Raw genomic sequence first — 72089 nt, 5'->3', positions numbered from 1 at the left:
TATCTTGTCGCCAGATCGAATTTAGAAAACTTCATTAGGGCTAGAGGAAGACAGCCCAATGTACCGGTGAGAGATGTGTTGGCTCGGTTAGACCTTGATTACATGTCCCAAATCTATATTTTCCTTAAAGCTATCGATGTTCGTGTGTGATTATCCTTATATCCTTTGCGTGCAATTGGTCCCCTTGCTACAAACAGTAGAATAAGTTGAAATGTAAATACACAATAGATTATACGAATAGATTTAAGAATTGAGTGTGTGAGATTATTATTATTGTAACAATTTCCTTATATCCCATCCTTTTCCTGAACAAATATGTCACCCTTCTAAACTCGAGTAGACCGCGAGTAATCGGTTTTCTACCTTACTTACCTTAGATTTAGAAAATGTTTATGTATAGTAATTAAAATATAATTAAGAATTCGGCTCCTTTAAGCTTATGTAACTGAGCCTGTAAAAATAAACGAATTTAATAAAAAAAAAAATCATCATACAAAAATATCTTGAGATGAATCTTCTGAGGACAACAGCTCATTGCCGTCTTCAACACCTTTCAGACGAAACGAAAGCGATGAAGCTGAATAAAACGTTGATGTTATGAGTTGATACCAATCCAAAAACAGCATATTACAGATGATGAATTCAATTTTAATAACAATTTTGACATGTTAGTAATCACACTTCATGTTGAATCACGTGTGAATGTTGTTTATATGGTATTGTGTTATAACTTATCTAATGTTAATGAGATTTTTTTTCTCAAATATCCGATATCCGGCCGGATAGTGAGTCACTATCCGATATCCGGCCGGATAGACCGGATACCGGATAGATACCGCCTATTCGTTTCATCTCTAGTAAAAAATCTTCAGCTTTCAAGAAAAAAATATAGCGCCCTCCAGTTCAAAGCCATGAAAACGATAAAAAACGACTACAACCAACAATTACGAAAATAAAATCATTTTTATTTCAAGTTCAATATTTTTTTATGAAAATTATTATTGGCTTCAATTAGATATATGGCTTCAATTAGATATATCGATCATCTAAATCGGTTCAGTAGTCCAAAAGTTATGAATTTTTGAAAAGAGTAATTTTTGGAAAAAAGTGAAAAAAATGATTTTTAGGACCACCCTAAAATGGAAATGGGCACCCGAATAAAAAAAAAAATACGGGTCTAATGTTTTGCAATAAAGAACAAAATTATCAATATTGAAGAAAATTCGAGGACCACTATATCGGTTTGGCATGGAATGGCTGTTCCCATTTTCGTGCTGATTTCGAAAATCAAACACATTTGTCAAAATTTGTATCTTCCCAACCGTTTGATCGAATTTCAAACTTTTAACACCAAAATGAAAGGCATTTGAATAAACTAAAAACAAGGAAACTGTGTTCGAAATATCCACTTGTAGACACAAATTTCGAATTTTTTGTTTATGGTTTTGAGGTGTCGAGACCAAAGACTTGCTTTTTATATGATTGAAGGATGAAATTCTCATATCAAATAAAATTAAAAAATCAGCTATATGTTCCTGTTACTGATATATTTTCTAATTACGAAGGCAATTTTTTTATCTATGAACGTGAATTGATGTGAACTTACTCTATAATCCATGTTCTTGCAGTTTACGACAAATCTTCTTGGAAACACTTTTGGCACTTTGCTTTACTTTATTTATTATAACTGCCATGCCAGTGGATATATTTCAAATATTTACACATATATCCAACGTAGATGTGTATGTGACATTCACGAAAAGCGTGAGTTGATTTCACAATTTATGACAATATTAGGTTATTTTTCTCAAAATATGATTCGTTTTTAATAGAAGAATTAACGTTTTTAACTAAATAGAAGAATTAACGCTATGACTATGTAAAATCTTTTCTTCTGTTTTGGTCTATTGGTCCTTTGGCAATTCACGATATATTGATGAATATGGACGCCATGACATACATGAGGAATTCGAGAACTTCCAGACTTTTATATTACATTGAATTGCGAGGAAGAACGTAATAGACCACAATGGATTCAATTTCCAATATGTTAAATTAAAAAAAAATGTTTCCGTTAAAATTCACATGAAAACTAAATAGTCAAAGATATCCCCTTATCTTATAGACATTGAAAGCATCTTCGCATGACGGTACACGATACACATTTTTTTATGTTAACTCCCATCAGAGTGTGAACGCATCAGTTATAGAAAACATTTATTGAGTGGTGAGAGAGTCACAATACTGGAACGTTCATGTCGTCTACTCACTGGTTATCACTACACCTGCAGATAAATGTAGTCTTCCTAGTACCGTTGAAAATTCGATATGCATTCACATTTTCAGTTTAGGTAGAAATTTCAAAATTGGCCTTTTTCAAGGCAAGAGGCAAACTTCTATAATTCCTCTCTCTCTCTCTCTCTCTCTCTCTATCTCTGTCTGTCTCTCTCTCTCTTATTCTCTTATTCTCTTTCTTTCTTTCTTTCTCTTCAATTTCCAGTTTGTGTTAAAGCTGAGAGTTTATTTGGAATTCGCTCCGGTTTTGTCTTTGAGAATGACCAGTCTTTTTTGAAAAAAAAACATCGTTCTATTTATTAAGTCCAATGCACTCTTTAAATTAAATACGTGGAGAGAGATAGTTAGTTTTCATCCTATTGTTCAAATTTCCGAGCTTCTTGCGATCTGATTTGATATTGCTTTCTTGTTTTTTGTTGTTGTTTTATGTTTTGAGTTTTTTGCTTTTTTCTCACGCTTTCTATGGATACGGATGCTGTAGAGCATGTTCCGACTCGTTTTTCATTGTTTTGTACGAATTGTGGTCGAAAATGTTGCCCTACTGTGACAAACTAGTTCCGGAATATGTTATTGTTATTGAGCATTTCCAAATATCATTCTTTTTCCTCCTTCTTTGAAGTGCAAAATCTTTAAGTCAGAATTGAGGCTTCCAGGTAGGAGGATATGATTTATTCATAGAAAGCAAAAGCTAACAATAATTGAGAAATTTAAAAAGAAATGTTTGAATTGAAACTAGTTCCGGAATATATTATTGTTATTGAGCATTTCCATATACCATTCTTTTTCCTCCATATTTGAAGTGCTAAAACTTGAAGTCAGAATTGAGGCTTCCAGAAAGGAGGATATGATTTATTCATAGAAAGCAAAAGCTAATAATAATTGAAAAATTTAAAATGAAAAAGTCTGGCACTTACGCATAATAAAAATCGCGGGTAGCGCAATAAAAGTCAAAAAATGAAATGTAAACGTGAAAAAATGTATTTCGGCATGAAAACTATGTGTTATCAATACAGAAATGATTAAATTATTCATCTGTAAGGTCTTGCATACCAGTGATCGGATGATATGAAAACCATGATCAAAACAAAAGAGCAAGAGTCTACTACTCACTGAGATATCTCTGAAAGCTCTATTAAATTACTATTGAACTAGCTTCAGCGGATAGTCCTTCTGAACGGTATCATGTGGAAGATTCCTCCAATCGTCTTGCTGTCAAAGAAAAAGTTGTGAATAAATTCAGAATTTGAAAAAAAAAATTGGAGAAATGGAATGTTGGTGGAGAAATGCAAATAATTTATCAAAAGGGCGTATGTTCGTAATGTATTTTTTTTTCAACCCTAAATTAGGAATATCTCAAAAGTTGATCATTTGAAGATGTTTTTTATTTGGAGCTTTATGATTTGGAATGACCACTAGAACCATATTACATTACTGTTTGCAAAAATTTTATATTTGAAAAATAAACAAAAGTTGACCTTGGACCTTAAAATAAAATATTACAGAATTGGCTCGGACGATCAGATATAGCAGACCGACGAAAACAGTTCATGCGGGACGCATCGTTCACATCCATTTTGCAATTTATATGTGCTTGCACATTAGGAACTCCTAAAAAAACAATTTAGTTGCAATTTCCTTGTGGAACTTAAATATATTGAAGGTGACCGTGAACATATAAATAAGCTATCAATACTGTCTTGGTGACATTACGCAGTTTCGATAACAGCGTCGGAACCTGGTTCTTATTTATATATCCGGTTGAGGATGGACCGAACGGTTGTGAATTTGAACCACCACTACCTCTGATTGAATCTGGCATTAAAAATTCAGTCAGGTCTATTTTATTCTGCATACATAGCGATAGTGTCCGCTCCATTGATCCGCTTCGAACGCCCAATTAATCTCGAAATTTGCGCGGAAACCAACTTTTTGCTTCGTTATAATAGCTCGCTTTCGAAGAGAGTATGATCCCCATCAAAAGGGCATACAGTGCGAGAAATCGATGAAACCGAATCTAATAATAAATTTCCTCACGCCCTATTTCGTTTTGGGGCACACTGTAGCTGCCAGCGGTGTGGTATAACCTTTTTTTGCCTTTTCTACCTAGCGATATCCTCGCTTGTGGCTGCGGCGGCGGTACCTGTGCGGTGTGCATTGGCCCCGGCTGTTGCTGTTGTTACTCACTTGGACGGGATACCGATTTAACCCTGCTAATTGACATGAATAGATCAGCGGTAGACCGAATGGCATATTGAGCCAATGGTCGGTGTCTGTCTATCAACGTCAAAGCATAGTGCGCTCGTTCTTTCAATGGCATATGGCTCTCCCAGGTGAGCCGGAATCAAAGGAGAACCGAACTCGCTTAGTCTAAATCTAGAATCGCCTAGGAATTTCTCGAGGGTTAATATTTTTGCTGCACATGTCCACTGAGAGTTTAATTGGCAGAGCACCGCACCATATCTCATCTCAAATTCGATTACTCCGTCCGTGTAATAAGTGAGGGTAAAGAAAATGTGGGAAAAGTTTTTGCGGCTCACTCAGAAAGGAGGGAGCTTTTATTCATTATCTCTGTTGCCACCAACTCCCTTAACTTTGAATGAATACCAAATTGCCGGAGAATCTATCCGGATTCTCTGAATATACTGGAGAAGGGTTATCTTTACTTCCACTGTGGCTCCGCTCTCGAGCCACAGCAACTCGTTCATTCATCAAAAGCCAAGTTTTTTTTTTGTATCCGTACCTATGGTCCACTCATGCACACATATACACGTTGTAAAATCTGAATAATTTACCTTTCCCCCATATTTTCGTTTGCTCTTTTCCAGGGTAAGTTGCACGGAACATAACGGGCCAAACCAATGCTGCAGCTTTTATTATCATCATCGCCATCATCGTCACGAAGGAGAAGCGCAAAGGAAGGTAGGGATAGGTTCAGTGTGCCATTTTGGAATTGTGCACACACCTAGTGCTGGACTGTGTACGCGTACCTTCCAACGTAAACGCGGACAGATAGCCGGCATTTTTCGTCCGCGACCATCACTGGTGTCCGTGTTTACGGATGTGGAAACGGTGCAAGGAACATAAAGCACAAGGTACTCGGGAGCAGTAAAACAATCAAACGACTGGCGATCGAGAATAACAACGGCGAGAGAAAATTGTGTTACGACCTGCTGCCGCTACCAAACGTTCGCACCCGGTCCCGGTCGGAACTGCGAATGAGTGATTTTATTTGAGGTTTCTTTCGGTGGATGGTTCTTTGGTTCGTTTTTTGGGACAATTTGATACGAGACATTCCTTTCCGTACAGCACGTACAATGTCGGACAAAACATTAAGACCAATGTTTAAGCAAAAAAAGAAAGTGACAAAAATTTGAGAAAAAAATAAACCAATCCAGCGCTTGAATCCATCAATAATAATTTATTTGCATTGTTGCAATTTATAACATCTCTAGTTAGAACAATAGCCATGCATTAAAAAATGCGTTTTAAACATACACCCAGGTTTTTTTTTGCCGCAGGGGTTACGTAACTCGTAAAAAACCACGCAAAAAACCACATTATTTCGAAAATCTGCGTAAAAATAACCGCGTTAATTGGAAAATCCGCTTAAAAAACCGCGTTAATTGGAAATCCGTAAGAAAACCTCGTAAAAAAACCACGTAAAAAACCTGGATGTACTTGACAACTAAAATGATGCGACAAAAATTAAGACCGGTTTTGAAATTCATGGTGAAAAAAATAAAAAACAAAATCATACCTTGAAAAGCTTCTAGGGTTAGTATTTGGTCGTGTAACCTTTGTTACGTATTACTTCACGCACCGGTTCGGTATGGATGCCATCAGCAACTGGCACGTGGTGACCGGGATGGCGTACCAACAAGCTTGGATCCTATCCCTCACTTGTTGCTTCTTCTTAGACTTCTCCATGTACATATAGGTTCTCTAGAGGGTTCAGATCCGGGGCATCTCCCACTCGGCGTGTGGCAGCATAACATCCCTTAGGATTTGGGCGTAGAGGTACTGATCCATGCTCTTATCCACCCAGTACAGGGGCCAACCCCGTACCAGGAGAAGCACTCTCACGCCATAATGTTCCCTCCTTCATGCTTGAATGTCTCCGCAGTATAATGTTGCATGTAAGCGCAGCCTATTGGGCGATGGACTCAAGTTTATCCGTCCGAGCCGATGACGTTTACCTTCGTCTTATCCGACCAAGTATATTTCGCCACTGCTTTTCCTTCTTCGGACCGATCCAATCGAAGTGGTCTTCTAAAACCTTACATACTTCTTGTTTACATGATAAATACTTACCAGGATCCGAGAAACGATAAATTCTTCAAAAATCGGTCGAAACAACCGAAACGAGGAACTTGTTCTAAATTTTGTCGCGTCATTTTAGTTGTTAAGTATGCTCAAAAGGCATTTTTAATGAATGATTATTATTTTAACTACAGATGTTATAAATTTCTTCGAACAATGAAAATAAATAATTATAAATGGATTGTGGCACTGGATTGGATTATGGATTGTCATTTTCTTTTTTTCCTTGAGCATTGGTATTAATGTTTTATCTGACATTGTACATCATTTTTAAAAAGTTCCTCTAGGACCTTTTAACGCAGAGGTATTGTTATTTTAATGAAAAATTTTCCCTTCGTCTTCGAGGATTAACTGTTCAATAAATAATGATCGTATCGCAAATCGAAAGGCAGTTCCCATCTCCATGCGTTTATTCTATGAATAAGAATAATTATTTGTAATGAAAAAAAAATAGGCAATTACTTTTCGGGCAACCCAATATTAATAAAAAATCGCGTGGATAATGAGAAAAACGGTAATGCGATACGGTGTATCATTTTGTAATATATATTTGGTCTGTTCTGTTGAAGAGATTTTCAGGTAGCCCATAAATGTCTCAAATATGAGAAAAGATAGATCATTCTACATGGATTCAAAAGCATATGTGACATCGTGAAAAACATTATTTTTATACTATAATTTATACGATTGAATTATAATAACATGGAATAAAAATTGCTTACTATGGCGTCATATTTTAGAAGTTGTACAATTTGAAAACTTGCCTTTTGGTTCGTCACAACTTCTTCCCACATTTTGTCAATTTATCGATTGGGATTATGAGTCAAGCCATTGTTGGTTTTTGGCACAATTTTTTTTGGTATTCAATTTTTTGTTTGCTGAAACTAAGTAAAATCAAACAATTGCACTTCATCGTGTATTCCTTTTCACGAAAAGAGTTTCAGGGGTATCTTGGATCGGTTTTAGTGGCTCCATGGAAGATCCGGAAGAATTTTTAATTTGTTTTTTTAAAAACTTTTTAACAATTGAGAAAATTCAAGTATTATCTAACCGGAAGTCCCACGTTCAGTTTGGTCTATTGGCACGAGCAGTCTGAGCTACCAAAAACGAGCAAGTAACGTAGTGGCGAAGCACAATTCCCCGAGCAGTAGTAAAAAAGATGTTCTTTGTGATGTTACCGTCTTTCATTTATATTCGCCAGAAGGGATAATCCCAAGATTCCCACGATCCCTGATCTAAGCCACGTGGACCATTGAGGGTGGGCTTTCAACAGCCTCTTTTCATTTGACTAGCTCGAGCTTGATAATCGGAAACTCAAAGCTGGCTCTTTGGGGGGCCCAAATCAAGGATTCATTCCACGAATAAATAGTTCACATAGATAAATTCGTTTTTTGACTTACATGTGGGGTGTGATAGTTTGATCTAGTCGTCTCGGATTGGTTGAGCAATATGAAACGCCAGAACTTTAGCAACTTTAGCATGCATCGGAGGAGGCAATCTTATGGTATGAATCGGATAAAAATTCAATAACCGATATTTCGACTAGAATGAATTCAAATAACTACATGGATCTGCTGGGCAGGGATGACAAGTTTATTTTTCAGCAATATAACGTCGTTATTCATGTAAGCCAGAAGATTCTGGCATGGTTTCTCGAGAGAAACATTCAGATTATGAAGTGCTCGTATTCCGGACCTGAATCCTGTTGAAAATATTTGAGGGACCCTGGCGAGACACGTCTACAGTGATGGCCGGCAATTTGGAACACTTCGTGAGCTGCAAACATATGTAAGAAACTAGAGAAACAAAATTCCATAAACAATATTGGATGACCTGGTTGACTTAATACCGAATCAAATTTTTGAAACTATTCTGGTAAATGGTAAACCTACCAAATATTAAATTTCACAATTTTTCTTATTTGAATTGTCACACTCGGTACAACGATACCAAAACACGAAGTGTGCTTATAAGAATTTCTACCCAAAAATATGTATCTTATTTAACACTTTGATCGCCCCGTCACCCAAAGATGGCGGCTGCTACAAAATGGTTTTTTCAATTCATCTATATGGGTATCGAATGAAAAGGGTATGACTAGTAGAACATACTTATTTGTGAAAATACAAATCCAAAATGACGATATATGATTTTATTTCAAAACCCCATCAATATGGATATCAAATGAAAAGTCCTGACTAGTGACATTAGATCATGAAAAATTCAAGTTCAAAATGGTCAATTACTTTTATTTATACAACTCCCGTATAGAGCGATTCCACCCCAAATCAGTCGGCTGCTTAACCGACCCTCTACGATTTTTTTGAAACTTGGTATAAATTATGGAAACTACCTAACATTACACTTTTCATTATTATATGACCAATTTAAATTACGACTGATTTTTTAAAGGGCGTAGTTAAAATGATTGATCTTTCTTTCAATAAATTGTAACTTAAAAACTAGATGTCTAATTAAAATATGATGTTTGACAAAGTTATTGGAAAATCAATAAACCGTTACATTTTAAATGTACTGTTAGAAAATTATTCTCTAAAATTAAACTTAATATTAAAATCGCTGAATCTTTATGTCGTCTATAGTAAGTTCTTCTAACATATTGTCCAGGTCTTCACTTGCGTATAGTTCCTCAATATCCGAATCGGAGCTCGATGAGATAATACTCCAAACTTTTCTTCTTGCGCTTCGCACTATTTCGTCGTCATTACTTCCCTCGCTTTCAGATTTACTATTACATTTTGAGGATGAAAAAAAAACACATGACGTCTAAGAAAAAAACTTTTTGGGATAAACAAGGGCCTATCCGAGTTGTGCAATTATTATTGTAATTCTCAGAAAAAAAAACTTGCAACTTGCCTCTTCTTTTAGCTTTTTATCTACCAAGCACAAAAATAATGAAAACGAATCATGTGGAAAGTCGGAGTTGCCAAATGTGATATAGTTTATGACGATTATTTTCCCAAAAAATAAGCAAAAGTGGCATATGTTCTTGGTATGATATATTCACAGAATCTTCGCAATCGATTGAACAGAATATTCTATATTCTCCAATAAAATTGTAGGTATTCTTCGTCATCGAATATAGTATATGAAAGTACGTTCGGTTGAATTAAATTTTTTATCATCATTGCACAATGGTCCAGGAGATGCATTCAAGTGGAAATTAGCATTTAGAGCTCGACAGTTATTCTCTAGACAAAAACTGTCTTAGACAAAGTTGTTACATATGATAGAGCACTCATTTTTATGTTATCAAAAATAGGGTGACCAAAATTATCGATGAAATAAAAAATATAACTTTCTTATCTTTAGAGATAGAGATAAACATAGCTCGACAATGTTTAGTGCCAGTTATTTGAGACATCTTTGTAGAACAAAGGTTTTCTCTATCTCTTAAAATAATCGATATAGCGCCTTTTTTCTATGTTACGTTAGGGTTACCATGAAAAAAAAACTATTTTTTCGCACTAACTTTCATATTTCAAAATCTACATGCTTACTAGAGTTTACTAATACAAATATTTTTCGATGCAGAACTTGTCGATATCTCAACTTCACTCAAAGTTATTGATATTTCTTCCCAAAAAATACGCTCTCTTCAATTATTTTTCATTATTTCTGGGGCAAACGCAAACAAAGTTTATTGGCGGCATTTGAAAGAGCATATTTTACTCTACATGATGTGTGATTTTCAAAACTATGTTATTTTTTTGTGTTTGAGTAAATTAAAATTGAAATCATGAGTTTTTGGGTAAAAAACCATCAATAACTTTGAGTAGGATTGAGATATAGACAAGTTCTGCATCGCAAAATGTTTGTATCAATAAGCTCTAAAAATCGTACGAAGACAGTTTTGACGTAGAATTTGAAATATTAAAGTTAAAGCAGAAAAAACCCGTTTTATGGAAAAAAGCGCTAAATCGATTATTTTAAAAGATAGAAAAAGCTTTGTTCTACAAAGTTGTTTAAAATAACTGGGGCTACAACATTGTTGAACTATATTTATCTCTATCTATAAAGATAAGATACTTAGATTTTTCATTTCATCGACAGTTTTAGTCACCCTATTTCTGATAACATAAAAATGAGCGCTCTATCATATGTAATAACTTCGTCTAAGACAGTTTTTGTCTAAACAATAAATATCTTCCACAAATTTGTTTTTATCGTTTTCTATCTGAGTTGCATTAGGGTAACTTTGAAAAAACGGGTTTTTTTACTCTAACTTTTATTATCAAAATTATACATCAAAATGATCTTCGTACGACTTTTAGAGCTTATTAATATACCAATATTGTGCGATGCAGAACATGTCAATATCTTAATCCAGCTCAAAGTTGTTTATGGGGTTTTATCCAAAAACTCATGATTTCTATTTTAATTTACTCAAACACAAAAAATAACATAGTTTTGAAAATCACATAGTACATAGAGTTAAATCTGTTCTTTCAAATTCCGCCAACAAACAAACTATCATGAGTAACAACTTTGTCCAAGACAGTTTTTGTCTAGAGAATAACTGTCAAGCTCTAAATACTAATATCCACTTAAATGTATCTCCTAGACCATTGTGCATTGGCAACACTGTGCAATTGGCTGAAAAATTATTTTCATAAGTTTTCTAATCAGCAGTCGGTTGACTTCATTCGTATTCAATAGAAAAGTAGTCCTGAATCGAACCCGAATTTATTATTATCGCTAGAGAAAAAGCGCAGCGACAGTTGAATTTGGACACGGCTAGGAACTCGACCGAATCGCTCTGGGCGACGAAAGTGTTAACCCTTATATACTCGCGGTCTGACAGACCGAGAATCAATGAGGTGGCTGAATTAAATGACTAGTAAAATTAAAATTTAAATTCAAAGAAAAAATATTTTCTGTAGTTTTTTCATTCAAATGTATCTTTTTCTTTAAATAAATACAAATAACGCCTAAAAATACACATGTAGCTATATTAGAGAAACACGCACATTCTGTGAGTACAGGAGTGTTAACATGACTATCAAGAATAGGGTTGGGACATCTTATGATGAAATAAATATTATATTGAAAGATCGATCAAATGGCTTTCAAATACCAAAAATCTTTTTCAAATAGATTTCTAGCCCTAAAATACTAAAATCAATAATATGTGGGTGCGCTCGTATGAATTTCACGCACTGTATAAACGAAACGTGATAAAAACATACAGTGATAAATACGAAATTTCATTAAATTATGATATGGTTAACAACACAGGTAGGTGGACGCCACTAGTATGTTAACATCTCTGTGTGAGGCATTCTTGGTTGTTCCTCAGCAACAGCTATGCTCTGTATTACATATCAAATTTGTCATTTTGACTGTTTAGAATTGAAAATATCAACTCTGAACCATCAGTGCGCTCGACATAAGTGCGACTTTTCCCTCTTTCGTATGCATGGCAGTAGCGCATAAGTAACAACGCTATGCTTCCGTGCAGGCATGAAATAAATTGATCTTACCTCTCTAGCGAATCGACTCTGCCTCCCGTATATGCAGTTTGTGAAAGCGGATAGCAAAATTAAACAAATTTCTATACGCGTCGTTTCTCAGTCTCTCTCTCTCTCCGCTTCATCTAATTCGGCTATTCACCTGTTCGTTTTTCAACCATCGCATCAGCGCAAACCACCATTCCACCACCAAACCACCAAGTTTGATGTGCGAGAGGAGGGGTTGTGTGCATCGTGGGAATATTTAAATAAACAACAGTTTCTGTATCGCGCGGAGGACTTCTCGCACCCCGCGGCACGGGTTGGCGTTGGTGTTCGTTCGCGATATTTCCGCGTCAATCGTTTCAGCTGTGCTCCTATGAAGAGCGCACATGTTTAGATTTCGTCTTTACTTAAAATACTTGTGGCTACACAAGAGAATAACCGTTTTGTCTAGCTGCCGATATAACATGAAAAGGTGGGAGTCCGGGAGTTTGCGATGAGAGCTAGTTTTCCAATTTTTCTTCGCTTTACACACACGACCAACGCGTGCTATTCATGACCTTATAAACTCAACTATTCTGCTAGATGTATTTATAAAATTTTCCTCTTCGGGTACAACGAAAAAACCTAAATAAACAGATGCGATCGAAAAGACCACAATTAATACTGATACACACGACTTTACTTCCGGGAGCGATTGAAGGCTACGCTAAATATGAGCTGCGCATAATTCATCTGTTTAATTCAACAACATTTTGAAGTCAGTGTGTTTACATTCTGCTCCCGGCTTCACATTTTCCCGGATTTCGATGCACTAATAAAAGAGGGATTATTTCGGGAATGCGATCATAACAGGCGCCATTGCTTCGTATTGCAAGTGGTGAGCAACTTATATGAGACATAGGAGTGTGTATCTATTATTATTCACTGACGCCGACTCGCAGAATCGAGGGATTAGAAAGTCACGCAGGATTAATTGTGTGTAGATTTGTATTCAAATTTCACACATCGGTTTCAGCTGTAGTCAAAATGAATGCGATCTGGATCCAAACACAAGTCTCAGACAGCATTGTTTGAACGTGCACCAAAGATGGACATCAGCGAAGATAAAATACGCCATATTTCGGGGTAGTACTTTGCCAATAGCGAAAACGCAATCCGGGTGGCCGAAAATTTGAATAATGTTTATGGTTTCCATATGGTACCAGTCAAACTCAACTCCCAATGTTGTCGATTCTGTTCCGATAATTTCAAATTAAAAAAAAAAAAGAGCAGCAAGATCGAGATTTTCAGTGATTTTTGAAAGGTTGTAACTTTGTGATAAAAGAACATCAAAGACTAAATATACATAATTTTGGAGCCACATGTTTCTAGTTTTAAAATTTTCTGCACATATATTTTTGCTTTGATTTCGTGTATGAATAATTCAAATAATAGACATAGGAATTCGTCGTTCATTTATGTTCAGAGTTTCGAAAACGAGAGTATTACGTTGGAGGTACAGGGCCTTGAGCGTTTATATCTCTTTGCAGCTGAATGAACTGGTATTATTATCACTTCAATCAGAAGACAGAAGCCCTACGAGTGATATTTGTTACTTATTGACCCAAAAACTAGGTTCAATAGCTCGAAAACTGCTTTGAAAACAAACTATTTTAATCACAATGATCTCACTAATTGACGATGCATGTAAGACGGGGACACTTGTACTCGTATGCATTTGCACATTGGAATGTGTTTCCTTAACACAGATTACTAAATTAAGCAGCCTTACGAAATCGCAACTGACGGTAGATGCATGCTGCGGGTTCTTTTGTATCTACAAGTGTTTGTTCAGCCCGTAATGTTTTTTGCTAACACGGACTACAAAACCAAGGACCCTGGGAAAATCGTCATTGCAAATATATGTCAACTGCGAGTACTCTCATACATCTGTGAACACTGGGAGGTTTTTCCCTAATAAGAATTATAAAACCAAGTGCCTGACTGAATCGTCATTGCAACTACATGCTGTGAGTACTCGCCTGCATTTGTGCAAACCGGATTGTTTTTCCCTAACACGAACTACAACACCGAGGAACCTAGGGAAATCGTCATCGACTTATCGCAGTTTGCGAGTAGGGGTAGTGGGGGCAAAGTAGTCACCTGCTTGTTTTGTAGTATAACTATTGACGATATATGCCGTATTGATAATCAACTTATGTTTGAAGAATTTAATGACTTTTAAGTCACCCTGTATTTCAGCAGAGCTGTCGCATGTCAAAATACAAATAAAAACAGAAATTACTCTCTCGATAGCCATTCGGCCGTAGTTCTGTGCGCATTGTATCTAAGGAATTTCTTGTGAAATTTAGTTTATTCAATCTGATTTGTTCTACAAATCATTAGTTTGGACGACTGTTAACATATTCTAGGAGAGGTGAACAGATATTTTGTTTAATCTCAGTGATTAATTAGCATAGAAATTATTTTCATGTTTTGGGGCAAAGTGGTCATAGATGAATAACAACTTACAATGTTCTGTTTACTAATATATATCTGATATATAATATATATAGCTGATATATATCATCATATTCTGCTCTTGAAGAAGATCCTTTCGTGACTTTGACCCTGGATGAATATGCCACTCCAACCAAACCAAGCCTCATTATGCGGAATGTTATGTGTTTCTTACTACGTTTTTGTATGCAAGAGGAAATTCAAATTGGAACTCTAGGTGAATATGCCATGCTTGTTTCATACATGTACCTACTATAACAAATATGATTTGAACAAATTTGGACGAAAAAAATCCATAAATCTATCCCATTTAGCTTGATATGTGCGGGTCACATCTTTGCCCCCACTAGGGTCACCACTTTACCTCCAAGCAAAAAATAAGTTCGAATTTTCACTTTTTTTTCTAATGATCAAAGGTGTACTATTTTGAATTTTTAAAGCAAAAGCCGTTTGCTATCTTGAAGAACAATGAGTTGAATTATAATGTTCATCGAGAAACGGGAATTAAATCGATATGTGGGCGCTGGAAATGGGCATATTCCTTAGGGTGACCACTATGCCCCCATTTTCGAAATACTTGTTCTAAATAGTACTTAATTATTAAATTTTATAATGGTAATTCTAGTCGGCAATAATTTCCTAATCCTACGTTAACAATGCGGTAGTGTCTTGAAGCCATTTCTTGTTTTTTTTCATCGTATTTTTATCGTATCATGCTACGTCAAATTATTAAAGATATCAAATCGTGTTTTGTTGTTGTTGATTCGATTTACTGGGAATAGGAGGAATATGGAATATGAAGATGTAAATTCCATTGAACAAGTTCAAATTATTTCAACTGTAAATATGTAACCCTGGGATTAATTGCAAACATGATAAGATGATAGCAAAGTAAACTAAGTTCTCCTTATCTATATTTTTTACAAATTTCTCAAAAAAATCACTAATATTTACATTAATTGAATTCTAAAAGTCTGGAATTCTAAAACCTAAAATGCCAAAAACTTATTATCCTAAAATACCAAAATACTTTAGTCCTAAAATCAGAAAATCAAAAGAATAATAATATTTAAAACAATTACTCGTAAAGTGTAATTTATTGTGTTGAGTTGAGTTAGTATACAGTGTAATTAATATGCAACGGGTCAGTACGATTCAATTTCGCCTGAAACCAATTGCTGTCCAACCCTGCGATTGTGTTTCGGAATAGACTATACGCCCATCTCGCTTGTTTATTTCGAAGAAACATCACTAATACAATCGCATCAAACAGCTGATGAGCTCTCGTTCGCCACCGTAGATTTTTAAATAGTTAGTCGTAAAATAGTTATCCCCAATAAATGTAGTGTCCGTTTAAATAAAGTGTTCCTTTGTGAAATTGTGTTTTTTGTGAATTGTCTGACACAATTCCGAATACCGTCCATCATATTGATCGTAAATTGTTATTTGTTTATAGTTTTACACAGGACGTAAACTGTAAATGATCAATCAGAAATGATCGCTGAGCGTGAATCGTAACTATTCTTCCAAATTTTTGAGAGTTCGTGACCCGTTAAGTGTTGAAAACTATCGTCGATTTGTTTTATTGTTGAGCTGTTCTCCTGAATGCCTCTCAGCCTCTGGAAATCTTCCCCCGTCGGTTATGAAAATACGTAAAGTATGTGAGAATTTGCGACGCGATGAGTTACGTCATGCATAATATGTTTGTTTCATAGTTGAGGTATTTTCCCCGTTGGTTGTCCATGGATACTCTCCGCCGCCGGGTGTTAAAATATTGTCGAAAAATTTGAATATTAAGTGAATCCGGATGTTTACCTTTCCTCGCTAACAAAAATATCCAATCCATAAAAATTGCAAGGGAATTACGCTCGGGTTGTCTCTACCCCTTTGGCCGCAAATATCATACTTACATTTCTTCTCTTCTTACCTGGTGATTATTTTAATGGGAATTACGTAAACAGGAGAAACGCCGACAAAAGTGTATTGACCTTAAAGGAAAAAATAATGTCATCTATATAGATAAAAATGAATCGCCAAATGGGTTGATAAGCGCAAAACTTTAGCAAAGAATCGTCCGATATGAGCCGCCCTTATTTTGTTGTATTCGTCTCTGTCCATAGATGAATGTTACGACAACAAAAATCAGAAAAATTTTGAAGTAAATTGGGAAAATTCGCAAAATTTAAATTCCCATATGCTCAACAATGACATTATAATATGCGTTGTCAGCCCGATTGATATTTCCGATGACGGAATTGATCATCGCTCGAAAATGGTAATGGATTTTCAGGTGGAATAACGCTCTTTGAATATAAAGATTCTTCTTCTTGGATGGCACTAACGTTCCAGTGGAATTTTTGCTTTCTCAACGTAATAGTAATACTTGGTTGAGATTTCTATGCCGAATAACACGCCTTGAATGTACTCTGGAATGGCAAGCTCTAGAATACGCGTGAGCACAGTGCAAGCCGAACGAATTTTTTTTTTATGAAAAATCCCCCGGCCAGAACGGGAATCGAACCCGAACCCCCGGCATGATAGTGTGGAACGCTAACCACTCGGCCACGGGAGCACTCGAATATGAAGATTATGAATGACAATTCCATGTAATTTCAGTAATGGAGAAACATGTTTTTGCAAGTGATTCAATATGTTTTAACGTGAATTGCGTCTGATTATAATTTTATATTATAATGATGCGTTTTCGTAATTCTTCCAAAACATATCATTACGGAAAAATATTTTAAAGAAAAGGAAATTGGAAAAGGCTAATTAGAAGATCAATCAATGAATAGTACTGGGACTGAACTCACGATAGTACTTAGTAAGAAAACTTGAATGATAGAAACTATTCATATCAACATATCATTTTTGGATTGGACGAAAGTCGCCGTGACATTCCTCTATCGAATTATGACTGACAATTGAAAATTGGTTTATTTGTGGATTCCTCAGCGTCAATTACCAGGCGAATCATCGAAATTCTCTGGCGAGAGGATAAGACTGATCGAATCTTGTGGAGCTAGAACTGGTAAGTAAGTAAAACACGTACTTTTTTACCATATGTGAAGCAGCATTATCGTGAGTCAATAGCATATTGTGCTGCCTATTTTGCTATTATTCACACACAAAGCCCGATCGTTGGAATTGTATTGTCTATCGTCAATGATGTTCTGTGACGCTTAGGATTCTTGAAATAAACCAACTTACAGGGGGTTATTCTGAGAGTCAAGTCGGTATAAGTGACATTTTTCCCTTCGGAGTTATATGACAATTCTCACCGAATTCTAAGAGTCGAGTGACTCGGAAGTACAATGAGAAATGAAAAGAGTTCATTGCACCTGGTATTTTTTTAATTACGCCGATTCTCAGAACACAAACACGTGCGCAAATTGACTGTCACGTCGTGAAGCGACTCTCGGAATAGACCCCACAATTATCAGTCACAATTCGATTCGATCCATTTGCATCGATTTGCTATTCATCTTGCATCGATAGGACATGCACTTGCTAAGCAAGTGCATCACTTATAGAAAATGTTGCTCTTTATTTCCATAATTGAATCTGTTGATTCAAATAAATTCAAAAAAATACATAAATCTGACACATGAGCTGTGATGAAAATACTAACTAATGGAGTTTGATGCGAAGAACTTTAAAAAATACGGTTCTCACTGATGACATATTCGATTTGATATAGGTCGTGATAGAGTAGTTTATAACATGATGTGATTGTATCTCTTTGTATGCTGTGTCAGTGCAATATCTAAACACTTTCTATCAGCATATCAAGAAGTAAAGCCGAGCGCCAATGGAAAGTGGGACTGATGATAGAGGTGTTACCAAAGTATATAATTATTTCCAATTTACAAACAATTACAGCGCCGCGCGCGGTGATGAAACAACAATTACACTGAAATGGACGGCCATTATCAAACCATCAACATTATTACTCATTACTCAATCACTTCATTTGCTGGAATTTAACGAGCAATCCCATTTGTCTTCGGTTATATGCTGGTGTATCGTCAAAATCCAACGAAATCAGAACACCCCAAAACCTAGCTGATGTGTTACTGCTGATGGCGCACGCAGTTCGAGGCGAATACCGATTCGTGATTCGAAACCGAAAGTTTGGGCAATTACGAGCAAACTGCCGGAGTGTTTGAATCGTGATTGGACACACCTGTTATGTGCTTTCTTTAAAAAAAAACAAAAACAAAATAAACACCTCTCTTGTGGGAGGTTTCTAATGGTGTGGTTTTCTTTCTCTTTCGAGGCTTTCGATGATCGTCGGAAGTGGTGCGTGATTATTGCCACACGATAATTGCAGCACATATATCGCCCCAGCAAGCGTGAAGAAAGTCAACTTGTCGTAGCTCGCCCGCAGATCCACTTTCCAGCCAATTACTCGCGTTTTTTTTTGTTTTCATTTTCGACTTTTTGGACCACTTTCATCTCGTGGGATGTTGTCGCGAAGGTGTTTGCAGCTGAAACGAGCGAAACAATGTTATCTTGTATTTTGGTAGCTAATTTCACTTATTCACGGGAATAGTCCAAAAAAAATCGAGTGAAAATAGAATAATTGGCGGAACATCGAAGACCCGGCGACATACGATCACAAACTGTATGCAATAGCAGTTTCACGCATGGATGCTGGGAATTTTTTTTTATCACAAGTTATATTATGTATAAAATGTACAGGCAAATTTGTTTTTGTGCACACACAAAAAAATCGTAGAAAACTTCACGGATAGCTTTAAAAAATAGTTCTTGCTACACAATTTGAAAAAATGCGATGTTTTTTTGGGGGACCACATAAAACAAGTCCCACGTATAAAATAACTCAAATCCTGATGACCAAATACCCAGAACTTGCATCTATTTAGCAATGTCGATTTCCCTAGGCACATTAGTTTAGAAATCTGTGTTAGGGAAACACATTTTGGTCTGCAGAAACGCATGCGGGTACAAGAGTATCCGAAATTTGCAAAATTTTGCAATACCGATTTCTCCAGGCTCCTTGGTTTTGAAGTCTGTGTTAGGGTAACATACAGATTCCAGCGATCGTACACTAACCGCTGCGTAATCATAACGTTTATATAAGGATTTGTGTGATTTATATAGCCTATTTTCAAAACAAGTTTGATGCTATTGAAACGAATTTACGGGTCGATAATTAACAAGCATATAACTCTTCGATATTTTGTCGTTCGAATGAAGTGATTATCATACCACTCCGTTGAGCCGACAAAGAATTATTAACGTTCAAAACCTTGCACTCCAAGCATCACGCTCTCGTTTTCGAAACTTCTAATTTACACCCCGGTACTGAAGAAATTCGTGACGCAGTTACATCACACTTCAAAAAGTTGGACGCTACGCACTTAGCGCTCGGAATAGAAAAACTCATATCACGCTATGAAAAATGTCTCGAACGTTACGACGATTATGTAGAAAAATAGAAAATAAAACGTAGATTACGAAAATCACCTTGTTTTTTATCCTAACTTTTTTTTCCGCGATTTCTAAGGCACTGGAACTTATGTTTTGAACAACCCTCGTATATGTAGTGACAGTGACAAATTTTAGCTCCGGGTACGCATCATTAAATTATATAAAATAAAATTTTTTTAAAAATCATCACAACGTAGTTCATTAAACGGTTTTATTTAGCTTGCCCTGTTTTTTAAGTTTACTACTTCGGATATCTTTTATAAAATAATTTTTTTTAGAACTGACGATAAAAAAGTATAAATTTTAGATGAACTTTTTGTCGACGTAAAGACAGTCCTTTCAGTAATTTTGCCAAATTAGAAAAACCGGTCAGGTTTTTATAAAATAAAGTTAACGTTGATAACTATTTTCACTACGAACGAAACTACAATTATGAGTGCATCGCTTATTAAGGGGGTATTTTAGTGTAGAGGCACGAATTTCGGACGTTTCTTCGAGCTCTGAACAAATAGAACAAAAAATATTTTCACTATATATTCATTGTTTCTTTCTTTATTTCTCAACAATACTAGAAGAATTAAACGGAAAAAAAATATTCAAAATTAGAATAGTTACAAGCTGGTGAAGTGATGGGGCTCAAAAAAGCTGTGTCATGGCGTACACGATTTCCTTCTACGAACCCTTCTGGTTATCTGAAAAAAAATTGAACAGATTCTGAATCAGTGAAAATGCCGCTATGCTATGAACCTCGGACAAGCATAAAAAAAATTCGATGAAAAATTGCTTCCATGACGATTTTTTTTTTCAATATTAAAATTTTAAAAAAATATTAATTCATGCGATAGACAGAGTTCCTGTTAGTTGGAGTATGTGTTGGTCCCGGATTCTGGACAAAAAGCATATAGCCAGAAATCTAGCAGTCGGTTGTCGGATAGATGCCTAGTCAGTCGTCGGTTGACCATTCTCTCCATAATCTTGGAGATACGATCAACGATAAGAGGCGGTTGGCTTATGGATAGCTGCCGGATTTGGCTGGTTTTTTAACTACAACAAACCAGGGGTGACATTGCGCAGAATTTGTCTCGAAGAGAAGAGAAATGTCAAATTTTTGGGTTTGTAAACAAAGCAAACTTCACGAATATTGCAAATATCAATGCCGAAAAACAAATTTTGATATTATATTACAATTGGGATTAAAAAGAAAAGATCGCGAAATGATTTTTGACAATGGCGATAGTGAAGAAGAGAGTACGCTTATTCCACAGAGGCGGGAGTTGAGGGATAAAAGTGACTCTCTTTGGCTAAGTGAAAATGAGTGAGCTTGTCTTATATACGTTTTCGATATAAAGTTTCGGCAGTATATTAGACTTAGTCGAGAAGCATTTAAAAATATTTTGGATACAACCGTGTTCCAAACAATTTTCGGAAGCACTGCTACTCCTGCAGCTTTGAAATGAGTGGCCGTTTTGAATCTTCTGGCTTCTGGTCGTACCAAATTAATGTAATGAAGGAGAAAATTTTTCACTTGGTGTGGCACAACCAACAGTTTCATCAGTGTTCAATGAAATGATGGCACAACCAACAGTTTCATCAGTGTTCAATGAAATGATGTCACTTCTGTAAAGAAACTTATGCGAAAAATGGATCGGATTGGATACATCGTTTAATGAAACAAAGAAATGTTTCTTCGACAAATTCAAGATACCCGGTGTATTGATGGTACTCATATACACATTCTAAGGCCTACGGAAAATGAACAAATGTACTGCAAATGTGAAGCTTATTGTATTTCTTTGTGATTCCATAGTGCTGAAATAAAAGTAATGTATTTATACTCACATACTTGTACAAATAGACGTCAAAACCAAAGGAAATGCAATTGAAATTTTCTTTGATGTAAGGTTTAGTATTAAAATCAACGTTTGACTAACATTTTCCCATACGACGATCAACCATTTCTTGTCGAGACATTTGTTCTCGTTTCTAGTTAAAAAATGCTCGAACACAATGTTACGTAATGACAAACTTTGCTCGAAACTCTACTACTGCCTTTTTCATTTCGCTCATTTCGAGCTCGCTTCGAAATTCATAATGGCAAAAGTGGTCGAAACGAACAAAAATCACTCGTTTCGAAATGCGCAATGTCACCCCAGACTGTGAGCCCATTTCCGAATCGTTCACGTTCATAAACCACGTCACGTTCGGTCCATGTCCAGTTGTAGATTTTTAACATGGTGAATTGTTTAATTGAGATGCAGATTAGGATCATGATATGGAATTTTCAATTTATATATTGAAGCTCTCATGACGGCGTTACTTTCAGCGAGGTCGAAGTCGGAATAGTCATTCAATGCTCATGACGAACAAAAATATTCCCCAAGGGCATCTGCAACTACGAGGGGATCAGGAGTTTATCATGATTGTCCTCAACACCTTCAATCCAAGATACTGTCTGTAGGTTCCATCAAATGATTAATTCTAACGACAATTTCCCGTTTTTCAAAATGTTTGAGGATGTCGTATACGGTAGATTTGACCAATTTCAACAGATAAGCGATTTTTACATTAGGCCAAATCAAATGAAACTGATGTCAAAATTTTATAGAACCAATCACCAGAGGCGGTGCTATGAAATGTATAGACGTTTCAGAATATAGTTAGAACTCTGTGCGTACACGTGATGCTTTTAATTACATAAATGTTTCTAGCACGAAGAGTACCTGAAAAATGCACAAAGCAACAATCGATTTCTCTCTAAAGTTCTCATCCTTGGAAATTTTTCCGAAAATAGTCATTATACTTAGTAGTTATCGCAAAAATTCATGTGTCGATTATAGTTTTCTAGGAACTATGAGAATCCCACCGAGAGAGGTCCGCAACGTGAGCGCGCGAATGCAACGCTTAATTAGAATGGCCGCCATTAATTGGACGGTTGTTCTTGTAATCATCGGTGGCGGCGGGATGGGAATCTTCTAAAATCGTAACACAATAGGCACTGCGAATTGCGAGGCGGCACTTCAGAGCACCATCATGCATGCGCCGCTATGTTACGCTGCTGACGACGTCCCCATGGTCACGGTTTGTGATCACGTTTTTTCCCCTTCAATGTTACTTCACGAAGTGCACCGAGAGCGGCGGCGGAACATGTTTGGGTCCGATTGTTGTACGCTGTCAGCTCGTACGCGGAGCACTGATGATCGCGTTTGATTGCTACCCGTTGCATAACCTCCACCACCTGCTTCTCTACTACTCCGCATGATCGCACTAGGGCTAGGAGACGTAGACTTTTCAAAGCATCGATCAGGTAATGGCACATGCTACACCTTGCCTACCCTGGCTGATCAGTGTCCGATATCGTGATCAGTGCATTGATCAACTTTGATAACATTAAACATTTCAAAATTTCCCCCAGCTCGTCGTTCGTGAGCATTTAAGTGCTCATTGAACCGATTATTGACAGGGTTTGAACTTACTGAGCCGGTATCAAAGATGTGGTGAAAATTCAAACCTGCTGATATGAAACAAATAAAATAAATTATGGTACACATCGCATCGTGCGACTCCCGCGCGTTTCGTTTCATCGCCGCATGTCGTCGATAGCGAAATTTATAACAAACACGTGGCAATAACCTACACACATGTCAGACACGAGTAGCCCGTGTGTGCTGATTGTTTGAAATAGTTCGATTGAGATGAGTTGCTGCAAATGAACATAATGTTCGTGATGATGATAGTGATATTGCTGTCGATGGGTCATCAATTGGACGGTAATTATTCTCAATTGATTCGTAACCCAAGCTCCTACGCAACGCTCGTCTAGTATCCAATTTCATGGTTATTGACAGGTCATTGCATGCCATCTATAAAGCATGAAATGGGAAAAAAATGATTGTTAAATTACATTTGAATGGGAATGCTTAGGTACTTCTGGCACTACCTGAATTTCGTTTTTTTAAGAACATCTTAACCTATCCAAAATATTCCAAATAAATGAACAGCAACCTTCCGGGTTTTGCTAATCAGAAAATATATTACTTATTACAATCGAAGTTTGAAAATGGAGTAAGGAATCCTCAGTTGTTGGCTGATCATAACCATCTACAGTAAAGTGACCAGATGGTCAAAGGTCTAACGCGGGACACAAAAAACAAAACGTTATGTATATACGTTATGTGAAAATAAACCATAGTTTAGCGAGTCTCGTTTATTCGTGAAACACTTAGCATGTGTCCTTGCAATTAAACCTGATCTGTATTTTTTCTTTCTAAGTATCGTCATTCATTTGTGATTTTTCGTTGGTTTAGATTTTGTTTACGCCTGAAAATCACTCGCTCAGTTAGAGCATTAAATCCTGGCAAGCACGATTCAAATTCAACAATTTTCTTCAAATTACCGAATAGAATGCTCGAAAATTTCAATCCATTTTTCATTCAATTTAGTGTTAACGTATGCATTAAAAAAATGACTTTTTTCGGATGGCGATGAAAAAAAAATACGAAAAATAATTTGATGGAATAAATTTTCCTTAAATATTACGTTTATTATACCTATAACAAATTATTCAAAGTTGTTGATAAGCAACAGCAGCACTGTCAAGCAACTTCATGATTTTTTCATACTATCAGCTTCACTCCACAGCAAAGGAGTTGGGCATCTTGAGACATTTTGTGTCCGCCAGACATAGCCGATCTGCAAAGTCTTGGATAATAGAGATTTTAACTTTTTTCAGTTCAATCATCACAAGCCTAGAAAAAGATTAATTTGAAAACTAAACCTAAACTCTCACCTCCAGGCCTTAAGAAACACAATTTGGACACTACCGCCACCGCCGACGATTGGTTGATAGTTGGATGACGGTCGATGCGACTCGATGCAACTTGACATGTGCGAAATCGATTCTCAAAATGAGAAATAGCGAGCGTATTCCATGGCATAGTCCCTTATTCTATTCAACAAACGCATAAGCACAAAGTACTTCCACCGAGCAGCTTCCAAATTTACTCTCAGCTTTAACACCATGGTGTTAGCTGATCGCTGTCTAGAGTGAAACTGAATTTCGAAACTTGACTTGACTTGTCTATATTAAAAGGCTCTAGATTGTGCCGTTCATTCGCTTTTAAAAAAGTGCAAAACATTCAGTGCGGACAATTTATACCCCTTTTGCTCTCGATGCAACGTGTCATGTGCGAAATTGACTCTCAAAGCAGAAGAGAGAAGCAGCAAACATATTCGATAGCACGGACACGGAGTAAAGACGGAAAACCTACTTATTTCATTCGTTACATTATTTACTTTTTTCACTATTTCCACTGTACATTACATCGTTGGGACTATTTCGTATTAATTTGTGTAACGGGTGAGTCATAAGTAGCGGGATTAAATTCATGTCACGTTTTCCGCGACTAGAGAGACAGCTGTGTGTGGTTTTGTTCTCATTTTTGTGGACGTTGTTCGTGCTAAGTATGTTTTCGTTTGTTTACGATGAAGGTCGCGGAACAGAATTTTCTCCGAGAGCGCGTCTTTCGGATCCTTAGACAGCCGTCAACATGACTCAACAGTCACTCGGGCGTTTAGTTGCTATCTCATTCTATGACTCGACTATCGAATTTCCTTCTTCCTCGGTAAACAGACTTCAATGCATATTGAAGTGACTCACCCCAAAATGAATTCGTTTCTCTCTCCCATGTATCACGTATGCATGTATCGATGTCTGAAGGAAACAGGAAGGAAAGACGACATGCTTTGGGGGAATTGTGTTCAAAACGCCAGACTACACACCGTGATACGCCGCAAACTCTGAGGACTTCGTTGGAATGTTTTTATACATCCGCCCTATAGTATTTTTTTATTTTGCTGGTAAAAATTGACTCAAAATAAACTTGTTCCAATTTTTGACGTAGGACTACGTCTTTCTACCTTTCTATCTTTCTATCGTTTCTACCGTTAAGACCTAAAATATTCGTTCTTCTACGGCTCGGTGTGTTTCATGAGTGTAAAAAAGAGGGGAGCAAATTCTTTATAATTATGGAAATTCACGACGGAGGGGTTGTGCAACACTTATAATGAACTGATATACAAATGACGGGATTTTTTTTCTTCTAAAAACATTCCGGTATTTTCTTCTTTTCATTCTAGTAATTTGTAAAACCGTAAATCTCCCATTTGAAGATCGGGATTCACAATGATGTCCTAGTAAAAGGTCTGACTTGAAGTTGAGCCGAAAGCCGTGTTTGTTTCGCGAACCGTTTCCGTGCTCCTTCGAGAAATGATAACGAACCGCACTGAGTGATCCCGATCGATCGAACATGTGTAGCAAACAATAATTGGAATCAATCAATTCTGCTGTGCGCAGGCAGACTGATAAAAGTGGGAACCAGCAATTGGATCACGGTAATTGAACCCCAAACTTAGGGGGTCAAACGTTTAGCCTCATTCCGTCCGTTTATCGCTCTCGCTGTGTGTGAAATCCAAACTTGAAGATCGATATGCATTAGTGAACTCGCTGGCCTATAAAACGTATCAAGCAAAAATAAAAGAGATAGGAAAAAAACAACAACACACCGAATTAACTATCCAAAACAACTCTCCACACAGCCACTACTACCATGGAGTGTTTTCGGCGCCATGACGCATGTTGCCAGAAGACGACGGCATTCGAAGCGAGAGGCGCACAGTGGGCGTGAGCGTGAAATGCGCGTTATTTACCTGAGCACTTTTCTTTCACCGCCTGTTTCCGATTAGGAAGATTGTATCTGATCATGTTTACCGCTGATTAAAAAAATTGTTTCCACTTGAAGTTTCGATTTCTAAGCACAGACTCTGTTTTCCCTTTTCAGATTCAACCACGTTGGGTGCAGTGAGGTTAAATACACCGATATGTGAAATTTTTTATGCAGGTAAATCAGAAATCTAATCGTATTTTGAGTTATATTTTCGAACGCATTGGTGGGATCAATATGTTGCAATAGTGCTGAACTGAAATCAACAAATCAACTCTAATAGGGGGTAATTCCGTACAAAACAATTCAACGCTACATAATATCTTGCTCCACAACCGAAGCGGCGCAAGAAATATGTTTGTGTGGAGAATGAAACAAACCGCCAAAAAATAAAGCACTATAAATATACTCGTGTTTGCACAACTTAACCCATCTGTTTTTTGGCGCTGAAAAAAAAACTGAAATGAGAAAGGTTATTGATCGCAGAAAAATAATAAAACCCCCAGAGGGAGGATGTTGGGTGTGTTCTCAGGTTTGGTATTGCATTTGAACAAATTGAACGATTTTAATCCCCATGCGAGTGAGAAAATCCAATTAGCAATTAAATTAAAATGCATTATAGCAGCATTGTGATTGACAGTTTGTTTTCCCAGCGGAGAATGGTAATTCGCAAATGGCGCGGTGTAGCTATGTTTGTCTTTGGGTTAGTATGACTAAATAAAACCAGCTCAGTAAGAATATGTGTCAATGTCACCCATCCGTTGATTGATTATCAGCTTTAACACTTAGGAATTGCAATTGTCTAACAAAACTGAAGAAGATGAAGAAATAGTGATATCAATTTACTCTTTTTGGTCGTTTTTTTTATTTATATAGTGTAAGTGGGGGCAATTTTGACCCCCTAAGGAATACGGTCTAAACAAAAAAAAGTCACATTGTACACTGAGCTACACTTGTTTTCTCTCAATCAATAATGTTTAATCATTATATCAAGCTTCAAACTACACCCAAAATTGATTGTTAGCTCTTATTTGTCCTTTTTACTCTTAGAATACACTTTCCAACTTCATTTTGTAATGAGGTGTAATATACGTTTATACGCAATAGCATCATTAGCTATGTGGATAGCGTAGTCGTGTAAAACAGCATTGCATTCCAGCCGGCCTTGGTTCGATCCTCGTTGACGTCGTTTGGACTTTTTTTTTTGGTGCAATCCAAAAAAAATGGGAAAAGAAAGAGATTTCTGTTTCCATACATGCAAACATTTTAAGCGTTGAGGGACAGATGATTTTATTTGCTCAATTTACGCTTCAAGACACGAAAAGGTATGGTTTCTGCCGAAAATGAAATGCTTTCTGCCAACGCTAGTTTAGGTGTACCAAATATATGAAAGAGATTCTTGTGGGGTGATTTGGTCATGTGTGTGTAGGATCAGATTTCTTGGCCTGAAGCCGGGCCAGAAAAATTGCATCGAGATCGAGCAATTCCTTGTTCATCAAAGATTTTTTTTTGTATAAAAGGATGGCATTACCCGACATGTAGCATATCCTATCTATTCGGTGACAATTATTGTTGAACGTGACATTTTAGGCGCCTCATGAATCCGCCAAACCAATCACTTCCGGCTTAGCGGACTTTGAGATCGAACGGATGAGTAAACTTATTTTTATTTTTAGCCAATTCAAATGCCATTTTCCGGATATCATGTGATGCACACCTGTGTAACTTCGTAACTTTTATATAACGTACAATTCACCTTTAAAATTGTACGTTGTATCGAATTGTATGTTATATCGAAGCATAATAAAGAACTCAGAAACGTTGCTTATATTACTTTACACCCATACCCCGCTATACGACCGCTCTTTATACGGCATTTCGCTATAACGGCCCTCTCCAATTAAGCCAGGTTTTCGATTTACGGCTTAAATTGATTCGTTATAACGGCAAATTTTTTTTTCTCGAAAAAAGATAAAATACATATTGAATAATATTACATATTTCATCAATTTGGCACCGATCCTATTGAATTTGTATGAATTTGTATTATAATAATTGATTTCCTTATACGGCTTTTCGCTTTGTGGAGTCATTCCTGTATGAAGAATCCTGAATAAATTCTTTTCTACTCGTAACATTTTTGTGTATAAATTCTCGCGTTTCACATGTTCTTAACATGTTTCTAAAAAGCATGTGAATCGCGATAATTGATACATAAAAATGTTTATACAAATTATCACAATTTACATGCTCTGCTAATTTTTTCCTATTAAGAAACAAATCAAGAGAGAATTTACACACAAAAATGTTACGAGTAAAACACAATTTTTTCAGGATTCTTCATACAAAAATACTTTATATTCCAGAATCCATAAAAGAAAGCGAATATAGGCTATATGAACTTGTCGTCTTCGACGAAAGTTCATATTTTAATAAGATTTAAAACTTTGTCGAATGCACTATAATGCTATCTTGACTTTTAACAAAACTAGGATTAGTTGTATTTTTTTCAAAAAAAAAAACCTCAAAAAGCAGTTGTTAGAAAAACTTTTTTCCTGTAAAATGGCCCATCTTCCTATGTATGGACGACTTGTTGATAATTGTATGGGCTATTCATACATTTTTATTTGACAATTTTAAAAGAATTCGTTTTTGAGAAAAGGGCCTGGCCGGGTAAGGGAGTAAAAAGTGCCCCCAAACCAAATCACTAGCTGTATAGCAAATATTGTAAAGGATATTAAATAAGAAATTTTGGTGGTTTATTTGAACCCCTATGTGGTTTGACGTAGGATCTATAGTGAAAAACGTACTTTTTCGTTTATTTCACGCCATCCTCAATAGATCCGAGATAAAAATTTGAAAAAATACTGAATGTGTGTGTATCAAGAAAAATTATCAAAAAAAAAAAATTCATCAAAAATTTTAATACTAAAAAAAATATTTAAATTCAGAAATTTTTTTTTGGATTTAGAGATTCAGTACTACTCTAATTCATATTTAAATGTGCTCTTACGGCTTTTCTAGATTGATAAATATCTTCAAACTGTTTTTTTTTCAAATATCTAATAATAAAAATAAAATTTAAAAAAATACACAGTACAAAAAAATGTTATAGATTTTCTGGCATTTCGAAATTTAAAAAAAAAATGTTCTTTTCATATTCTTTTCACAAATCCTCTTCGCATTGAAATTAACCAATTGAAAACAACTCTATTACACTATTATGTCGCAGTTACACGACATCTGTCCCGGAGTAATCAAGACAAAACACTATATGCCCAATGAAATTAAATAAAAGATTTTTTTCTCAAGGAGAATTTTCAAGTGGGAGCATTTGCTATAACTTCGCGGAGCACCATTTGAAAACCCTTGATTTAAGGTATACCCTTCCCTTCAACAACATTTATAGGTATCGAAACAACATTGTCATTGTCATGTTCAGTAAATTTAGTTTTTAGAAACAAGTGTTCGAAATTTGAGTCAAAACGGTAGTAGAAAAATCTTATCAGAAAAAGAAATCTGTTCAAAATTCTTTGCAGGAAACTTTTTTTTCTCTGTTAAGTATATTGATTATAAAAGAAAAATTTAATCATCGGACATTATTTTTATGTGAAAATGTGTTTATTTCTCTTTAGAATATAATCCTTTATTTGTTTTTTGCACACATGTAGTTTCTCCCAGTTTCGTATGCCCAAATAAAGAGTCGAACATCCGGCTGCCGAATATTCGGCCACCCGACCTCGAAGCTCGCCGGATGTCCGGTATCCGGCCAAACTACTATCTGATTTATCACTAGTTTAGGAAGCCAATGAAAATGGTCACCTCGATTTTTCATACGGGACTTCCTGTGAAATGTTGATTTGCACGATAAATTACCCTATGCAAAAGTTTAGCTCAATCGGTCTTCATTTACTAGTGCACCGAAAAATAACCCAAGATGACCATTTTTATTGGCACTCTAATATAGGTATTTTGTTACCCTTCTAAACTCGAGTCGACCGCGAGTAATCGGTTTCCTATTTTATTAACCATAGAATTAAGGAAACATGTTAATATATGCTAGTAGAAATATAGTTAAGAGTTTGGCTCCTTTAAACTCATGTAATTGAACCTGTAAAAATAAAAGATTTAATAAAAAAAAATATAGGTATTTGTTATAATCCAATAAGGGGATTTCGAGTTATAGTTATAGAATCCATCTCACTGTATTCGAAGGTGAGTATAGTATTTTTCTGGATATATTATCTGTCGTAACACCTACATCTCCAGACCTTTTGAACGGAATAATGAACATACTTTCAATCTTATAATTAATCCGATTTGGTGCTTCCGCTGGAATGTTCGGAACCCATTTAGCGCCAGTGTACACCACGCGAATCGCTCTTACGCCGTCGGCATCATCCCACCTTCTCGATCGCCGTAAATCCCCGAATTTACGTCGACCGACGTTACGCAACCCTCACCGCAGACACTCGGTGTGGGGTGCGGTGAGAAAGCGACGTTTTCCCTAACCCGGTCAACCAAACCGTACTCTACCCTACACACTGCACAAAACTAGAACGAAGAACTTGCGCCAAACCGACGCCAACGCTCTCACCAACGGCCTACACGTAACGCGTTCATTCATCAACGCGCGCTACAAAGAAACGTGGTATAGTGGTGAACGTAACAAATTGTAGCCCCAACGGAGCGACGTAAGACGCCGTACCCCGCTCTCGACCAAACCCGGGGCAAAACTGTGAGAATTCTGTTTACACAACATTCCATATTTTACGATTGCACACAAAGAACAAGCGCGCCTGGGCGGAGAAATTCCACGCGGGGGAAGCTAGCAGAATCGGGTGCGACTTCCCGATTTCTCGACGCTCTCCTGCCCGATAGCGGTTTCGTACCATTGCTGGTTGAACGTCTAATTTTGGCGTTAATTCGGAACGAACCAAACAACTGCAACTCATGGCGGGGACGACTCTGACTGGGCGCAGATACTGCCAGGAACCTATGGTTTAGATTGACAGCGGGCGCAATTTGGCAAAGGCAGTCGATTGGGTAAACAATAAATATGCCACTCATCAAAGCGTGGACGCAGGCATAAAGCATGCAAATGGGTGTTTGATTGTCTAACGAAGCGTGTGCTGTGGAAAACTATCAGAAAAAACGCAGGGTGAACTGCCCTGAAAGCTGAATCACCAGAATGACAAGCGTATCCGGTTTCTGATATTAATTTGTCTCTCCAGTTTCACTATCGACACCCTCTATGTGCAATGGTATCCACAAATGAAGGAAACCCACATCTCTCATCCCCTCGGAAGGTAGGCAGTCGGTCACCTGGACCGCGTACGTTTATGTGCGCGTACGGAGAGGCAGCACAACGGCGGCCGTGTCTCGTGGCCGTGAAGTAGAAGTAGGGTGTTTCACTGCCAGGGTTATTTTTAGACCCTTGAAGTCACCCACCTCGTTCAAGTGCTGTCGGAGACACTTCGGAGGGTTGCGGCTAATTTTAAAGTTGGAAAATAAAAGCGAAACTAAGCGAGAATCCAATCCCCCCCTTCATTCATTCACCAAAAAATCAACCAGAACGTCACGGAGCATTTCTGGTAACCGAAAATGTGTGTGGGTAGAGAAGACGTATAGGATAATTAAAATAAGAACAGGCAGGAAGATCAATCTTCGAATGTGATTCGGCAGTGGAGAGGATTAACTACAATCTCGAGTGACGCAGATGGAACGTGGAATCATATTCGAACCTATGCAGGTTTGGCGCATTTCCGCGAGCATCTGTAGAATTGGTTTTTGATCGTTTTGATCATCGGCACAGCGTTTGCTGTTTTTCGATGCAGGGAGGATTAGGTTTGTGCTACAAACAACCAATCGGCAATATCATTATTCGAGTGTAGAAAAGTCAATCAATGATCTCGCTTCTTGCTGGTGGCTGATAAAAATAGATATATTACATCGCCTAGCTCTATCGTAGACTCGAGTGGTGAAAAGAAAACTATATAATCAATTCTTAATTCGTAAATCAATTCCGATTTGAATTGTTGTAAAAGAACTAGATGATTTTTCCTCTTTTACAAGGATTTATATGGAATCGACAATACTTATTTGATTAGTACATGGATATATATCAAAACATCATATTTTTCTCAGAAAAACCTGAATAAAACTATCATTTCCGTGTAATTTCACTACATTTCTTATCAAAGTAAATCTTTAGCTGGAGCATATAGAATTCTCGTTCAGACTGAAGGTTATCGGAAACATCAAACAGAGATTTATCGCGATCGTTTCTGAAATATTTATTCGAATATAGGATGTAAAGAACGCTCAGTCGCACTGATAAAGTAGAAAAAAACTGCTTATACCGAATGCAACCATCAAGGGATACCACTGTATATCTCAATTTATGCATGTGAGTTGAGCATCGGAGCAAAAACGTCCGATATACGAGCAGTGCCACGATAAAGTAAGGTTGATTAAAAGAGAAATTAAAGTTCTTCCTTCTAAACATTAGCGGCTTTTTTCTGTATTTTAACTATATATCGTAATTCATCGAAATCCGGACACTTAAGCACATGATAATTTCAATTACTAAAAATTATTGACTTACAATAGCATGAAAAATTACCGTTCCCATATAAGTTATAAATCACAAAATTCCACAAAATCAAGTTATATTTGTTCAAAATTTGTAAATTTCATCATTGTGCCGTGATTTTAAATCCGGACACTCTTATGCAACTGCTTCAAGAAGAAATTTCATCGTTTACTTCGATCCGTTAGGATATAACATGTTTGTCTGAATGTGCTTTTTATTCCGGACATGGGTTTGCGAAACACAAATATGTGTTTTCATATTTGCCATTTTTTTGTCAACAGCTAGGTACAATGTTTGACACAACACTAAATGGATACAATAGAAACTATCCGTCACAATAATTCAACATGCAAAAGATGTTATGGTTTTGGTATGATATTGAATATAATGAAAAAGTGTCCGGATTGAAAAGCGTCCGGATTCAAAAGCATTACTGCAATTGCTGAAATTTCCAAAATTAGCACTCAGCTCGGTTTCTGCAGCCCAAAATGAATTCATCTTCAAATATCCTGTCATATACAGTGATAGGCATAAAACAAACTCACCTTGGATGTTTAGAAACTTTTCTCAATTTCTGGACTAAAGGGTGTGTCACATCAAATTGCATCACGGAAAAAACGCAGTAGAAATTTTATTTTTAGGAATTATATCTTCAGCTTTCACTTATAATCAGATAAGAGTGTATAGCTCACGTTGGCCATGCTTCACTGTCAATTTTTCGTAAATTTGGAAAAATGTCGTTGAACGAAAAAGAGCGTCGTGAATTAATCCTGCGCACTCATTTCGAGAATCCGGAGTTGTCACATCGGGACATCGGTAAGATGCTGGGAATCGTCCAATCCACGGTCAGGAGAGTACTAAAACGATACTTCGAGAACCTAACCATCGACCGGAAGGTGAAGAACGGCAAAAATGGATGCTCCGTCAGTGAAAAAGATCACAAGCACGTAGTTAAGCAGTTTAGACGTGATCCGAGAAGTTCGGTCCGGGATGTCGCCAATAAGCTGAATTTGTCAAGTTCAATCGTCCAGCGGACCAAGCAGCGGGAGGGCCTGCTTACATACAAGGTTCAGAAGGCTCCTAACCGCGACGAAAGGCAAAACATGGTGGGGAAGACGCGAGCCCGGAAGCTGTACACCGAAATGCTGACGAAGCCGCATTGCCTGGTAATGGACGACGAAACCTACGTCAAAGCGGACTTTCGTCAGCTGCCGGGCCTGTTGTTCTTCTCCGCAGAGGACAAATTCAGCGTTCCGGAGGAGATTCGCAAGCAGAAACTATCCAAGTTTGCCAAAAAGTACATGGTGTGGCCGGCACGGTAAACGGGCAGGTTTACCTTAAGGAGTGCCTACAGAAGCGCTTACTACCACTATTGAAGCAGCACGAGGGCCCGACCATCTTCTGGCCGGATCTCGCTTCGTGCCACTATTCAAAGGACGTGTTGGAGTGGTACGAAGCCAACGGGGTCACCTTCGTGCCAAAGGAAATGAACCCGCCCAACGCGATTATGAAGCAGGCCCTCCGGAAGAACCCAAAAGTTGTCAAATCGGAGGCGGACTTCAAGAGAAAATGGATTTCTGTTCAAAAAAAACTACAACCTGACGTTGTACAGAACCTTATGGACGGGGTAAAGAGGAAGGTGGAGAATACGGGCTTGGGCTCGAAGTATGAATAAAAAGAAAATGCCAAAAGTTGTTTAATAGTTTTTATTTTACTGTCTAAAATTTTCAAAAGGATCGGTCTACTGGGCGAATTTCTACAGCGTTTTTTCCGTGATGCAATTTGATGTGACACACCCTTTATATTATCAAAAACTACTGCCTTAATTTTACAGAACTGTTTGTTAACTATTACTCTTTCAAGAAATTTACATGTTTTGGCATTTCGTTAGAATTTGTTCACTCCCTTACATGACTTTCTTAATGTGTACAAGTATGCGTTGACAAAAATAAAAGACCACCTCAAAAAAATACTATGAAAATCATTCAAACCCTTTGAGTAACCCCTCGTTTCTTCGTGTTATGACAGTTAGAGCTGTGCGGTATTCTTAGCAATCGATACTGAAGTGATATAAAGCAAGTGTTGTTCACATTGTATTAAAAGCAGCATTAGATAACGGTTTTCTCAATTTTGTTTGAGTTTTGTTAAGTAAAAAACAGCAATTTTGTTTATTTATTTATTTTTTTTTTCATTGCATTTCCATCATATTCAGCTGGATTCAATTCATAAAACTTGAACTTAACATTTTATTTCAATGACACGCAAAATATCAATAGAAAACAAGTATTAAGGAGGAAAAAACAAATCACACAATAAAAGCAATAAAGTTGAGAGCATCAATATTAAGTGTGGCCTTCAGAAGGTTCAATGACCTGTTGTTTAGACATACTATCGACCATGTTCAGGAGGTGCTGAGGGTCGATTTCGTACCACGGCTTCTGAAGAGCTGTGAAAGCCGTGAAAAAAGCGTCCTTATTAGTGACGCCATCTTTCACTACTTAGTTGTCGAGAATGGCCTACAGGTTCTCGATCGGGTTGAGATCAGGACTTTGTGGTGGCCATTCAAGAAGTCTTATTTTGCGTGAATCGGAATAAGCTTTGGTCTTGTTAGCAGTATGTTTCGGGTCGTTGTCCTGTTGGAAAACGAAGCTCTTTCGTAGGCTAGTTTTTCGAAGCGATTTTTTCTGATTGTTAAGGGGATGGGGATGTCAATGTAGACATCTGCTGCCATGATTCCGTGAATTCGCACCAGATTTCCAACACCAGCCCAGAAAAAGCATTATTGCCTCCTCCGTGCTTGACTGTAGCCTGCAAATCACGTTCCTACAATCCTTCATCATCCTTTCGCTACACATTTCCGCGCCGCTTTTTGTTGAAAAGCTCAAATTTCGGTTCGTCAGTCCAAAGTATTTTTTTTCCAAAAATCTTTGGGTTTGTCAACATGTTTCCGGGCAAATTCCAACCGTTTCAGTTTATTTTTCTTGCTGATAAACGGAGGTTTTTTTGTGAATCTGCTCTTGAACTCATACTCAGCTAGTCCGCTGTGTACGGTTCTGGCCGATACCAACGAAAGGTTTTTCTGAATGACTTTGAATGATATTTTTGGTGATTTCTTCACTTCCCGAATGATTCGTTGATCCGTCCGGCTATCGGTCTTCCGACGACGGCCTCATCCGGATCTGGCAGCAAGCGAACCGTATGCTTTGTGCTTGTGCACAATTTCACGGACTGTTCCCTGGTTTATTCAGAACATCTCTGCAATCTTTCGCTGTGAAATCTGCTGCAAATGATCCTGAACAACAAGATTTTCGGACTCGCATGCTGTTTTTTTCCACCCATTTTGATTTTGTTGAAAACTCTTTGTGTAGACAAAAACAATCGACTTTCATGTTTCATGTGTAAACAACACTTTGTTTATATCGCATTAATCAAATCATTGAAAGGTTGTGAATAATATCGGGCTTTTATTTCTGTCATCGCATATTTGCACACTTTAAAGGGGCAATATAATGAAGTCAACAAAATCTAACAAAAATGGCAAAACTTGTTAATTACTTGAAAGAGTAATAGTTAATATACAGTCTCATGAAATTGCGGTAGTAGTTTTTGATGAAATAGTCCAGAAATTGAGAAAAGTTTTTAAATATGCACGGTAGGCTTTTTTATGCCTATTACTGTACATTACATGGACCTCACCCAGGTTCATCCTCGGTTGAGAGATGAAGAGGGGAATCGATAATCTGCATAAAATCTATTGAAAATAACTGTGAAATTCGATTACATTTTTGATGCATTCCTTATAAATTCCATTCAATGTTCAAATGTTCGCTGCGATTTTAAAGACGAATTGAAATCCACATTTTCATGCCATTTAAAAGTACTGAACAATACCTCCGAGCTCCTTTCATATCGAAACTAATCCTCTTCAATCCACTGATTAACACTGGTTACAAGGCTTGGAGATATCATGATTTCAAAAACTACTTACATATCATGGTGCGTAAAACTCCTCTCCCGCTGAGGATAAGAACCGTGAGTGAGGCGAACCAAAAAAAGACGTCACCTCGTCATTCCTCGGGTTTATGTTTAATTCTTTTAGCCGTGTCACACATAATTTACAACATCCTCCCCTGTTGTTTCTATTTTCAATTCCGCAAAGAGACAACGCAAAATGCGTCACAGTCGTCTTTCCGCCGGAATGATTTTAAAATACTGTTAATACATGAATCAAAATAATGGGTAATGTTTATGGTTATGGGGATATTACAGTTTACCCATTACAAAATAAGGACATCACAGATATTATATCGGTACCACTCGGACACGTTATCACGTTATCTTATAGAAGTGGGTTTTTCAATCAGACAAATGAATTAATCTAGAATAAATAAATCTGACGTTTCACCTTCATACAATTATACCGCTGCTAGGTACACCCCAAGATAAACTTTAAGTTATTTTGCTGGCAAATAAATACTCTAAAGTCTCCTTCCACCACGAGGAGCCAAGCTGCGGTTCCACGCTTATCACCGGCTGACATGTTTTCATTGAGTTTATTGCAGCCATTGCAGCCGATTTTTTTCTTCACTATGCGTTGCGCATTCGAATGCGACTGATCTGGTGGCCGAGGAGTCTGATCGCTAGAATATTAGTGCGAATACAAAATGTGTATTCTGACAGCGCGGGCACTGCATGACGTCGTCGCCGCCACTACTTAGCTCGTGTCGGCTGATGAGTAAAGCTTCCCAGGATGCTCGCAATGCTTCGCGCGTTAGCCGTGTAAAACGGGAGGCCAAACATCAGTCGCGCTGCCTCCGGTTGTACGTGAACGGCCATGACTGGCACATGACTGTGGCATTCCGGTACGCTGACAATGCTGATGATAATAATGATCGCTTGGGCTAGAAGCACGCGATCGAAATCTGCCGGGGTTGCATGAAATCTGGAAAAAAAAATTAGTCATATTTAGTTTTTAAATTTATTTTAAATATAAAACTATCAAGCAGGACATTTGCTCTCAACTTTCGACACAATTAACTAAAAACATCAAAACACTAATTCCACGATGAATCGGCCGCCCCGATTTTCCCCGATTTTTTGTAACTTTTTACGTAATGGTGGCAGCCGCCTAGAATCACGTTTTTCGTTATTAGATGATCAATTTTAATAACGACTAACGTGTCCAGAATCATTTACTTTTTTTCAGAAAATCATAACTCGAAGTTGTTGGGAAATCAACTAACTATTTGAGACAATAAAATTCTAAATACAACGTTGAAAATTCTTACTCAAAAATATTTTCAAAAAAATTATAACTCATAACCCCTTCCTTTTTCAATATCTTCAAAAATATTTTCATTGGTAAACAATTTCAATTCAACAAAGTTTGATTGTTGAAAGTTTGAAGATTCACTAAAATGAATACAGATTGGACTCGATTATATACAGTCTCGATTATATACTGATTCGATTACAAATAATTCGAATCTATACAATTTTGGACTCGATTATATGCAGTTTGAAAAAAAAAAGGTTTTTGATTTGATGTATTCTTTCAACGTTAAGGTGAAATTTAAGTGGCTATTATAAGTACAGTGGAGTAAAAATCGTGATTTTCGAAGATTTAGCTCGAATTTTCACCACGAATATTGCGGCGAAATCAAGAAGAAAGATAGATGTTTGGTGTCGAAGAACAAATTGTAGAGCGGTTTGAGAGCTATAATTTGGTTGATAGTTGATAGTGAATCTTTTTTATTATGAATTTTTGGGATAAAACTAATAATAACACATAAAAAATTTCCAAGTTCTAAGTTTTTCACATCCAAAATGTTATTCATATTCATTAATTTTGATGTTTCATTACTATATCAGCCATTCCATGCCAAACCGATATAGTGGTTCATAGATTTTTGTCAAAAGTAGTCATTTTGTTCTTGATCGTAAAACATTAGACCCAAATTTTTTTTTTCGTTAGAGTGCCAATTTCCATTTTAGGGTGATCCAAAAACTCAACTTTTTCCTCTTTTTTTCAAAAATTCATAACTTTTGAACCACTGAACCGATTTAGATGATCGACATATCAAATTAAAGGCAAAAAAAATAGTTAACTAGCAAAATACTGGATTTCAATTTCGTAATTATTGAGTGTAGTCATTTTTTATTGTGTTCATGGCTTTGGACTAGAGGGCGCTATATTTTTTTATGTTTTCTCTTGAAAGCTGAGCTTGAAAGCTTTTTTACATAATATATCTCGATATCAGAGATGCTATTTTTTTCGTTTTTGAGATATGATTTTCCAAAGTTAACCGGTGGTTCGAAAAATCATTTTTGCCCTTTTGTCCAAAAATATTTTTCTGCAAAAAATCATAACATTTGAACTACTGAACCGATTTAGATGATCGACATATTAAATTGAAGCCGATAGGCTAATCTTCTTTGAAAAAAAAAACTAGCGGGAAGATTGGAATCTAGGCGCATAGGTCTAGTCTAGTCACACAGGAATATTCAACGAAGACTTAAAACGTGTGAAATTTGGAAACGGAAATTTTCAAACGGAAGTAACATAATCGTCTTACGTAGAGTACTTTTTGTGTTGAGCCAGTTTGAGACAGAGTCTGAAATAAAAAAAAGGACTATAACTCTGTCATTGTTGAAGTTCGAACATCTGCGTAGAAGGTCTTTTTTCATCAAATATGATCCTCTATCACCTCCTGAGAGATCCAGGATAATTTTTTTTTGCATGTGAGAAAGGTGTGTTTTGACTTTAAGGGGATGAATCAAAAATTCTTCTTTTACTTTCAACAACGATCCAGATGTCTGATTAAAATATGATGCAAAGGAATGCTGTTGGGAATGCCATCATCACTTGTATTCCTGGGGTAATTGTCAATGAAAAATTCGTTCGGCCCTAACAAATTTACTCGAGATCATTGACTCTGTAATTGACACGGGTAATGGTAATAGAGGAAAAAAAGGGAACCGAGAATCAACTCATTTTTTGACACATTGGATACGCGGTTCAACAAGGAAACAATTCAGAAACAACCCATAAATGCTGATGATTGATAATGGTCCTTTTGTTACCTTTGTCATCGCGATGAATTATTTCTCGTTGCGCCTATTAGTGGATTTATTTTTATATACTTGGATGCAAAAAAAATATATCGGTAGTTTTATCAAAAAACGTTATCTCGGTCATTATTTCTGAAGGCATTTTATTTGGCTACTGCTGGTTCTTTTGTTGTTGAAGTTCAGCATATTCTAAGCCTCTTCTATGTTGGAATTCAGCATTCAAAATTTGTTTTATATTATATTATTAGAATTCATATTAGTTTTGGTTTGTGTACAATTACATATTAAATTCGTTTATTGTTTTGCTTTCCGTCCATTATGAAAATGCACACTATAAAATGTCCCATGGTAATTATGCAATTGTGTGGACAATCGCAAAATTCAACTGAGCTGAAGAGCTGTTCCAAATGAGCAGCTCACTTGTATGAGCTGAACGACTTTGAGCCGCTCACCATGATGAGCTGATTTGCCCATCCCTAATTCAAACTAATATTTCGCCATGTTTGTTAACGATCGACAAAATTATTCTGGAGTATGTCGCCTTGATATGTGTTCACCGTGGGTTTTTTTTGCCTCATTCCGTTGGCGGGGTTGCACTGCTACTAGACGGAACCTGTTTGCGGGTAGATTCGTTTTTGTGCGGTTCCCTATATGTGCGATTTTTTTTTTGTTAAATCTGAACTTGCATTGCACGAACTAATCGTACCAATAATCCGCGTTGACGGCATCGAGCTTAGTATTACGGAATGAGGGAGTAGGCATGACAAAATGGGTTTGCAGAAGAAATGAACAAACTTTTAAAATAAAAATTATGAATGAAAATTATTTTTCCCAAACAAATTAGTACTCCATGTAAATGAAAATCACTTTTGCTTGCAAGTAGTGAAAAATATCATACAAAAATTATATCTAAAGATAATTTTATATCATAATGGTAAGTTTTGGCAAGAGTATCTGAAAATTCATAGATTTTTTTTTTAAATTAGGGTCAGAACAACGTACTTCTAGTAGATAAATAACGCCAAGAAAAAAAATTCATACAAATTTTAGCAATTAAAAACTGCCTTGGGGCAGACTAATCTGATGGAGAATAGTTGGCCTCATGCAAACTAATGTCGTATCCAGATGTCGACACTATTCCGCCGTCAACGCAAATAAAGTCGAATAGGGAGGTTCGCACAGGGTGGGATTCGCATAGGGATGGTTTGATTTGATCTGTAACTATCAATAATTATTGCCCTTCGATATCTTTGACGTTGCGTTTTGAGATTACAGAGTGTTATTCGCGATAAATTAGAAAAATAGCATTGGTTCGATTTATTGTAAAGGGGTTCTCCAGGTACCTTCTCAGGTCACTCCGCCGTGTACATACATAACAATTTGGAGACGTCCAATCGAAAAACAGTTCAGAGTTCGCGTTTATAGAATCACATCGCTTACCGCAGTGAATCCTGATTCTCGACCTTTCCCACTAACATTTATCCCTCCCATGATAACCACTAGGGAACCACGCTATAGAGGCGACCCTTCTGGCCTTCGGGCGGTGATTATCATACTAACATTCCTTCCCTTCCCCTGGTGACTGTAAGGACGTGGCCGGCGTCGTTATTGACCATTCAAAACTCGAATCACCGAAAATTGCACGAGAATGATTTGCTAGTCCCAAGCGTCATTCTGTGTGCTCTTTGTGCAATTTGGTTGGTTCAGGTGAATCACGGAGAGCAACTAAAGGGTGTGTCACATCAAATTGCATCACGGAAAAAACGCTGTAGAAATTCGCCCAGTAGACCGATCCTTTTGAAAATTTTAGACAGTAAAATAAAAACTATTAAACAACTTTTGGCATTTTCTTTTTATTCATACTTCGAGCCCAAGCCCGTATGCTCGCACCTTCCTCTTTACCCCGTCCATAAGGTTCTGTACAACGTCAGGTTGTAGTTTTTTTTGAACAGAAATCCATTTTCTCTTGAAGTCCGCCTCCGATTTGACAACTTTTGGGTTCTTCCGCAGGGCCTGCTTCATAATCGCCCAATATTTCTCTATTGGGCGAAGCTCCGGCGCGTTGGGCGGGTTCATTTCCTTTGGCACGAAGGTGACCCCGTTGGCTTCGTACCACTCCAACACGTCCTTTGAATAGTGGCACGAAGCGAGATCCGGCCAGAAGATGGTCGGGCCCTCGTGCTGCTTCAATAGTGGTAGTAAGCGCTTCTGTAGGCACTTCTTAAGGTACACCTGCCCGTTTACCGTGCCGGTCATCACGAAGGGGGCGCTCCGCTTTCCGCAAGAGCAGATCGCTTGCCACACCATGTACTTTTTGGCAAATTTGGATAGTTTCTGCTTGCGAATCTCCTCCGGAATGCTGAATTTGTCCTCTGCGGAGAAGAACAACAGGCCCGGCAGCTGACGAAAGTCCGCTTTGACGTAGGTTTCGTCGTCCATTACCAGGCAATGCGGCTTCGTCAGCATTTCGGTGTACAGCTTCCGGGCTCGCGTCTTCCCCACCATGTTTTGCCTTTCGTCGCGGTTAGGAGCCTTCTGAACCTTGTATGTACGCAGGCCCTCCCGCTGCTTGGTCCGCTGGACGAATGAACTTGACAAATTTAGCTTATTGGCGACATCCCGGACCGAACTTCTCGGATCACGAATAAACTGCTTAACTACGCGCTTGCGATCTTTTTCACTGACGGAGCATCCATTTTTGCCGTTCTTCACCTTCCGGTCGATGGTTAGGTTCTCGAAGTATCGTTTTAGTACTCTGCTGACCGTGGATTGGACGATTCCCAGCATCTTACCGATGTCCCGATGTGACAACTCCGGATTCTCGAAATGAGTGCGCAGGATTAATTCACGACGCTCTTTTTCGTTCGACGACATTTTTCCAAATTTACGAAAAATTGACAGTGAAGCATGGCCAACGTGATCTATACACTCTTATCTGATTATAAGCGAAAGCTGAAGATATAATTCCTAAAAATTAAATTTCTACAGCGTTTTTTTTATGTGACACACCCTTTACGAAGTGTACAGTCTACCCAAGCTCAAGCTCATTGGATACGCTGTTCAACAAGGCTACGTGGTATCGATCGGGAAAAAAATGATCTTAGTACTGCGGGATATGATTCAAGCGTTGTCAATGGGTTGTTTTCACCTTCTTTCTAATATGTGCCAAGGAAATGTCAACTTAGCATATATCTGCTCCAATAGCGACCGTTTATTCTACTTTGTAGTTTATAATAAATTATCCCAAGCTAATCCCAACGAATGTGGGGTACAAGCTTCGAATCATGAACTTTTTTTTTGTTATAGATTGATAGAGAATACAAATCTTGCACAGGGCGGACTCGATAATATTCAGTCTTCGATTTCTTTTTACTGTATATAATCAAATCCTGTATATAATCGAGTAAAACCAATTTTATTTATCGTTTTTTGGATATAAAAGAAGAATTTAATTTTTTATTTTTAAATTTTTTAAAGTCATAAAATACCTTTCTCACATAAAATATTCGAATTCTTTCAGAATGTGATAGAGCATCATATTTGATGAAAAAAACCTTCTACGCATACGTTCGGATTTCAACAATGACAGAGTTATTGAACTTTTTCTCTGCTTCGGGCTCTGTTCGCCTTATCTGGCTCTAATTCAAAAACAATGCTACGTGTAGGACAATTCTGTTTCTTCCATTTGAAAGATAAAAAAATTAATACAGAATACAGTTGTGAAACTTCCACATTACTTTATTTAAGTAACATTTTTGAAGTGAAAAACTTAAGAGTTAGTGGTTTTTAAGATGTTATTCCTTATTTTAGCAAAAAAAAAAATAAACATGAATGTTTTTATCAACCAAACTAACATTCTTTAGCCGCTTTACAATTCGTTCTTTGACACCCAACTCCAACCTTTTTAATTTCGCTGCAATATAAAATTTAAAAAATTCCTGGTGAATCTTCAACTAGAATCTCAATCACAATCAAAATCACGATTTTCACTCCACTGTACTTATAATAGTCATTTAACTTTCACTTTAGCGTTGAAATATTTCAACTTCGCTTGAAATAAGTAAAAACTACTTGAAATATAATAAAATGTTTGAACTGCACTTTGTACAGAAAAAAATTTGTAGTATACGCGTATGCTGATTATACATGCAATTTCATGAAAAGCCTTGTACTGAAAATTCTTCACTCTGGCGAGATTACGGCAGAGTAGTCGACATACATGGAAAAAATATGCTTCACTCAAACTTAGACATGTGTCATTAAAAATTCAAATCATGGCGCACACATATTATATGATTATGATTATGATTATGAAATGATTATGAAAATATAAGAAAATGTCCGATTTCGTGTCAAATAAACTACATCTGCGCGAACCTTCCATTTTCACAACAATATAAAAAATCATCAATAACACATAATACAAATATTCTTGTAATTATTAGAATGTCGAATCTCCATATTTATCTACAGATATTTTGTTCATATATGGGTTATTTTTCCATTCCGCTCGCGATATCTCTCTAACAAAAAAAATGCATGCAACTTATTTCAGTATGCAGTTAAACAGTCAGAGTAATTTTTGCTGAACGCACGATCTATAGCTTCCCAAAATGAAGTGTCAAATGCGAATGCTCAACTTGCCCTGCTGTGAAAAATCGCAAATTGTGGTAATTATTTAAACATTATTTAAACTATCACAAGCTAATGTATTATAGTTTACTGGTGGTACAATAGAGAATAGTATAGTGTGTGGCTTTAGGCGAATTATATACATTCGTTGCACGATTTGCTCGTAGAGAGTAGTTTCATGGAACCAGAACATTTTCTTACTTTTCCATTTAATCAAACAATGGATGCTGGAGGAAAAACTAAATGCTTAAGGCGATTACTCTCCTACAATGGCGATAGTTAAAAACAAGAACAAGGGAAAAAAATCTTGCCTGTTCCTGATAATTCAGCATGGAAAATGAACTGACAAACACATTTCATTGTTTGTTTTTCCTTTTCATGGGCAGTGAATCACATTCATTATGCTCCAACATTCGGAGTATTATTCTTAAATTTTGAGCACCTCCACCCCACTGTCTGCTGATAGAAAATATTAAAACAGCCGCGCTATATATATATATGTATATATATATATATATATATATATATATATATATATATATATATATATATATATATATATATATATATATATATATATATATATATATATATATATTATATATATATATATATATATATATATATATATATATATATATATTATATATATATATATATATATATTATATATATATATATATATATATATATATATATATATATATATATATATATATATATATATATATATATATATATATATATATATATATATATATATATATATATATATATATATATATATATATATATATATATATATATATATATATATATATATATATATATATATATATATATATATATATATATATATATATATATATATATATCCTCGTTCAAGATCAATTATTTAGAATTCAAATTTTCTGTTGGCATCCGCTGTCGCTGGCGGCGGGACTGGGTAGTAAAAATCAGCTAATGAGAACCGTAGACAATCGGAAAATAAACACTATGTACGCGCACGGAAACGTATTCTCTCATCACCCACGCCCTTCTCAACATGATACAGACCGTCCTCGTCTGGCGACAGTTTCGGTCAGGTGGACTTTGGTCGTACCGTATTCAGAACCAGTTTAGCCACTGAACGCTTCGTGTGTCTTTTTTTCACTAATTTTGTGTACCGACAGTCGAGATTTGACTCGAACTGCAATTCAAAGCTTGCGTAAATCTCCCACCCATTATGTATATTGGCAGATTCGATTGAAAACTGTGAGAAACGAACACGAAAATGTACAATCAGTCAAACTACAGGGTGCACAACGGTGTCACTTCGTCGAGACGAGAGAAATGCTATCATCGACATGCGTGTGACAACAGCCCTGATCTACCGTCTACAGTAGCGAAATAATTGCAGATGGTGTCTACGGACGTGAAAATATGCTTTCTTTTATGTTTCACGGTCGCTACAACTGCCGCGAGAGCTGTGTATGTGTCTGAGTAGCGTTTGCCTTTCTTGAAGAATTTTTGTCGTCAGATTGAGTGTTTCTCTGATTGAATGAAAGCCCTTGAGGATGGATTCGAAAATATTCTTATGTTTTCACAGAGTACAGAGTGCTGAATATACTGGTCCACATTTGATCGATTTAGATCAACATTTTCAATGGGGCCTCAGTTTCGAGTTTTTAGGTGAGAAAATCATTCTGTAAAAATGTCAGCATTCGGTTGAAAGATAAGCCGACGCATTTGATTGTAATTGGTGTGGAGATTCTTGACAGAATGTATGGAAAATGACTTGCCCTCAATCTTTCTTTATCAGAAATCTTTCACCTGTCATATCATACTACTTTGGTTTTTTTTATGTTCGTAGTTATAGCCTAGGATTTTTTCATGGTTATGCGTGGTCGTTCATGACGGCGAAATTGAGACACTGCCACGAAAGTCGAGGGTTTGAATAGCGATAACGTATCATTTCATTCAAAGTGTGAATGAAGTATGTCAACAATCTGCGGATTAGGATCCAACAGACCGCTGTATTATCACGATTCTTCATAATTCGGAACTGTCACACCTGTACTGATAAGAAAAACGTTGATTCATTCATCTCAAGCAGTGAGGTTTTCTGAAAAAGAGCTATAGTGCAATTCCATGCCAAATCAGCCGAAAAATAGCAAATTTTGACGCGATCCTTTTTGAATATAAAAGATATAAAAGAAGGGACGACGTTAAAGTCGCCATTTTTGAACTTTGTGAACCATTTCCGTGCTGTAGACCTTCTCCATACACGTTGCAAATGTCTCGGACTGCTTCGGCAGCTTTTTGACCTCGATGAAAAGCGAAGCAGCAATTAACATAATTTTATAGAGCAGAAAAAGTTCTATCAAATCAATTCTTATCCTTTGCCAAACAGCAAACAAATCGTCATGAAATAAAGGAAATATACAAACGCTATGAACTTATTCCCCAGCCCAATATATCGATTTACTTTGATTCAAGTCGATTTACGTTGTTTAGACATCTGTAGTGAATCTAAAAATTCACGTATCGATGACGTTTGGATTTGGTCATCGGTGGCGCAAAGCCTGCTTGATCATTTTTCTTTTTTTATTCTTCGTCTTTAAGGTTAAAACCAAAAGCAAGCTTTAACGTAGTTAGAAACGTTCTACAAGCCGGTTTTATCAAATTGGTATGGCTAGCAGAAAGACATTTGGTAACCAGCAGTAAGGAAAGTATATCTAACAAGATTAATTTTTTTGTGGCTTCGAAAAAAGCCAAAGGTTTGCGTGGTTTTGTCGTACCAATCCATTAAACTTTGAAAAAGATTATTTGAAGACATTCAAATTAATTCCCACCATTAACATATGCTGTTGACTACTTGCAGGCTGGAATGATACTGAAATACAAATCACAAATTACATGTTTTCTATTCTCGCCCGAAAAATGTGCTTCAGCACTGTATTACGTGCTCGTTTTTGACGGTACGGCTGGGGAAGCTCATGTCATCAGAATATGAAATTTACGTTTCGTGTACAGAGAATTATCATTGATCAGTGTCGGGATTGGGTCATCAGTGGTGCAAGGCCTGCTTGATCGTTCTTTGCCTTTAAGATTGGAAACTCATGCTCTAAACACAGTGAACCACTATAGCACAGTTTTTCAAGATAAGACATTCACCCTTATTCTCGTTCTCATTCAAATCAAATACGTTCGAAAGTTTTGTCCATTCGCATTCATGTTTTCGTTCGAAGCAGATTTTAATTTAGTTATATTGAATAGTCATTCTTATATTGATTGGCAACCAGTTGTAGGGAAAGTGTGTCTAACAAGATCATCGTTCCGAACTCTACCGTGCACCTCAATCGGAACCGATATTTTGCAATTAATAGTAGTGGTTCATCAGAGTGACGTTCAATTTATCCACTCATGCATTCGAGCGTCTGACCATTCATGATGCTCGATCATCTGTGTAATATGGTATAGCATCCGTTATGAGTGAGGATCAAGATGGATTGATTGAAGACAAAATACACGGCTCTTACATTCGATTACCAAGAACAAAAAGAAATTTGCTCATATAATTGCCGAAACTAATAAAAATAATTCATAAATCGCTATGAAAAGATCAAGAAATTGGCATTTACAATTCCTTTTATCTTGAAAAAATCAACAGAGTCAGAGTCAACAAAATCAATATACTAAGAGTCAGCGACCCTTGGAATGAATAAACTTGTACTGTTCAAGTCAAGCCTCACACACTGCAGAGCGATTCCGAGAACTCGTAATACAACCAAAATTGCGCCGTCTGTCAATTGTGTTTGAATGATTATTTTATGTAAATATAGCATTTCGACAATGAGATACCTTTAGTATTCCAAAACTCAACTATAAGAATGGTATGAAACTTTCCCTTCTCAATTACCATTTACTGATGAGTTCAACATCAGCATTTCCGAACGTCACGAAGCTCAACCACCTGTCCTCTTCAAGTACCGTTTAACCTCCCACCCTACTAGACAATCGTGTTGAATCACTATGGAGCTGTGATTCTTTCCTAACCTATTTTCTGCCTCTGCCATCCGCATGCTACCCAATCAGTGCCTCTCCGAACTTGGGTCGTATGTTGTGCATAAGTGCATAAGCAGCGTTTCCGTGTCACTCCCGTATACGTGCTGCATATGTGTTTATTCTGTGCTAGCTGGAGCACCTCTCTTTTTCACCTTTCACACCCTTTTTCACCAGCTGAAATTACCCCGAGGCATCACATGCAGGCTGTGAGTTTATTGCTGCGTCATCAACATCATTCCGTCATGATGACGGCGAAATGGGAGTCGAGTGTGACAATTGTTGAACGAGCGAAAAATCGAAGAAAAAGCGCTAGAATCTGCAGTCTAAAAAACGGCTCCTCTTCCATTGGGATTCAAAAAGTGAAGAAGAATTCTCTGCTCCACTATTATAGCCATCAGCCGGAGGGAAAATCACGTGCTATGCTAATGCCTGCACGCGAGAAATTGATTTATCTAGTTGTTTTCAGTTGAACATTTGACAGAAGTTTATTTGAATCGACATAACGGGGAAAAAAGGATGTCTCTTTGCAGTATTCTACTGGAGCAAATCGGTTTCTGAACCACACAGGCAGAATGACAACCAACAGACTGTTTTTCGATAGTCACCCAGTTTTTGTCCCGAGTCCCTAGCTGCAATTGGCACTGTTGACCGAATTTCAGACGCTGTATAAACATGGCATTGCAGTTGTTCCATATGATCCGTCCATCGCGTGCCTTTCAATCATGTCTACCTAATGACAATCGTGCATGACAATTTCACTGTGGAATGGGGTGTTGATTCCTTCAAAAAAAGGGTCATTATCCTACATTTTAACCCTTTGCGGTCGTATAAAATTTGGGCATGGGTATCGTACTGGTCGGAATTATTTTTACTTGAAAAAGCATTGATACATGCAAGATTATGAAAAACATTTTTTTTTCTTTTTTTGTGAACTATATACAGGTTGGACTCGATTATATACAAACTCAATTATATGTGATTCGATTATATACAATTTTGGACTCGATTAAATACATTTTAAAAAAAATATTTTTTTATAATTCAAATATGACTTATTTCAAGAAAAAATGTAACTTTTCAACGTTAAGGTGAAATTTAAGGGGCTATTACATGCACAGTAGGGTAAAAATCATGATTTTTGAAGATTTTGCTTGAATTTTCACCAGGAATGGTTTATATTGATATTGCAGCCAGATTAAGAAGAATAGAAGGTTTGTGTCAAAGAACAAATTGTAGGACGATTAGAGAGCTTCCATTTAATTGATAAAACTTGATGAACTTTTAAGTTTTTCACTTCCAAAATGTTATTAAAATCCACTAGCTTAGATGTTCCACTACTATATACTGTACTAAATTTTCTCATCTTTCAAATGAAAGTAACAAAATCGTCTTCCGTAGCGTACAGAATCCGAAACAAAACAAAAAGTTCTACGACTCTGTCATTGTTGAAATTCGAACATATGCGAACCCTTCTGAGATAATCTGGATTATTTTTTTTTTTCATGTGAGAAAGGTGTTTTCTGACTTTAAGGGGATGAATCAAAAATCAAATTGTTCTTTCATATTAAAAAAAAACGCAAAATACATGTATACAAAACGAATGAAATAAAAAGTTTTTTTTTGACTCGATTATATACAGGATTCGATTATATCTATACAGTGAAAAGAAATCAGAGACTGTATATAATCGAGTCCGCCATATATATGTACTAACTACTTCAACATAATTTGGACCAGTAGTTATTCAAATAATAATTTCTGCGTATCCGAAATGACTAGAACTTTTCACTTTAGATAAACAAAGATTTTGTTGCTTGAGACACTTATGCGATTATTCAGATAACATGAGACATTTATGTAAACAGTAGTTCTGATACTTATGAACAATCTTATCCATCACACCAAAGTTTTACAATGGCTAAGTTCTGCTGTTATGATTTTTGTCCCAAATTCCTATGCATTAAACACACTGTTTTGTGTGGGTGACTACTTTGTTTGGTACTGAGTACCGTTATCTATTACTCATGGGAGCACCGTATTGATTCGTGAACAGGTTCCCTAGACATCAAGCTTCGTTTATGGAAAGCATAAACTAATACTTGGTTGAGTAAAATATAAGATAAGCATGGCTTCTTGCTGTGGTGGCTGAGAGTAGACAAACGACCAGAACGGTAAAGAAGGTATGGTGGCTGAGAGCAGACAGACGACCACAAAGAGTTAATACTATGTTATAATACGAGGCTGATAAGTAACGTTTGCATTGAAAGAATGGACTTTTTCGGATGGTGATTAGTTCTTTAACAGATAACAGAAAAGACAGATAAGAGTTTGATAAATTTCCCATGGAAGGTTATATTAGCTTACTTGCATAAAAATTCTACGCCCTTGCGGCCTTCCGGCAGTTAACCGGAACATTCGCCATGGCGGACGAAAACATGCGTGTAGGCATATTTTTGAGTTCTTTTTTCGTTTTATTTATCAATTCCTGCTCAGCTCTCGCGACAAAATTGTTGGAGTAGATCTTACGCTTCAGGTTTACCCAGAAATTCTCGATGGGACGCAGTTGGGAGACGTTGGACGGGTTCGCCGACTTGGATACCACATCTATATTCAGCCGCTCCATCTCCTCTAACGATCGCTTCGAGTGAGTCAACGCCAGATCCGGCCAGAACACCGCGTCTTCGCCCTTATGGTATTTTTTGACAAACGACGCAACTCAGTCCCTTCGTACTATAAATTTCCCTGTTCACGACCGGTCCGGAGCTAAAGAAGAGCGGCTTTGACATCCTCTTCTCGCTGATTGTCAGCTTACTTCCTTCGTGGGGGAAATAAAATACGAAGTGCCCTGCCAGTCGTTGCCATCCAGGGTGAGATAAGTCTCGTCGTCCATCACCACCGTCACGTTGCGATTCACCGGAAAAATCGACTTCACCATCTTATTCATTCGCTGCCGTTGCGTCATTGTCAGCAGCGCCGACACCAGTGGCCGGGACTTCCGCTTTCTGACATGTATGTCCTTGTTCGCCAGGGACTTTTTCACTAGTTGGCCGGTTGCACTGACCTCCCGGTCAAGCGAACGCAGTGATGCAGCTACTTTTCCCTTAATCTTCCTATTCAGCATTCTTTGGAGCTTCTTGTCGCTCAGCTTCTTCGGCCATCTGGAACCGGGCTTTCTTTCGGTGTTCTGATTGTTGTCCGGTAGTGCCAAGATGTTGTATATGCCGGAACGAGCGTATCCGGCGTCCACAAAGTGCCGTACGATGTCCGTTTTCGATGAGGCGGAAAACCGTTCTTTGAACGCGCACACTTCTGAACGGAGCTGACCTGCTGACTCATGGGTTACTATGAATGCTGCTGCATGGGTAGTTTCGTCAGTGCGTGTGAAGGTAAAAAAATGACAAAAAAATTACAGTTTTTGTCTATTTTCTAATGCAAACGTTAATGCACACATGCTTGTAGAACGCGAACTAAAAAAACTTCAGAAACGCGCTTGGTGGCATGTGGAAGTACTATTTCTCCTGTTCACGACTGCGCAGTTGATAGGTGTTTTCATTCCATTTAAGTCGTTCTGAGAAGTGAGGGCATGGCGTCGTTTTCTGGCGCTATGCCAACGCGAATTAAGGGGGATACTAACTGGTGTGTCACATCAAATTGCATCACGGAAAAAACGCTGTAGAAATTTAATTTTTAGGAATTATATCTTCAGCTTTCGCTTATAATCAGATAAGAGTGTATAGATCACGTTGGCCATGCTTCACTGTCAATTTTTCGTAAATTTGGAAAAATGTCGTCGAACGAAAAAGAGCGTTGTGAATTAATCCTGTGCACTCATTTCGAGAATCCGGAGTTGTCACATCGGGACATCGGTAAGATGCTGGGAATCGTCCAATCCACGGTCAGCAGAGTACTAAAACGATACTTCGAGAACCTAACCATCGACCGGAAGGTGAAGAACGGCAAAAATGGATGCTCCGTCAGTGAAAAAGATCACAAGCGCGTAGTTAAGCAGTTTAGACGTGATCCGAGAAGTTCGGTTCGGAATGTCGCCAATAAGCTGAATTTGTCAAGTTCATTCGTCCAGCGGACCAAGCAGCGGGAGGGCCTGCGTACATACAAGGTTCAGAAGGCTCCTAACCGCGACGAAAGGCAAAACATGGTGGGGAAGACGCGAGCCCGGAAGCTGTACACCGAAATGCTGACGAAGCCGCATTGCCTGGTAATGGACGACGAAGCCTACGTCAAAGCGGACTTTCGTCAGCTGCCGGGCCTGTTGTTCTTCTCCGCAGAGGACAAATTCAGCGTTCCGGAGGAGATTCGCAAGCAGGAACTATCCAAGTTTGCCAAAAAGTACATGGTGTGGCAAGCGATCTGCTCTTGCGGAAAGCGGAGCGCCCCCTTCGTGATGACCGGCACGGTAAACGGGCAGGTTTACCTTAAGAAGTGTCTACAGAAGCGCTTACTACCACTATTGAAGCAGCACGAGGGCCCGACCATCTTCTGGCCGGATCTCGCTTCGTGCCACTATTCAAAGGACGTGTTGGAGTGGTACGAAGCCAACGGGGTCACCTTCGTGTCAAAGGAAATGAACCCGCCCAACGCGCCGGAGCTTCGCCCAATAGAGAAATATTGGGCGATTATGAAGCAGGCCCTCCGGAAGAACCCAAAAGTTGTCAAATCGGAGGCGGACTTCAAGAGAAAATGGATTTCTGTTCAAAAAAAACTACAACCTGACGTTGTACAGAACCTTATGGACGGGGTAAAGAGGAAGGTGCGAGCATACGGGCTTGGGCTCGAAGTATGACTAAAAAGAAAATGCCAAAAGTTGTTTAATAGTTTTTATTTTATTGTCTAAAATTTTCAAAAGGATCGGTCTACTGGGCGAATTTCTACAGCGTTTTTTCCGTGATGCAATTTGATGTGACACACCCTTTAGTGTAGAGACACGAGTATCGAACGTTTTTTCGAGCTCTGAACAAATAAAAAGAAGAATATTTTTACTATACATTATTTCATTATTTGTTTCTTTATTTTTTAACAATACAACAAAAACTACGGAAAAAATATATTCAACATTAGAATAGGTATAAGCTGGTGAAGTGAGGGGGCTAGAAAAAAAAAGTTGTTCCATGGCGTACAGGATTCCAGCTCTTCTGGTTATCTGAAACAAGAAAATCGAACATATTTTGAATCAGTTAAGATGCCGCTATGGTATAAACCTCTTACGGGTAATTTTTTTTTGGCAAATGGCGTGTGTTTGAAAAAAAATGCTTTTTAGCACATTTTTTATGACGTTTTTTTTTCTTTTAGAAGTAGTAAAATAAAAAAAAAAATTTATTGGTTCATTAGAGCTTGAGATATCGTGTACGCCATCCTTGAAGCACTATTTTTGAGACAAACGCGATTGAAGTTTTGTGTAAATGCCGTACTAGACTAGATACCGCAATACTAAAATGGCTATAACTCGGTAAATAATAGGATTTCCGAAAGGTTCTCTCTAGGGTCTATTCTTCAATGTCTAAACATCATTTTTTCAAGACTCGAACACTCCCTTAAACAACGCGATGTTTTCGAATTGTTAGCTGCTGAGAAAGTGAATGTTAGTAAGATTCATCGTCGTTTACAGGCTGTTTATTGTGACGATACTGTTGATAAGTCTACTGTATCTCGTAATAATCCAAAACTAACTTGGAAAAGCCTCAATTGTTGAGAAACTCGTCGAAGATTTCGAGTTTATCGCGTTAGAAGCAACCTAGCGCCAATAATCTTGCAACACGACTACGCTAGTCTACACATTTCGTGTGCAACTGAAGAGGCTCTGAAAAACCTGTAGTTTGAACACCCTCTGTATTCTCCCGACACTGCGCCTTGCGATTTTTATTTACTCCTCTACTCAAGAGAGACTATAAGGGTAATCATTACAGCTCGGACAATTAGGTGAAGGCAGCTATCGCAATGGTTGCTACCTCATCACCCCATTCTGCAGTACCACTTACCCCTTGGTTTGAAAAAGTCGTCGGGAGAATTTTTCAGTGACGGTATGAAAAAAACTTGTAGCACATGTTGTAACTATGTTGAAAAATAAATACAGGCAAATCTTTTTTGTGCGAGGAATAGGTACCGCACAAAAAAAATCGCACAAAACTTCACCGGTAGCTTTACAAAATCGTGTTCGCTACACAATTTGAAAAAAAAATTATGCGGTGGATAGGGACCACATAAAAAAAGGTTTCCCCAAGAAAACAACTCAAATCCACGCTTTCACCGTTCGATTTCCGTTTGTTTTCCTGCTCTGCGATGGGACAGTTTGCCTTTTCGGTTGCGCGTGGCTATGTTGTGCTTTTAGTTACATATCGAAACTTGTTACTATTATAAATCATGTCATGCGCAACATTGTGTGTTTGATGAAAGGATGGGGATAATTTGAGAAGTGGGTAATTTCGCACTGAAATGCATATAAAACATCGAAAAAAAACTAAATGGACGATAGTTTCGTCAAATGTGCCTCTTTTCATATAACGCACAAGAATAGAATATCGCGCAAAAAGTTCGCACAAAAAAGGTTTGCCTGTACATGATTTTGAAGGTTGTGATTTGTACTTCATTTTTTTACTCAATCTTGCTATTTGTTTTTGTTCGTCTTCTACAAGCCTTATCAGCCTACCCTCGTAGAATGAAACAGTATGAATTTCAACTGCTGAGTTCATTCAAACATTCGAAACTCAGAGTACGCACGGTTACTCTTTGAACGTGAAAAACTCACAAATCTAAATTTCTTTTCAGTCTATTATTGAACCGGATTAATATTGTCAGGCAATAATAGGGTGCTGTTCCGCGATTAGCATAACATAATTATACGCCCGACAACAAGGCGCGAAACCATATAACAATCATCCCACTCATGTTGTTATGGCATTTGCAATTCCCGTTGAGAATAGCATTTTGAATGTGGCTAAAAGTAATTCGGAACCAACGAAGACGCATAGGGTGCTGCGTGTTCGCGATCAAACGCGCTTCTTCCCGCATACAAACTGAACCAACCCCGCCCGCATGCTGTTGACCAGCTGTACATAATGCTCACTCGAGCGTTTCTTCCACTAGCTCCGCTTGTTGCTAGTGCACAATTCTAAGTGACACTTGTGAGGCTATTGTTTTGGTCCGCGGTAATCGGATTTAGGTGAAGCACTATGACGAACGTGGTGAGTGTGCATTCGGCGGGAGACAACGTACTTATCAAGCAAACGCGACATGTCTCGTTCGTCCGCCGCACGTTTCCGCAAACTTTGTCTGGGTCACGTGGTACACTGTCTCTGTTATACATTGTTGCCAAGAGAATGATTCTTTGGGGTGAATGGAATAACTACATGAGTCTAACGAAAATACATTGAAACACAAGGTCTTAATTTCACATTCTTCTTTCGATATTTTACAGATTGTTCCACTATCTCCCGAGCTGGAAAAGATCCTTTTCCGTTCTTGGCGAAAGACGGGCCCACACACCTTGTGTATAATCAACGAGCTACGCGACTGAATCGAACCAACGCGCAAGGATGCAACGAACGTTCGGGTTGTCAGCTGCGAGCCGAGCTGGGGTTTACGATGGTAAAATAGCCGGCCTGTACGATCTGGAGGAAACACTCGGTTCGGGGCATTTTGCGGTGGTAAAACTAGCTCGTCATGTATTCACGGGCGAAAAAGTGGCAGTCAAAGTGATAGAGAAGACCAAACTGGATGACATCTCGAGGGCCCACCTGTTCCAGGAAGTTAGGTATGTTTCGATGACGAACCTGTGCGATGCAGCCTAAAGAATGCAGTTCATTTTTATTGCAGATGCATGAAATTAGTACAGCATCCGCATGTAGTGCGACTGTACGAGGTGATCGATACACAAACTAAGCTGTACCTGATATTGGAACTGGGCGATGGAGGTGATTTGTACGATTACATCATGCGTCACGACAAAGGCCTCTCGGAGAACGTGGCGCGTGAGTATTTTCGTCAAATCGTAAGAGCCATCTCCTACTGCCACCGGTTGCATGTGGTACACAGGTAATTGGAAATTGAATCAGGTCGCCATCAGTTAAACCTTCAAAGGAACTGTTTCCTTGCAGGGACTTGAAACCGGAGAATGTTGTATTCTTCGAGAAACTAGGTGTGGTAAAATTGACTGATTTTGGATTTAGTAATAAGTTTTGTCCCGGCCAAAAGTTGGAAACATCCTGCGGTAGTTTGGCGTATTCGGCGCCGGAAATTTTACTGGGCGATTCATACGATGCCCCTGCTGTCGGTAAGTAGTAGAACGCTGTGGCATTTGTCGTGATTCTGCTTTGGCGACAACAAATTGTTATAATACTTTTTGCAGACGTCTGGTCATTAGGAGTAATCCTATTTATGCTCGTTTGCGGTCACCCACCGTTCCAGGAGGCAAATGACTCCGAAACATTGACGATGATTATGGATTGTAAATATACGATGCCGGAGCACGTGTCGGACGGCTGTCGGAGGTAACAAGCTTTGGCGTTGCTCTGTGCACCAAAATTGTATAACATAATAACTATCAATTATAACACTGTAGGCTTATCGGAACGATGCTGGTGCGTGAGCCTGAAAAGCGTGCCAACCTGCAGCAGATCGCACAGGATACATGGTTGTTGGAGGGAAGCACGGATGAAACCCCCGAATACCTGCCACTGGTCAGTCGGGAACAAGTGAGCGAAGAGGATCATTCGTTGATCATCCAGAAGATGATCAATGGTAAAATCGCTACCAAAGACGAAATTTTAGAGTAAGAGCCGCCAAAACACTTTCCCGCACCATATTATACCGCATTTGAACTAACGCGCGTTTCGCTTATTTTACAGGGCTCTAGATCGTAACGAGTATAATCACATAACGGCAACCTATTTTCTGCTGGCCGAGCGAAAATTGCGCGCCCATCGCCAGGAGGAAGCACAAAAGCGGAAACCGGAGCTCACACTGCCGGTGTCTAATTCGAATAGGTAGGCTCCCTTTTCAAAGTATCATTCTGTAGCACTCTATGCTAAGCACCAAATGGCAAAGCAAGAAATACTTTCCATTCGTGAAATGCCCTGCGTTTCATGCTCGTGAAATTTTGAAAGCAATTTTCCGTTGTCAGTCGCATGTTTTGTCTTGATTCGGTTGTTTGCTTTTCGAATGTATTCTATATACACGTACACGTAAACGGTTATCATATATGATTAGTTGAGCTAGCAAGATCGATTCGTGCTTCACCGTTAGTATTCACATTTTTAACTTTGATGGCACAGGAAACGTTCGTCTGATAATTTTCACTAAATAGATTGAGAGAAGAATTTGTACGTGTTATTTTGTTGGTTTTGTCAACATTTTTACTCCTTTCGAACGTAGGAACCGGACGGCTTGTACATAGAGAAACTATCAAGAAAAAGACACAGTTTACCTAGGATTGTTGGGTATGTGCAAATTCAAAACGCGTCACGAAATTTTCTGAGCCGATCGCAAATTAAACCAGCTATACTCAATCTGCGGCCCGCGGGCCACATGTTGCCCGGCAGGCTCTTCTGGTTGGCCCATCTGATGTTACTTTATTTTAAACTATTTTGCATGTGTAACAATAACGAAGACCTAAAAAATTATTATCAATTTTTTTACGTAGAACTGCGTCTTTCAGTAATGGTGCCAAATAAGGAAACAGGGCACGTTTGTATGAAAAAATAGCAAATGCGGCGTTTCTTCTACGGACACTGTGGTTAGTGAAAATATTGCAATTGAGGCTCCGACAGTTTTCAATTGATTGAGTACTAGCTGACCCGACAAACTTCGTTCCGCCCATGATTTATTTTTTGTTATCAATACCTCCAAACATTCACGTTTTCTTACTTACGATCATGGATCCAATCGCAGAACTGTTAATTGATTCATCTTCTAGCTGACCCTTTACAATTTACTTTTAATATAAATTTTCTTCTACCAAAACTCTTCTACCAAAACTCGTCACTATAATATCAAATGATTTTCAGACACAATTCTCGTTCATGACAGAAAATATGATAGAATGAAGGTAACCCTAAATCGGATAATTCCTTCTCCGAGTTTTACTGTTATCAACACATTCGGCGATCCATTTTTATTTATATAGATAGAAGAAGGTATAGGAGTGTGTTTTATTACATTAAAATCCATTTCCACTTTCGAACAAAAATCAATTTCGTTGGCGCAAACATCAAATGGATTAACAACTCTTGTCACTATGTAATTATAGAACGTATGGGAATTGAATTTTCCGAATTTTCCCATTTCCCTTTAGAGTTTTCCGGAAATTTTCAATTGTCATGTTTGGTTGAAATATGTGTAATATTTTAATGGGACCCCCTCTCCATACCATCGGTGTCATACCATCATAGAATCATTTCTCGTACCCACAAACTCTCACATCTCAAATTTGACTCTATTTGCTTGATTAGTTCTCGAATTATGCAGAAGTTTGTGTTTCATTTGTATGGCAGCCCCTTCCCATTAGAGCCCCTCTCTAAGTGTCGAGGAGTGTTGAACCACCATACAAACATTTCGTGCCGTCTAAAACCTCCACATGCCAAATTTGGTTCCGTTTGCTTGATTGATTCTCGAGTGATGTGAGTGTCAAACCACTATAGAAGCATTTATTGCCCCTTATATTATTATTATTCATTGATTCTCGAGTTCTGCAGCATCCCCCCTGAGGGAAGAGGGAGGAGTGTCAAACCACCATAGAAACAATTATCGATCCCTAAAAACTGTTTATGTCAAGTTTGATTCCATTTGCTTGAATAGTTCTCGAGTTATTCAGCCCCTCTCCCCTTCAGAGAGAGAGAGGGGATTCTCAAACTACCATAGAAACAATTACTGCCCCCTAAATCCTCCACATGCCAAATTTGGTTCCGTTTGTTAGATTAATTCTTGAGTTCTGCAGAAATTTATGCTTCATTTGTATGGCAGTTTCTCCACCTATTCGAGAGGGAGGAGGAGTGTCTATACACCATAGAAACGTTTCGTGCCCTCTAAAACCTTCACATGCCAAATTTGGCTCCATTTGCTTGATTAGTTTTCGAGTTATGCAGAAATTTGTGTTTCATTTGTATGGCAGCCCTCCCCCCTAAAGAGGTGGGAGGAGTGTCTATCCACCATAGAAGCATTTATTGCACCCTAAAACCTCCACATGCCAAATTTGGGTTCATTTGTTTGATTAATTCTCGAGTTATGCTGAAATTTGTGTTTCATTTGTATGGCAGCCCTCCCCCTAAAGAGGTGGGAGGAGTGTCTATCCAACATAGAAACATTTATTGCACCCTAAAACATCCACATGCCAAATTTGGATTCGTTTGCTTCATTAGTTCTCGAGTTATGCTGATATTTTGCCGCGGTGGAGGCACCGCGTCGATTTGTATGCTGTCTGAAGGAGAGTGTTGTTGTATGTTTGCACCACATCATTACTGTATCTGTACTGGAATGTCAGTTTCAAATTTCGAAAACGATAGCTTTTCGTTTGGAGCGCAAGCGCAAGGATTCGAGCGTTAACACAACTTTGCCTACTGAACGTAGTGGTATGATAATTACATTCCAAAGATAAAAGGTGTATGAGTGATGTTCCAAACACGTTCTTCCACAGTCCAAAAAAATCTTTGTGATCTATGAATGTACTTAACAGTCCAAAGTCCAAAAGTCATCTTCCTACAAAAGTGATTTGAGACGATTTCCGAGTGAGCACCAGTTTACATACAAATTTATGTGATTTCATTAGCCTGTTTTCAAATCAATTGTCAATCTATCAAACAATGTTTTCGGGTAAATAAGTAACAAACATATAATTCTTAGACATTTTATCTTTCGGATAAATTGATTCTCATACCGCTTCGTTTAGTCGGAAAAGAATTATTAATGCTTAAAGAGGAAATCGATTCTTCATCGGAAATAACCATTGCAAATACTACTCCACTTCCCAACAATTGAAATCATTGATCGATCGATGAGAGATTGAGAAAGAAGAGCATAGTGTTCAGGCAAACGAGTGAGACCATTCACTGTCACTTCGCAATCACAACTAAATGGATTTCCGAGCGAACACCAGTTCATATACAGATTTTTGTGATTTCAATAGCCTATTTTCAAAGCAATTTTTAAGCTATTGAAACAAGTTTTCGGGTCAATAATTAACAAGAATATTACTCTTGGAAATTTTATCTTTCGAATATAGTGATTACCATACAACTCCGTTCAGCCGGCAAAGAGGTATTAACGTTCAAAACCTAGTACTCCAATTGTAACGCTCTGGTTTTCGAAACTTTGAACTTACACCCCGTTACAGAAATGAAAGACGTAGTCCTACGTCAAAATCGCTAGAATCAATTCATTGGCAATGCATACCCTCACCTGACTAATTTAAGGAACTAAGTCATTGGGTTCGCTGATATAGTGAAGAGATTTTAGTGGGGAGTAAGCGTGGGTATACTACTTTCAATAGAATGCAAACACCCCTTAACAACACACGAATGGTGTAACTTAGAAGGACAATTAACCTTTTAAGGAAAGGAAGGAAAAGTCGATGCAGACAAATAACCACCTTTTCGAGCCCATCCTCTGTTATATCTTCTATTATATTATTATATTGGTCCTCTTCGTGTATGCCATTCAGATGTTCATCGAAGTGCCGCATCCACCTTCCGGTCACTGCTTCTGGCACATAGCCTTTTCGGAATGTATTGCGTTTCCGGTAGAACTTTCGTGTCTCATAAGAGCGGTGTTCTAGTTCTTCACGTGTTCCAACACTCCTCAAGAGAAGCTTCGTTAAGTTTATCCCTTTTCGGCAGCGTGGCTTCGAGCTGATGCGCGTAGATTTCAGCGACATTTGCTTGCTAGCTTCAATCGAGTACGATTGTACCGTCACGGTCATCGGTACCAAATGTTGTTTACAACGGCGAGTTTTGGGCGTATCTTAACCATCACTGAAGAGTGTTCCGAATCGATGTTAGCGCCTCGATAGGTCGTCAGTTATATCCGAGAAGTGGTCGACATTCTTCCTTCTGAATGGAAGTAAAGCCGTGGTTCCAGAGACGAACCAGTCAAAAGGCTGGAATACACTATAATACAGCAAAAAAAACCATTATCGATCTGGGATTCTGTTTGATTTGGTCACCATGTATCGGTGGAGGAATTTGTGCCGGAAGAAGGTCCTACGTACTGTCGTATTCTTGGAGGTGTCGAAGTCGAAGTCTTTTTTCATTTGTTAACTAATGTACGTTGTTCAATGACCGTTTTTAACTTCTTTCTGCCAATCTCTGGGTTTGATACGTGTCATGAACTTTTGCATAAAAAAGTCAAAGGTTGATTTTTCTCCAGTATCTGGTTATTGCAGTTGCACCACTAAAAACAAAACATTGAATGATGGATATCCCTTGCAAATTTGGATGTTTTTCGTTTTGAAGCCTTATTTTGGTGCATCTCTCTCGAGTATTCTTTTTTGGAGTCTATCGAGCACATTTCTGAAGAACATTGTCTCGTTCTAAAGAATTTCTATTCACTGCATCATCATCGTCATCATTACATAAATTGTTACCATTACAGATTTCAAGGCTTCAAAAAAGACTTCCAGGATGGCTCGAAGGAAGACAACTTGCTACCACCCAAAATGGGCATGCATCTGAGTGTACCCCGGACGCCCTGTACGGAATCGGGCCAGGTAGATCCCACGTGTTTATTTGTTACATTTTGTCTCCCAACACTTACCTATTTCTCCTTATTCTTTCTAGACCGGTCGGAACCGAAAGTGCAGTATTGTGCAGGAGGAGGAAGATGACGAAGATGACGTTCCTGGTGCTGGTCACGAGGAACTATCCACGCCATTGAATCGGCGCGGTTCCCGATCGGAGGGTCGTATTAACGTTACCGTTCAGGATCGAATAGCGGAATCTGATCGGCTGAAGTCAGAAACGAAAAAACAGGCGGAAACGAAAGAGAAAGAGCAACAGCTCAAGCTGCAGCAGCTGCAGCACCAAGAAGCGAAGGAGAATTCCACATCATCGTCAATGTTGGGTGCATTCGGCGGGATTGGGAATGTGACCCTGATTACCAGTGAGAACAGCAGTACCAAAGATCGACTCGGGATCGCTGGTGGCGGGCTGCATCGAAAGGTGCCCGAGATAAAACGTGGAGGGATGGATTTCACCAAAAGATCATCAATCCTCAAGCCGAATCTGATGAAGATTGGAGATAACAATTTGCGGGCGTCATCGTTCGACAAATGCATCGCCAGTATAAAAGATGTCGAACTGGTGAATACGAAAATCATCACCGATAGCTCAACGATAACTATTCCACTACCGAGTTTGAACATTGTAACCACTTCCAATATACCCAAGTATAAAACGATGCCCTCTCCAACGAGAGCAAACACAATTCTGAGCGCCACCACCAACTGTTTGAATGAAATTTTCGAGGAAGGTACCGACGTCGGGAGCTCGGACAGTACCAGTACGACGCCCCGACCGGTTGTTAGAAGTCAGTTCCATGCCCGCAACCAAAACCAACCAGCAAATAGTGGACACAACGTTCATCGGAGGACAAAATTTAATAAATCTCGTACAGCTTCCTGTAGCAGTTCCGATGCGTCGGATGATGATTCAGAAAATAGAAAGAAACGTGCCCACAAGATCGTTGACTCTAACGTTAAACCCCAAACCCAGCGCCGGGATTCACATGATGATTCTAGTGACTCGCAGGACCCGGGAAACTCGGCGGCACCGTCGGGAACCCAAGCCGGTGCTTGTGTGCGGACTTTGTTGACCGGTTCAACTAGCAGCACTTCGAGTAACGGAAACAGTAATCAACCCTCGACAGAAAAACGAAACTCGGGCGGTGGAAATCGACAGAAATCCTCCCAGCAAGTTGACTTTCGTCGACACCGAGGTCGAAGAAGACCCGTGGAGACACGGCTTCGCGAAAGTCAGTCGCTGAATCGAATTACCGAAGTGCAGGAATCCGAAGTCTCTCACTCAGCCGCTGTCGCTGCAGCAGCAGCAGCAGCTACATCCGGTGCCATGCCATCGTCTACCGTGCCAAATGATCCTCCCACTGCGGAGAAAACCAGCCAAATTAGCGCCATCAGCCGGGAAAAGGAAGCTCCCGCGGACGAACCTAGCAATAGTACTTCCAATCATGTAAAATATGTCACCGAATGTGGGAACCGCCAGCTAGTTCCAAACGTTGCAGGTGTCGGCAGCAGTAGCAGTAGTAGTGCCAGTGGCACGATTCCATCCAAACCGAAAGGGTTCAGTGCACGGATATTCCACACCTTCAAGAAGCAGCAGCCCTCGTCGAACAGTTCGACACCGAGTGTAGATGCACCAGCGGAGATGAAAAATGGGATCACTGCACCATCGGAGGACGATATCGAGATTGTGGTCGAATTAGCAAAGGCGTTGAACGCTTCCGAAAGCAACAGTAAGAGCACGAAGAAAATTAAGATTCTCGGAAGGTATTTTCAGGTGGGATGTCAATAGCAAAAAAACAATGATAGCAATTTTAATGTGCCCCTTTTTTGTCATCTTTCTGTAGGTTCACAAAAAGATCTACGTTCCTTTGTCGGGTCTCTTCCAGCGAGGTCGCTTGTATAAGGCCCAATCGTGTGGATCGATTGTTCGTGATAAGGTCAACGTTAACCCGGGAGGAGGTAGTGGTTCGCGTGGGGCAGCTGGCTCCCATGCGCGTCACTCGACCATCTTCAACGAGAAAAATCGCTTTATCAAAAATTGCCTCAATGGATCCCGATTGCTGGGCAGCGATGGCGACATCAATCATAATGGTAATAACTTTATCACGCTGCCCTCCGGGGCTGCTACGATGGCCAACGGGAGATTGTCGCCAGTAGGTTTGGTGCCGGCGGCAGGTCCCGGTGGTGCAACCAGCCCATGTGGACTGACAACGGCCACTACGGGAACAACAGCCGCTATGCCAATTAAGACCGCGTAGTACTAGGGGATATGTGTTTGACATATAGAACAAACACAAAAAAAAAATTAAACAACAAAATACCTTAGCGTTGGACTAGAGCATGAACCGCGAATTGATCAAAGCACTTTGTAGTGAAACATGCGTTCCCCCAATTATTGGACATTCTTCAGTTAATTCGCAGCCTGAATGTTCCTTGTTTGTAGCTTGACACCAATCAACAGAAGCAGCGGTTCCTCGAGTACCGAAATAGTTAGTATAAAACACGAATACATAAACCCAAACGGATATACGGCTAAGCGCGCCAAAGAGATCTCGAATATTATACTCGAATGTCGAATATTGAACGGCCCTCTCTAATATCCACCAGGCAGAGAGGGTCGGTCTACTTATTTTATTTTCCGTACGACTGCACCCCACCAACATGCAACAAACAAGCAAGCAAGCAAAGCGGTAAGGATGATATTTGTACGCGTGAAACGTGTGACTCCAGTTGGAATCTTTGTGCAATAATTATATATGAGCTTAGATTGTTTGTTGTCCTAACCGTCATTTGGGATTTCCCCCCTCACAATCGTCATCATTAACGTTACGTTGGCTTTACGTGGTTCGAGAGGATAGCGATTTATCCTCGCCTACGAATAGCGCGTTCTTTCCACATGGTTATTATTATTATTATTAGTAGTAGTTGACAATTACGTGTAATTTATGTTAGGCGACTAGAAGAACACTAGAACTTCTACTTACACTTGTACACTACTGTTTTTTTCTTCGACAAATAGTTACACACAAAAACGATTTGTAATATATTTTGTATGTGCTGTGCACAGTGTGTTTGGAGGTGAGAACTATTAGGCAAACATATGTTTGTATTATTTGATGAAGGCGGTAGAATGAAGAAGCTGTATCAGTGTTGATCGCTTTCCTTCCTATGTTTTAAAACATTAGCAAATACAATAGGGAATGTTACCATATATTACTTTCACAATTCAATTTCATAAGTAATCTCACATTTTAGGATATTCAGAGTGAAATGATCACACACACACATACACTATGAGGCGAACAAAACACAGTTACTAATCGTGGGTGCATAAGTAAAATGTTTTATCTAACCTTCAGTTGGAAAGCACAAATCTTCGGGATGACATCTATTCTAATTGCAAACAATTAGGATTTACGCTAGAAAATGAAGACAATGCTTGATATCCATCCCGATTCTACATTTCGATCGACATGATAAAATTTCATTCTGTATTCCGCTCGAGTAGTTTTTGCATTTCGTTCGATCATCTTCTCTTTGAACAACGGGCAAAACGTTAGAAATAGTGAATGCAATATTATAACTCGAACGAAATGTAAATCCGTCGGAATGCAGAATCGGGATGATTAAAATGGATACTCCCGTGGCCGAGTGGTTAGCGTCACACATTATCATGCTGGGGGTGCGGGTTCGATTCCAGTTCTAGTCCAGAGTTCTAATCAAGGTGGAAATTAATTGTTATTTAAAAAATAATGAAAAAAATATTCCGTTAGAGTTCTGATGAATTGTCATACTTTTCTTCGGATGTCCTCCATCAAAGTTTGACCTCTCTGTTGGTCAACCTCAGCGGCCATTTTATTCCACGATCTCTTCATGTCTGCAGCATCCCGTGTCACTTTGGCATCCTTTTAAATTTCCGCTTGGCAATTGCCCAATATTGTTTTAGTGGAATTGGCAATTGGGATGATTGAGGTCATTCAATGTAATGTAATCGACCCCATTATCACGATACCACTAAAGCCCCTATCTCTCGATTGTAGTGGCAGCTTACCAAATCTGGTCAAAGCTTTACCGGACCTTTGTGGGCCTTAATGAACGGAATGAGACGTTTTGCAGACACTCTTATTTATACATTTTCGAGTCGATTGCCTTTTTGGTGACGAGAACCTATCCGTAGCTGCAAATCCCTTGCCAAATCAAGAACTTCATAGCAAATTAGAACTTCAATTTGATGGGACTGAGAGCTGTCCAAAATCCATCTTGACGCACGTTTCTTCTTCCATCAGCATGCATCTTTAGTACTTCGTCAAAACCTTATTGTACAACTTTCGAGCGCGTATTTTGGTCACCAAATTTTGCTCAGCGTCCTGTTTGGTTGCTTGTAAGCACGGAAATTACGATAACCTTCTCGCATACGAGTTCTCTTGATGATACTTTGGTTGGAGTTGTGTTTTGTGGCAATGTTGAAGTCCGAGAGTCACAGATTTGCCTTGATTGTTCTCAATTCCTTCAATCTCAGCTTCCGATCGTAAGTTCCATTACGGTGTCCAAATGTCTTGTCTCGGCTTCCATCCTGCTCAATTTTTCAAAACAAAAGGTTCCTAAACAATTTGCTGTCGAATGATTTACAATACGCCTACTACGACCGCTGCTATAAAATGAACAGTAAATTTGCATTCTAACTGAATCAAATCTTAGGCTTGAGGTAATCCTGTGCGCGAATCTAAGGGACCCGAGAGTATCTCTGAAACTCGTACAAAACGTTACGTCAAAAAAATGATGTAATATCATTGGAGGATTGGATGTTTTCGGTAGGTTGCCTTTTCAGAGATACACTACTCATTCCGTTATCCGTAATCTGTGGAACCGCTCGCAGGCAGCTTTTGAACATCTCTGTTATTCAAGAACAAGCCATTCACAAAGTGCAGTTTTGATGTGGTATCTAAACGTATTAAGAATATCAGTTCTTGGGTACTTGCAGTGCTAACTTCGGCTCAGACGAGATTTTTGTAAACAGAAAAATTTTGTTTAGAAGAATTATTGAGAGATCAAGCCAAATTCATCTTTTGAGGTAAGATTGTTCGATTTTTACTCTTATAGAGACTTCAAAGTCCATTCGTCACTAGCCTTGAAAAAACCAGCTAAAAGATCAAGCAACGGACGGTCCTGAGATTTATCTCGGACGTGCAACCCTTTAGCTACGAAGACCCTCTATTTTCGGCGACATCAAGAGTTCTCATACATCAGCAAGCCGTGGAATAAGATGACGTATAATTTTCATCATAACGAATATTGCAGATTTTCTTTGTGACTTTTTCTTGTAAGCCATTTTAGTGTTTAAAAGACTATTTCCGGAAGAAGTTGTGTACTTCCCGCTGTTTTGACCCTCGGAGCAGAATTTCTGAAGATATTCAATATTCAAAACTTTTTTTTGACGGAATTTCGAAAGAAGCCGGAATTATTTTTCAAGTGTTTTTTGGAGTGTGAAGCTTCCATTGGACCCGCTTCAAGGATTTTAGAAGTTCTCTGACATTCATCTAGATACATTTAAGATAAGTTTTCGTTTTATTTTTCTTTCACGCATACGTATACATATACATATACATACACATATTTCATTTTATTTTATTTTATTTATTTATTTATTTTCTTTTTTAATTTTATCATTTAATATTTGCGTGTTCTAAAAAATCTTCTCTCTCATTTTTACGACTTTTTTTTTTGAAAAATGGAGGGTAATGAACCCTCCGATGCTGAAATGAGGGTCTCAGACCCTCCTCCAGATGGTTTAACGGTTTCTCTAGGAAAAAAACAATCGCAGTGAAACTCTTCGTCTGTACCAAATAGTGACTCTGTTCTCCGCTCTTCGACACAATCTCTGCCTAACTCTGCTCAACTTCCACGTATTAGACAATACCAGAACGCCCCGGCATCATCGAAAAACCGTTGGGTGGTATTCTTCCGTCCCAACTTGATTCTTTCAAGCAAATGCTCCATTTTTTGAATTGTGATGCGTTTACTCTTTCTGAAACATGGCTTCGTTCGGACAATGTGTTAAACATCCATGCTTTTAATATTATCCGTTTAGACCGCGATGATTGCTATGGAGGAGTTCTCATAGGTATTAAAAAATGCTACCCATTTTACAGGATTCCCCTGCCTTTAGTCTCAGGAATTGAAATTCTAGCGTGTCAGGTACGTATCAAGGGTAAAGATTTATGCATTGCTTCTATTTATATTCCTCCAAGAACTATGCTTAATTATAGAAATCTTGTGAATATAGTTGAACTTTTACCGCAACCTAATCTTATTTTGGGAGATTTCAACTCTCATGGAATTGGATGGGGTGAGTCTTTTGATGATCGAAGGGCCAATTTGATTTATGATCTTTGCGAGGACTTCAACATGGCAATTTTGAATACAGGTGATGTAACAAGAATCGCTCCATCTTCAGGCCGCGCTAGTTGCTTAGATTTGTCTCTGTGTTCTTCCTCTTTTTCTTTAGATTGTAATTGGAATGTCATCCAAGATCCACATGGAAGTGATCATTTGCCAATCACTATTTCCATTTCAAATAATTCAAAATCGTCTGAAACAACAAATATTCAGCATGATTTATCTAGAAACATTGATTGGAAGAGATTCTCTTCAATTATTTCAGAATCGGTGGCATTAGTTCATGAGTTACCCCCGCTGGAAGAATATAATTTTCTAACTGGTTTAATTCTTGACAGTGCTATTGATGCTCAGACGAAGCGCTTTCCTGGTAATTCGTTTCGTAGACGTCCTCCTAATCTATGGTGGGACCAAGAATGTACAAATCTCTATAAAGATAAATCGAATGCGTTCAAGGATTGGCGAAAATTGGGCACCCGTGAACGTTATGATAACTACATTTATCTGGAGCGTAAATTCAAAAGCTTCATTAAAGCTAAAAAGAGAGGCTATTGGCGTCATTTTGTAAATGGGCTTTCACGAGAGACTTCCTTGAGCACTCTTTGGAGAGTTGCCAGACAAATGAGAAATTCATCTCATTCAAATGAAGAAGTTGAATATTCAGAAAGGTGGATTTTTGACTTTGCCAAGAAGATATGTCCAGACTCTGCCCCCGCACCTTCTCCCTTCTTAGAGGCATCTGATGATGTTGAGCCTCCGTTCAGTATGACTGAATTTTCTCTTGCCCTTCTTTCTTGCAACAACACGGCTCCAGGGTCAGATAGGATCAAATTTAATTTGTTGAAAAATCTACCTGATAATGCGAAGAGACGTTTGTTGAAACTGTTCAATGCTTTCCTTGAACAGAATATTGTTCCGCATGAGTGGCGACAAATTAAAGTTATAGCTATTCTGAAACCTGGTAAACCTGCGTCTGATTATAATTCTTATAGACCAATTGCAATGCTATCTTGCATTCGCAAATTACTAGAAAAAATGATTCTCCATCGTTTAGACAGCTGGGTTGAATCTAATAATCTTCTCTCGCCATCGCAGTTCGGGTTTCGTAGAGGCAAAGGAACCAATGATTGTCTTGCGCTTCTTTCATCAGAGGTTGACTTTGCCTTGTGTAGTAAGCAACAAATGGCATCAGTGTTCCTAGATATCAAAGGTGCGTTCGATTCTGTTTCCATTGAAGTTCTTTTTCAAAAACTTCGTCTAAATGGGTTTTCCCAGAAATTAAATAGTTTTCTGTTTAACCTAATGCGTGAAAAACATATGAGTTTTTCTCATGGTTCTTCGTCAGTTTTACGCATTAGCTACATGGGTCTTCCTCAAGGCTCATGTCTTAGTCCAATTCTTTACAACTTCTATGTAAATGATATTGATGTTTGTTTATCGGGAAATTTTACTTTGAGACAGTTTGCAGATGATTGTGTTGTATCGGTAATAGGCAAAGACATCACCGATCTTCATAATCCTTTGCAAGATTCTCTTGACAATTTGGTTGATTGGGCCTGTAGATTGGGTATTGAATTTTCTACTGAGAAGACAGAGATGGTTGTATTCTCAAGAAAACATCATCCTGGACAAATACAGCTTAAACTTTTGGATAGACCTATTCGTCACTCGATGTCATTCAAGTATTTAGGTGTTGTGTTTGACTCCAAAGGAACATGGGGTAAACACATAGGCTACTTGAAACAAAAATGTCAGAAAAGAATAAATTTTCTTCGATCCATAACAGGAACTTGGTGGGGAGCTCATCCTGAGGATTTGATTAGGTTGTATAAAACAACCATTTTATCTGTTATGGAGTATGGTAGTTTTTGCTTCAGGTCCGCTGCCTGTACCCATATTTTGCATCTGGAAAAGATTCAATATCGCTGTTTGCGTATTGCTCTAGGATGTATGCAGTCAACACATACAATGAGCCTAGAAATTCTAGCTGGCATACTTCCTCTTTCCGTACGTTTTTTCGAGTTATCATTCCGTTTTTTAATACGGTGTGAAACACTTAATCCGAAGGTGATAGCAAACTTAGAAAAAATGTTGAACTCAGGCGTTCGATCTAGGCGAATGTCTCTATATCATGAATTTATGACTTTGGAAAGTCCATCTGCTTTATTTGGTTTCAAGATCATTCCTTCAATTTTGTTCAATTCCTCTATTACTATTGACCTGTCAATGAAGGATTATGTGAATAATATTTCAGATGATCTCCGCCATTTAGTTATACCTGCGATATTCCTGTCAAGGTATAAACATATTGACCCAACCAAAACTTTTTTTACTGATGGATCTAGTCTTAATGGATCCACAGGCTTTGGTATATTCAATATCAACTTCTTCACTTTTCGTAGGCTTAGTTTACCCTGTTCAGTGTTTGTTGCAGAATTGGCTGCAATATACATGGCCTTACTCCATATTCAAACCTTGGCCCCAGATCACTTTTTCATTTTTTCTGATAGTCTCAGCTCTTTAGAGGTACTCCGTTCAGTGAGAACTAGATATACGTCGTATTTCTTATCTGAAATCCATCAACTTTTAAGTGCTCTGATTACTAGTTCATTTAATATCACTTTCGTATGGATTCCGTCTCATTGTTCGATACCTGGAAATGAGAAAGCAGATTTTCTTGCTAAGAAGGGCACTATGGAAGGAGACTTATTCTATAGGCCTATTACTTTCGATGAATATCTTCATTTTCCTCGTGAACGGGCACTTGTATCTTGGCAGTCAAGTTGGAATAGTAGTGATAAAGGCCGATGGCAATATTCTATCATTCCTAGGGTTTATCTCAA

General features: G+C 38.2%; 1 protein-coding gene across 1 annotated transcript; it reads left to right on the top strand.

Moving 5' to 3' along the window:
• Positions 1–26882: 26882 nt before the first annotated feature.
• On the top strand, positions 26883–65160 carry LOC129772845 (SNF-related serine/threonine-protein kinase). The gene is made up of 10 exons (XM_055776358.1): positions 26883–26944; positions 56542–56877; positions 56940–57158; positions 57221–57396; positions 57472–57613; positions 57685–57894; positions 57971–58108; positions 62706–62820; positions 62891–64624; positions 64695–65160. Exons 2-10 carry the CDS (start codon positions 56660–56662, stop codon positions 65106–65108), a joined length of 3366 nt encoding a protein of 1121 aa, XP_055632333.1. The 5' UTR covers positions 26883–26944; positions 56542–56659; the 3' UTR covers positions 65109–65160.
• Positions 65161–72089: the final 6929 nt, after the last annotated feature.

This window comes from Toxorhynchites rutilus, chromosome 3 (assembly GCF_029784135.1).
Source record: "Toxorhynchites rutilus septentrionalis strain SRP chromosome 3, ASM2978413v1, whole genome shotgun sequence".
NCBI classification, from domain to species: Eukaryota; Metazoa; Arthropoda; class Insecta; order Diptera; family Culicidae; genus Toxorhynchites; species Toxorhynchites rutilus.
The sequence above is the reverse complement of the archived record's forward strand: the minus strand, read 5'-3'. Positions and strand labels throughout refer to the sequence as shown.

Excerpts from the sequence above, each read along its gene's own strand:
- LOC129772845 (XM_055776358.1), top strand. The coding sequence starts at position 56,660 with ATGCAACGAACGTTCGGGTTGTCAGCTGCGAGCCGAGCTGGGGTTTAC. Across the intron at positions 57,159-57,220 it reads CGGTTGCATGTGGTACACAG|GGACTTGAAACCGGAGAATG; the intron begins GTAATTGGAAAT and ends GTTTCCTTGCAG. Across the intron at positions 64,625-64,694 it reads TTCTCGGAAGGTATTTTCAG|GTTCACAAAAAGATCTACGT; the intron begins GTGGGATGTCAA and ends ATCTTTCTGTAG.